The sequence below is a fragment of the Stenella coeruleoalba genome (genome assembly GCF_951394435.1).
Source record: "Stenella coeruleoalba genome assembly, chromosome: 4".
Lineage (NCBI taxonomy): Eukaryota > Metazoa > Chordata > Mammalia > Artiodactyla > Delphinidae > Stenella > Stenella coeruleoalba.
Genome location: NC_137149.1, coordinates 924,590 through 991,258, shown reverse-complemented (window position 1 = coordinate 991,258; position 66,669 = coordinate 924,590). Strand labels below are relative to the sequence as shown.

Here is a 66,669-nt window from a genome sequence, read left to right as displayed (position 1 = left end):
GGCCACAGCTGGGCCGGGGTCTCAGAAGTGAGGATGCGTAAGGTCAGCGAAGGGGCAGTGCCTGGGTGGGCAGCAGGGGTGACACAAGACAGAGGAGGGCCCCAGGTGGAGGCCACAGCTGGCCACAGGCCCGGCAGGCAGAGTGCGAGCTGGCCCGTCGTGGTCACCCCTGGGGACGGTCTGGGCCTGGGGTGCCCGGGGGAGACAGGTGTGAGAGCAGTAAGCCCACACCTCTGTGCCCCACTGTTCCCGGCCCCCATCCTGACCCAGATCTTGCTGCCATCTGAGCAGGAAGGGAGCTGGGATCTGAGACTGCACCCCCCCAACTCGGGTACTGAGAGTGGGGGCCCCTCCATGCAAACGGGGGACCGAGACCTGAGAGCCCCCTCCCCTCCCACTGCCTTTCCCCAGCCCACACCCAACCCTGGAATTGACTCTAGGCCCCCTGGGCCCAGCCCCTGCCTGGATCTGGGACAGATCGACCCGGGAGGGGCCGGGACAAGGGTCCTGCTAGTCTAGTCTCCGGGGACCGCCGGCCAGGTTTGCAGCAGGTGGGGGGGCGGGCGGGGTTGGATTTCCAGTTGGCCCCCTCCCAGGCGCCGACACCTGCCCTGGGTGCGACGGGCCCATTCTGCCGCTGTCACAGATAGCGCCTCCAGCGCTCACCGGCTGTCCAGGGAACAAGGGCTGGCAGGGGATCCAGCTGGGCAGGGAGGTGGACACAGTGGGCCAGGGCCCCAGGGAGGGGCAGTGGGAAATGGGAAGCCTGCCGCCTTCCCATCACCTCCACTCAGGGGTTCAACCCGCTTCTGGTTCACGAGTGGCGGGCCCTGAATCCTAGTGCCGCAAGGGGACTGCAGGGAGGGGCCCTCCTGGAGCGGCATGGGGCAGGGGGTCCAAGGGCGTCCCCTCGTCTACAGAACATGCACCACCCCTGCACCTGACTGGCCCCAAACCCAGATTAAGTGAAGTGGCCGGAGAGAGAAGGCAGGGGAGGCTCGGGGTGCCCAGCCCAGCTACAGCATGGCCCCCGGTGGGCACCGCCCGGGCTCTCATGACGCCAGTTCGGCCCTGCGAGCAGGGGCTCTTTTAGTGGCTGCGGCACCCCCACAGCCTCAGCTTCCCGCCCTGTGAGACGGGCTGGCCTCTCCCTGCGGGTCCCCCATCGTTGCCTTTGGCACATGCATCTGGGTGTGCACGCTCGGCATGGCCTAGAACTGGCTCTGATAGCGCCCCGGTGCCCGGGCCCATCCTGGGCTCTCTGCCTGGCTCTGGCTCCCCCAGCAAACGGGGTCATCGCATGGCCTCCAGAGCCTTCTGCACAGGCTCTCGGCCTCCTCCACGGAGGCAACTCTCCACTGAGCCCCGACTCCGCCCCGGGCCTCTGCTTGCCCAGGGGCCACACGCTCACACGTGCACACCCCCGTGTGCCTGTGCGCCTGTGAGCACAGAGGGAGCAGCGGCAGCCGGTGGTAGGACTTGCTGATCAGGCTCTGGGCCCCCGGGGCCACCCTAAGTGGCTGGGTCAGCAGGGTCGTGCTGCTGGCCAGCCGGGAAGCCGAGGCCTGTGCTCCTAACCAACCCGCGCACTGCCTGTCACTCCTCTCTGGGCCTCTGTGGGCTGAGATGAGGCCTCTGCCTGCCAAGGCCCCGTTCACCCCCCTGCAAAGTCTGGGCCCTGTGGCCGTGGTCCGCAGCTGGCTGGGGCGGGAGTGGGAGTGCGGGCCGCACGGCGAGCCAGACCGCGAGGCCCCAGCACTGAAAGCCCCCTATCTGGCAGGCTGGGGGCAGGGAGGAGAGCTCCCGGCCTGCAGCCCCAGACCTCAGGGTTCCTACACGCCCAGCCTGGCCTCCAGAGAGAGGCCGCCCCTCTGAGGTCACACAGCACGCCGGGGTGGGGGGCAAACGGGGTGGCGACTCCCCAGCCGTCTCTCACAGCCCACCGGCACTCAGTCTGGCCAGGGTCCATCCCATCCCCCCAGCCGCGTGCTGTACCAGGACCCCCATCACCAAGGGGAGGGCCTCAGCTCTGAGCCAGGGCCGTGCTTGGGCCACCGCTCCCGAGTGACCTGAAGCCCTGGGTGGGAGGAGGTTTGCAAAACCCACAGAGCCCCCAGGGACCTCCCAGGGCCACCCTACCCAGTCCGAACCATGCACCCCAGATGGGCCTTGGAAGTTTCTGGCAAATTCCTTTGGTCCTGCCGCTGCCCCTCTAGTTCCCCTGGGCTGCAGAGCGTGGAGTGCCAGGGCCTTGGACCCTTTGGCCCCTTGCCCCCAGGTCCCAGTCTAAGCCGCACAAGGTGTCAGACACCAGCCAGTTGCCTGCGTGGGCACCTTGTCACCTCTGCCCCAGGTTGCTGCCCAGGTGAAGGGTAGAGCAGTCAGGGCAGTATGACCTGGTCAGGCCACCAACCCCACCACTAATCCCTGTGGACCCCAGCCCCTGCCTGGCTCCTGCCCCACACTGGGGCATCCTGACCTCTGAGGGCATTTCCACGGGCTGTGGGCTGTGGGCGGGGGTGGGGGGGCGGGGGGGGCCGGGGGCAGCGAGTCGGGGGCTTGCGGACCTGCACCAGGAGGGCACCTTCCCGCAGTCAGGTGTTTCTCCTTCGTGGGGGTGGTCATGGAGCTCCACTTGGCAGGTGGGCACAGATAGGGAGTCCCCGGCCTCTCCTCAGGAATGGTCCCAAGTCACCCCACCCAAGCCAGCTCCGCCCCACCCCCCCGCCCCTGCGCCCCCCTGGCGCGAAGCCCAGCGGCCGCGGAGCTCATTAGCACAGCGGCAGCCCCGCCAAGCTCGCTTTAATTGGGGCCGGCAGGACGTGAGAACCCGGGGACCCCGTGCCCGGGCCGCGGGGGGAGGGGGCGCCCGCCCGAGCCGCCCGCAGCGGCGGCCCGGATTAGCGCGGCTCAATGGGCGCAGCCAGCGGTAATTAAAGCTGCCCGCCCGCCCGCCCGCCCGCCGGCAGAGTGTAGTGTGCGCCCCGTGCCCAGGGCCCAGGGCTGGGGAACGGCCGCACGCCGGGGCCTGCCTCGGTGTCCCCTTCTGGAAGGTGGGCTGACATGGTCTCTCACAGGGTGGCGGGGAGAGCAGGTTCATGAGTAGATCTGGATTCTGAGCCGGGAGTGAGCTGCCAGCCGCTCCAGCACCCTCTGGGGACCCGCCCCGGCCTCCCAGCAGCTGCCCGAAGGCCTGGCTAGGCGGCTGCAGGACACCATGACCTTGGTTTCCCTGGACCTCGCCTGGGTTTGCTTCTGTCCCAGGCCCTTACCTCGGAGCCTTGGGGCCTGGAGGCAGCTCAGGCTGGGACAGAGGGGCCCCGCCGGCCCAAGGGGGGGTGCAGGTGACAATGCAGGGGCACGGCTTCCCCTCTGCCGGACAACCCCCCCGGGGTGGACTCCGGAAGAGCTGTTCCAGAAGTTCCGGAAGGTTCCTGGGGGACCCTGCTATGGGCTGGCCCAGGCGGGCAGGTGGTCAGGCCGAGACGCTGGAGGGCACAAGGAGGGCAAAGGCGGGGGGCGGGGGGGCTGGTGCATGAGGCCTTGGGGCCTGGCTTCTGGCGTCCGCTGTCCGTGGGAAGAGGAGGGCCCGGGGGTCCTCTGCTGCTGACAGGCCCACGGTGCGGTGGCTCCCTCAGCCGGTCACCCCCGCGCCAACCCTGTCATTACTTGATCGGGTTTCTCGCTGCAAACCCCAGGCTCCGTGTGGTTTCTCCAGAGTCATAGGATCTGGCCAGGCCCGTCCTTGTCCTGGCCTGGCGGGTGGGGGCTTGCCTCTCTCCTGCCTTTCCAGAGGCCAAGGGCTCAGGGTCGGTCAGAAACCCCCGCAGCCAGCAAAAGCCGGCCTCCGGGACTCAGCGTCATCCCAGTAGGGCCTGGGTCCCGGGGAGCTTCTGTCTCGGGCCTCCGCAGCTCAGGGGGCCCCATGAAGCCTCACAGGCCCCACGCCTGCCCGAAGCTGGTTCTGTGCCATCTGGGGCCAGGGGCCCCGTGGGGGTGTGCCCAGGAAGACACAGCAGCGGAGCCCCAGGCCCACGATGCTGGTGGCCGGTCTTCTCTCAGGCAGGATCCCAGGAGCAGACGGGGTGGCCCTGGGGGCCCTATAGGCCCCAAGAGTCAGCCCTCGAGGAGTGGGGTCAGGGAGGGACTCACAGCGGCCCACGTGCAGGGCACGCTCGGACCCCAGCACCTGCCGTGCCCGCCTCCCCAGCGCCACGGCCTGCCCCACAGCCGCCATGTGGGTGCCTGGCCCGTCGCAGGGCGGGGGCAGAGGGCGTCAGCGTTTACCGCCAGACTTGAGGGGCCATCCCGACTCGGGGTTGGTGGCAAGAGCGGGGCCTAGAGGCCGCCTGGGTCTGGTTTGGCCACATTTTTTCTCTTGGGAGACAGGCCTGTTGCTTCCTCTGCGAAGATGTTTACTCTTCCCAGGGCGGGGGTGCTTGCTGTGGCGCATGTGCCTGCGTGTACCTGTGTGTGCATGTGTGTGCGTGCGTACCTCTGCGGGTCCCGGTGCTCAGGTCCCAGGAAGCAGGTAGGGTTTGAGCTGGCCCCCAGCAATGGGCAGGAACGGAGGCTCAGAGAGGGGAGGCCCAGTCCAGGCCACACCCCGGGGCGGCAGGACCCCCACCCCAGGCCCCCGTCATGCTGGGCAGATGTTTAGGCCCCTGGGCCAAGAGCTGCCCCAGACAGGCAGGTGGCTGGGTAGAACGAGGAGGAGACCCTGGGTGAGGGGGTGAGGGGCAAATGCCCGCTCCACAGTGTGGCCTGGGGCTGCTTCCCCACCCTGCACCTCAGTGTCCTCATCTGTAAAATGGGGATAACAGTAACACCTCCTTGTAATTTAACCTGAGTCAGGTGTCCAGCATAAGGTTTAGCAGGTAGACGGCACTAAGCCACCATGTCCTCCCCGAGTTCCATCTGGGGACAGTGTCCTCTCTACTCTGAAGCCTCCTCTCTGGCCCCCTCAGGAGTCACTGACCCCAGGGCCCAAGAATTCTTTTCAGAGAAAAGGCTGAGAGCCCAGCTGGGTGCCCGGGGAGGGATGCTAACCCAGCCATGTGATCGCGGAGGCAGGAACTCCAGTAGGAGAAGGTTTCAGGGACCCAGGGGCGGGGAGCTCAGTCCTGGAAAATCCAGGCAGGCGGCTGGGAGAGGCAATGCTTGGGGTGGTGGGAGTACGCTGGAAGCAAGAGCCTGGAGGTGGGCGTGGGAAAGGCCCTGCGGTAGTTCTACCGAGCTCCGTGGGGACTGAGGGACCCTCCGCCAGCCAGAGGCTTTGCTTGGGACTGGAAGATGGCTGGGGCTCTCCCCCCGTCGACCCCTGGTAGCCACGGAGGATAAGGGGGGACCCTCCCCGTCGGCGACACCTGCCCCAGCGCTGAGCAGGAACGGCGGCTCCGCGGGGTGGGCACCCAGGTCCACCTCCTGCCCCGGCAGCCCCACGGCTCCAAACCAGGCCGGAGCCCTGACCGAGGCCGGACGGCGGGAGGGGGAGCGCGGGCGAGCGGGCGGCCCTTAGGCTCCGGCGGGGGCGTCTCCGCTCCCGCCCCTCCCCCATCTCTCCCCCGCTTCCGCCCCTCCCCCATCGCGCCGCGTCCCTCCCCCAATTCTTCCCCGCCCCCCGCCCCTTCTCCGGCCCGCGGTCCGGCTTGCGCGGGGGCGGGGCCGGCGGAAGGGGCGCCCCGGGCGCCGCTCAAAGGGCCGCTAATGTTCGCTAATCCCGGCCTTTCAGGCGGCCGCGGCTCCGGCTGTTGGCCCAACAACAGGAGTCTGAAAGGGGGGCGCGGGGGCCGCTGCCCCGGCCGCCCCGCCCCCGACCCCGGCGGCCCCGGGACCCCGAGCCCGCAAGACGGGGCGCAGGTGCGTCCGCGCCCCCGGAGCCCTCGCGCCCCGGGGGAGAAGGGCCGTCCCGGGCCGCCCCGTACCAGCTGGGGAGACCGAGGCGGGGGCGGGCGGGGGAGAGGGGGCTGGCCGGGCGCGGGGAGGGCTGGCCGGCCCGCCCCCTCCGGCGGCGCGGCGGTTCCCAGGCCCGGGAGGGGCGCGGGGGCCTCACGTCGCAGACGGGCCGGGCCCCTCCGGAGCGTGACCCCGGCTTTCAGCGCCGCCCCTGGCCCGGCCCCAGCGCCTCGTTAGGGATTTAATTAAGGAGCCGGCGGGGATTTGCATAATCTCCGAGCCGGGCTGGGAAGCCCCGGGCGGGGGGAGGAGATGGCTGAGCAACTCTCTGGGCTGGGGTCTCCCAGTCCACGGGACGGAAGGGGTCTGGAGGTGGCGAGGAGACAGGCCGAAGGCAGGAGGACCCTTTTGTATCGGAGCCGGCCTGGAATTCCCCATCCGAGCCACAGGGTCCCTCCTCCTCCCCAGCTGACCCGAGCTGTAGATTCAGCTGGGTCTGGGCCCCCGGGCGAGGCGAGGGGAGGGGTGCCCCAGGAGGGGCCGCGGGCACCCCCGTCAGGCAAACAGTGAATGCAAACATTCCAGCCCCGGCCCAGCCCGGGGGAGCAACAGGCCCCGCCCCTTCCCACAGGTCCGTGGCGTCTGCCCCCATCCCTGGTGGCAGCCCGGGTCAGGCCATCAGGGGGTCAGAGCAGAGTGACGGTGGAGGCTGCCCACGCTCCCGGGGCAGGGCGTCCCCTCCCGGGTCACAGTGCTGTCTCAGAGAGGGCAGGGAACAGGCTTAGCACGCCAGTTCTGGCTGGAGTCTCTGATGACCACTTAGTGGTGTGGTGGTGGGGGCTCTACGACGCGTCCTTGGACCCTGGACCTGAGAGTGAGGTTAGGGAGTGGCCTCCCGGGCCCCGGTGGTCAGTGAGGCCGACCCTGCAGGGCTGTGTGGCGAGCAGCCTTGCCCCGCCTCCCTGCCCCTCGTGCTGCCGGAACCTCTGTCTCTCCTGGCATTCCAGATGGGGAGACTGAGGCACTGATCGTAGGGCTTGCTCTTGGCGGCTGGGTCAAGGAGGGTGGTACATCCTGAGCCCCATTGCCTGCTGGCGTCTCAGGCAGGACAAGGGCATGATAGTGTGGCCTCGGGAGGGTGGCGGGGCTCAGCCAGGAGGCCTTTTGGGTCACAGCCACAGCACCAGCAGCCCCCTCCCGGTGCCTGGCACCTGACTGCCCTGGGGGCATTCCCACAGCCTTCAAAGGACGCTGTGGGGCCTGCACGGGCAAAGGCCTTTTGTCTCCTGGATGGCAGGCTGGGGGCTGGATGGTCCCCGGGGGTGCGGCCACCTCCCAGGCCCTTCCCCTGGCACCCTGATAGGACTTGGCACCCCTGCCCAGCCTCGGTTCTGTCCTCTGCATCGGCAGTGGCTCCTGGGGCCTCTGAGTCAAAGCCAAGTCCCTGTAGTGCCCACGAGGCCAGGGTCCCTGGAGCCCTGTGCCCCAAAGCTCCCACGGCACCTCTGGCCCCTCAGGCCTGGTTCCTCCTTATCATTCAGGGCTCAACCCGAAAGTGCCCTCGCCAGGGTGCCCTTCCTGACCCCTCATTGCCCTCACATCACTACCTGAAGCTGTACTCACACGCCGTGGTCTGTCTCCACTGGGGAGCCGGCCCCACGTCTCATTCCTGGGACCCCCACCCAGAGGAGGAGGGCAGATGTCAGTTGTTGGTGCCCCATAGGGCTGGCACCTGCAAAGGGCTGTGTGACCCCTGGGGAGCCCATCTCTTCAGCTGGGGAGCCCACCCCCCCATTTCCAAATCCCCACAGAGAATAAGTGAGGCCCGAGTGAGGCAGGCGCCTGAGCGAGGCAGGCACACGAGAGCTCATCCGGGTACCGGGCTGCCCCACGCCGGCCTAGGTCGGCACAGAGTGGGGCTGCAGCGTGGGGACCACACCCAGGCCTACCATGGGGTTTGCCGGCAAGGTACCTCCCCTCCGCCATCCCCCCGAAGGCAGGGTACGGGGACAAGGCCCGGGGGGGGGGGCTGTGGTCAGTATGAGCCTCGGCGCCCCATTCTGGCCTGGTCAATTCAGGGGGGCTTCCTCTGGGCTGGGTGTGAGGGTGAGAGGAGGGGACAGTGTGAACCAAGCCTGGCAGGTGGGCTCGGGGACCCTGGGTTGTCCCTGGAGCTTTGCCCGGCCCTCTCCGGGGCTCCTGGAGACGAGAAGCTGCCCGGCACATGTTTTGGTCCTGGCAGCCCCTCCTTCTGCAGGGCCCCGTCTTCATCCAGCTCTGTGTGGCCCTGAGAACGTGCGCTCACCTGAGAGCCGGGGCTGTGGGTCAGGAGGCCGCAGGCTGCAAGGACGAGAGGGGTCAGGGAAGCCAGAGGTGGTCCTAGGCCAGGCCTGCGGTGCAGGGCGCAGGCGTCTGGCTGAAGCAGGAGGACGTCCCTGCAGCCTGATGGGGACTCTGGAGAGAGGTGGGCTTCAGCTCACGTGGAAGCCCACCAGGCCCTGTTTTCAGCCGAGGTATCTGGAAAGCCCAGAGGGCACGGACCAAAACCAGCGGCACCTTCACCAGAGACGCTGCCACCCCTCACCCCGGACAAGCCAGGCGCTGTCCTGCGCGGGGACTCAGGGACAGGAGAGGCAGATCAGCCCTGTCATCCGGCAGCGGTGCAGAGAGGCGGGGCGCGGGGGGAGGCTGGGCCTCAAGCTGCAGTCCCCACTGTGGCTCGTGGGGCTACAGGTGCTCTGGGGGGCTCCGGAGGAGCCTGGGAGCACAGTAGGTGGTGGGCAGAGGACGCCACTCGGGGGAGCCCCTGCAGGGGCAAGCACCTGGGGTGGCAGGGCCATAGGCCACCAAGGGCCCCCTTCGAGGGGTGACCTGTGATAGCAGAAGCCCCCGCTCACAACCCCCGGGTCTCCGATTGCCCACCATGCCAGGGTCTGCGGGACCCCGTGCCTCCTGGCCGTGCAGGGAATGGAGGTAAGCCCCAAGTTCCCATTCATTTCCACTTAAATTGCCTAAATATTATTCCAGGCAGCTCCCACAGCCTCCTGGCTGCCCCCGCCCCAGAGCTGGAGCAGCCAGGAGAGGACGGAGGCCTCGCGGGGGTTGGGGACACCCGAGGGCCTGTGGTCGTGGTCCCCGCGGGTGCTGCCGCGCCTCTGAGTGGGGCCTGACCCCGCCAGGGGCCGAGCACAGGGCCAGTGTCTCCCCTCCCGCCCTCGCCCGGTCCGGACCCCGAGAGGCGGCTTGCCCAGGACCCCTGCTTTGGGCGCAGACCCCTCTGGCTGGGCGCAGGCCGGCTCAGGGAACCACAGGGGCCCCGGGCCGTGTCTCAGGGCTTGGGGGGCGAGGGCGGGCAAGGCTGCCCGGGGAGCCGCTGCGTGGACCCCCGGCTGGAGCCGGTTCCTCCTGAAGGGGCCTTTCTCTGAGGCTTGGGGTGCGGCAGAGCCCCCCGCCCGCCCAGTGCCCAGCCTGGCTGTCGGCGCCTCCTGGCCGGGCGGCCACAACGCTGATGTTGCTTTAATAAAACAAAGTTTTTCTTTCGTGCGCGGCCTCCAGTGGTGAAAGGGCCGATTTACGGAGCGCCGCACCCCCCTGCCCGCCCGCTGCGGTGGCGCTGGCCCGGCTGGGTAATTTATAGCTTCGACTTTGCGCACTAGCGCTGGGCCGCTGCTGCATGACTGGGGCCATTTATCCCGGCCCCCCCCGCCGGCCGGCCGCCCAGCCGCCTTCCCCATTGAGATGTGTGGAAACCCCGCGGAACCCTGGGGTGAAAACAAGCCAGGCTGTTTGTGTCTCTGGGCGCCCGCGGCCACCGCCCGGACGGCGAGACCCCTTGGCCTGCCCCGTCCACGGGTGAGCAGACCCAGGCGGCCACTGTGAGGGCAGCATCACTCCTCTGTTCTGCCGGACTTCAGTTTCCTCCCAGGAATATGGACTGCCCAGAGGAGAGGGACTTGATCATGTCCCGGTAACGTCGTCCTGTTTGGAAGCTTCCAGGTCCAGGGCCTGCTTGCCCGCAGCCGGGACACGGCTTCACTCATGGTGTGTTCACTGAATGGCTGGTTTGTGCAGGGCCCCCCGCCCATCCCAGGACCCCCAGCCCAAGGAGGAAGGGGTGAGGGTGCCCATACGGGACCAGGCCCCCCCTGAGAGGGTTGGGGGGCCCTAGAGACAGGCTGAAGCCCAGGACCCTGGCGACAGGGCGTGCTATAGTGGGCAGAACTCAGGGGCTCCAATGGAGGACCTGAGCTGTGACCGGTCCTTTTAAAGGGGGCTGCTGCCCCTGACCCACGGGCACATACTTCTGCCACACAGACCTACCGTGGTGGTGTCTGGGGGCCCAGGCCCAGCTCTGGGTCGGCACACACAGGCCCACGGGCGTGCACACACGGTACGTGCACAGAAGGACACACAGACAGGCACGTGGACATAGACAATGTGCCCCTACTCATGTCTGCACTTGGGCCTGCAGTGGACAGCTTGACTGGGCAACCTGACAGTGTCACAGCCAGCTCCTGACCCCAAGCCCTGCCCAGCTCAGGCCCTGGCTCCCGTCCCAGCTCTCAGGCCTGACCCCGAGTCCTCTTTGAGTCTGGTCACCCTCTAACCACCAGGGCACCCGGCTGGCCCCCTCCACACTCTCCCGGGCCATCGCAGGCCCTCCTCGCCGGTTGCCCTGTGTCCACCTGGCCCCCATGGTCTGTTCAGTGGCAGAGCCCCGGGGAGACATGGGCAGGCCACACTCTGCTGAGTGCCTCTCTCTGCTGGGTAGGACAACAACAGGGTTGTCAGGGTGTCCCCAGGACCCCTGCCGCCTAGGACCCCAGCCCGTCACTCACCAAGGAGTGTCGGAGACAGCCACCCACACCCAGCCTCCTCCCTGCTCATGTGCCCATCTTAGAGGTGGGGAAACCGAGGCGGCGGTGGCGAAGAGGCCCCTGAATGGTGTGGAATGAGCTGGTAGCTGGCATCTCGACTGTGTCACGCCGCGGCTCTGGTCCACGAAGGGCTCCACTTCCCTCCACCTGTGTGCGCTGGGGGGGTGTCACGTGGGAGGAGGGCAGTTCCCACGCTGCAGGTGATGCCCAGCTGGGGTTCGGCCCCTCATCCGAGGTCAGGCAGCAGGAAAGCTGAAAGTGCAGGACGGAGGGGTGTTGCTGGCTACTGTCTGGTGCGGTCCGGGGCCTCCGTCTCACCCAGAGCCTCTGGCAGGGGGCTGGGCACGGGTTGCCCGGGCATGCGGCATCTGTGACCCGGGTCTCTTTGGAGAAGAGATTTTTCTACTTCACTCCCAGTCTCATGGGGTCAGTGATGGGGGCCTGGCCAGTGTGGGCGGCCCCGGGCCAGGGCCCGGCAGGGTTAAGGAGCTGTCTCCACTCCCACCGTTATAGTTGGGTCATTAAACCCCCATCTCCTGCCTGGGTTCCAGCCCTCCCAGGGCCTCCCGGGCCTTTGTCTCACTTTCTAAGGCTCTGACAGGATCGGTCGGGTGGGGGCCCAGGAAGGGGTGGGGGGTACAGCATACAAAGCCCCCGGCCCTGGAGCCTCCTCTGCCAGGGTGCCAGCCGGAGCCACTCCCAGGATGCCCTCCTAGGGGGCTGGCATGGGCCAGGCTGGGCAGGCGTCCCCCAAGCCCGGCCTGGGACAGATCCACCCGGGCCGCACCCCTGGCCACCCCTGGGCTGTTCCCAGGCCCGTGGCGGAGAGCCCCTGGCCCCCTCACATTTGCCCACGCTCCACTGAAGGTTGCTAGGAGCTGGGCGGGGGTGGGGGCGTGCGGCTGGCGGAGGACCCGGGCAGGGGGGCGGACGCCCATGGACAAAGCCAGCCTGTGATTAAGTCATCTGCCCGTTGGCGCCACGCACGTCCCCTGGCCAGCTGAGGGCTGCTCTGGCCACACCCTGCGGCCACCGCAGCCCAACCAGCCCCCTGACCCCGGCCAGGCTCGGGGTCCCCCACCATGGTCAGGGGTGCCTGCCCCAGCCCATCCCACCCTGCCGTGGGGCCTCTACTGCCCAGGTGTCGTGGCACCGTCCCGGCTCTGCTGCTGACCCGTGGGGACCACAGCCGAGGCCCCTTTGCTTCAGTGTCCCCGCCTGTTCCACAGCCCAGTGCCGGGGCTGCACTGTCCCCATATAACCCCCGACCCTCTTCCAGCCCCACACCCTGAGCCTTGGTCTGAGCTGGGGGTGCTGCCCTAGGAGCTGGCCGGGATGGGTGGCTGGGCCGCCTCACTCGAAGGAAGTGGGGAGGTCCACGTGCCCCCCAGCTGCCATTCTTGCTGTCCCCAATGCTGGTCCCGATGTCCCCCCACCGCCATCCCCTGGGGGCCTCCCCCTCCTCCTGGGGGCCTCCCTGGTGGGCTGGTCTCTGCCCGTCGCGCCTACCCGAGAGGAGGGGGCTCCCCAGTCTCTATCTACAGGGCCACGCGGGACCTCCCTGCACAGCCCCCCACCACCTCAAGGTATGAGTCCAGCCTGGTGGGGACCTTGGGGTGCGGGGCCGCAGGCTGAGACGGGGCGTGTCTCAAGAAACCAGGAGTCGGCTTCCTCACCAAGCCCTCACCACGGGAGCCTGGTAGCTCCCTGGGCAGTCGCGGGGCCCTGGCCCAGCCACAGCAGGATCTGGGACCCCTCTTTGGTCTCCAAAGAACAGGTGGCCCCAGGGCCACTTTCGCTTGTTTCAGAGCGAACTTGGGGTGGGGAAGGCCCATGGAGGAAGGGTCGGCCCCCGGACCCTGCGGTCTCCTCGTCCCTAAAGTGGGCATGACACCCTCTGGGTGGGGAAGGCTGGGGCCTCGGGGGAGGGCGGCTGGGCGTACCAGTGGAGGTGGCCTCTGGGGCCAGGCCTGCCCCGGATGGGTGGGATCACCGCCCCGCGAGCCAGGCTGCAGATGGGGTTTCAGGATGGGGCGGGGACTTCCTGGGATTTGCCGTTAATCAGGGCCCTGGGCGGGGAAGTTCATCTGTGCCTCAGTCACACAGTGTGTCTCCGCCTGGGGAGAGGGGCACAGCGGTGTCCTGGCTGGGGTGGGGCCCTGGGGCCAGGCACAGGGGGCCTGGACGGGCCCTTCTTTCTCAGGCCTCAACCCTCCCCAGGGGTGAGAAGCCTGGTGGGCTCCAAAGGCCCTAGCAGCCCCCTGCAGAGCCCCTGCAGGGCCAGCCGGCCAGGAGGGTCCCAGGGCCCCCTTCTTCCCAGGGAGCTGCTCTGTGGCCTGGGGGGGTACCACATGTGAGGGGGGGCTTCCCTCTCCCCTCCCCCGTGCTCACGAGGGGCAGAGAATGGGCCTGGTTTGGGCTGGGTCCTGGGGTCTCGCCAGGACCCCACTTCCCATCTCAGGGCCTTGCGGGTTCCTCTGCTCCCCTGGGGACTTTGGTCCAGTCCCGGCTCAGGCAGTGGGTGTTCCTGAGTTGTCCTTGGTTTAACCCTCTTTTCCCCGCTCCGTCTCATGCGGGCCTGGGAGCAGAGGAAGGCCGAGAAGGGCCTCCTCACCCCACCTCTGCCTTGAACTCCACCGCGTGTCCACGTAGCAGCCACGCGTGTGCCCTGTGGTCACGCGAGCTGGCAGCTCCAGCCCGGGCGCCCCACGGGGAGGGCCCCCGGCGTCCACTGCCTCCCCCCGGGCCGCTCAGCTCTCCCGGGCACCCCACGGGAAGGCCCCCGGTGTCCACTGCCTCCCCCCGGGCCGCTCAGCTCTCCCAAGGGGAGGAAGCTTTCCTCAGCCAGCACCCTCGAAATCCAGTTTTCGGGGGACCCCTTCAAACTGAATCTCTCCTTCTGTGCCCGGCCTGAAAGGTGGCTCTGGGAATGGGCTCCAGCTCGGGGCCGGGGGACCAGGTTCCAGGCAGGAAGCGATGGCAGAGCTGGAGGAGGGCCTGAGGCCTGCGGCTCAGGGCAGGGGGAGGGTGGGGGGTGGATGACGATGTCAGTCCTCATGTTTGCGGGGCGGGGGGCGGGCGGAGCGGGATGGGAGGGGGTGAGCCTGCCGCCTGCGCCTGCCTTCCTGGCGCCTGCTCAGGCCTGTCCCGCCCGGGCCTTCCCAGAACCCGAGGCTGCGGTGCTGGGTCGGGGGTCTGTGCCGCTTGCCCTCATTCCAGCTGGGGCCTTCCGTGTGGTCCCCCACCCCACGCTGGGGCCGGAGGCAGACACAGGCAGGAGGGGTCCTCTCAGGCCTGCCCAGGGCCCCTCAGCAGACAGGGACGCTGTCCCCTTCCCTCACCCCAGGCCCAGCCGTTCCAAGGCGAGCCCTCACTTAGCACCTTCCTCAGGGTCCCAGACTCTCCCAGTACACGGCAGGCACTCACCACGTCCGTCCCAGGACTGGCTCTCGCCACTCCCTCCTCAGGTCTCCCACCCTGCTCTCGGCCCACAAGTCTCACCTGACTCCTGCCGTCTGCGCTGCCTGCCCACGGAAGCCCCTGCCGGACTCCCCACCAGGGTGGAAACTCTGGTCCCCAACTGTGCCTGGGACCGCAGGCACGGTCAGCCAGCGTGTGTCAAGTAGACAGATGGAACCGGGAAATCCTCGATGGGTGACGGGTCCAGTGGCGGGGTGGGAGGACGCAGAGTGACGGAGTGGAGGCCAGAGGAGCGGGACGCGGGCGCTGGTGAGTCTGTAGGTCTGTGCAGCCGCGTGGGGCGCAGGTGGTTGAGCGCACACTGCAGGCGAGGAGACGGGAGCGGCCGGTGGGCACCTGGGGGGGCCGGCTGTGGACGGAAGGTGGAAGGTTGCGTCTCTGCAGGATGAGCACGTATGGCGTTCTGAGCTGTCAGGAAGGTGCGAGAGTCCCAGGGGAAGACAAGCTTGGCCTGATCCATCCTGCGTGTGGAGAGCATGGCCGCGGCCCCTGCCTGGGCCGGGCGGGCCTTGCGCTGGGAGGCGGCCGCCGGCGTGAGTGCGGGGGTCCCGGGGAAGGAAGGGCCAGGAGGCCAGAGTCCCCGCCAGAGTCCACGGCCGGGAGCAGAGTTGGGGCAGGGAGGTGGTGAGTCGTCAGCCCAGGGTAGCCCAGCGCGGAGGAGCGCCCACGCCTGCCCAGTGGGCCCCGAGGATGTCCCCGCCGCTGCCGCTCCCAGCGGGTGCGAGGCCAAAGGATAACGTCACGTCTGCTGAGGGGGCGCCCCGGGGTCTGGCAGCAGGCGCAGTCCAGGGTCCCCGCCTCGACCCTGCCAGCCTCTGCTCCCTCAGGTTGCCCCAAGGTCACTGAGCAGGCAGGGCACCGTTTCCTTGGGCAGTCTCACCTGGTTTTCCCGAGTCCCTGGCCCCAGGCCAAGCCTGTCTCCCACTCTGGGCCTCTGGGGGGGCTTGTGAGGAGTCGGGCCAGGCTGGGTCACCTCTAGGGGCACGGGCTGTGACAGAAGGTGGGGGGTCAGAGCAGGACCAGAGGAGGCAGAGGCGGGTGCCCAGAATGCCAGGGTCCCACAGCAAGCCCTCTGCACCTTCCTGGACACTCTGGGAGGGACCCTCTGCCCGGTGCCCATTTTACAGGCCGGGCACTGGTAGAGCCAGGGACTGACTACCCATGGCTCCGGCTCCAGAGCCCCTGGATTGATGGGCTGGTTGCCTCCCAGCGTGGGCCAGCCTGGTCATCACCAACACCCTGGAGGGTGAGGGCTGTCTGCCTCCCGCCCTCCTCACTGCCATCACTAGCCCAGAGCCACTGGTCTCCACCAGCCGAGTGCAGGTGAGGCTGGGGGTGCACAGGCGGACACAGAAGCAGAAATGAACTCTCAGCCCCTCGAGGCCCCTCGCCACCCTGCCCATCCCTTGGTCACCGCACAAGGAGCCAGGGCCGTGGCTGCCCTGCCCACTGAGGCAGGGCTGAGCTGGGGTGGGAGATGCAGCCAGACGGGAGAAAGTGGGGCGTTCCAGGCAGACACTGGCCGCCGTCTCCACAGGAAGAGCCAGGCAGGCCGAGCGGGCAAATCTTATTAGCTGGTAGACTTCCGAAGCCCCATCGCCGAGTGCCCAGCGGCCTGCTCGTTCACGGCCCACTGTGTGCGCGCGCTGCCCTTGGGGCTGGGCCTCCCGCTGCCCCTCAGTGCCCTCGGCCAGGTCCTGGCCAGCCTGCGCCTCGCCCGGGCCCCGGTTCTCGCTCCCCGCCGAGAAGGCTGCTGGAGATGTGTGGGGGGCCCTGCCGCTCTGGAGCCAGGAGATGGCCTCTCCTGGGCAGCGTGGTCCAGGCCCCTCCTGACCCCAGGCCTTGGTGAACGGCCCACGGCCCTGACACGCTGGGCTCCTGCTGGCGCCCCCGCTCCAGGCTCTGGGTCAGCCCACCCCTGCAGCTCCCAGCTTGGAAGGCCCCCCAGGTCAGGGTACCGACCCCTCAGTGTCAGGCTTTGCGCCCAGCAGGTCCAAGCCCCCATTTCCCCATCTATAGAATGGAAATCATGACCGATGATGGCTACTCCCATCCATCCGGGCAGTGAATGGGCAGTGAGCCCTGTGCCACCGGGACCACCGTCACCCCAGAGGGGCCTGGCCCGCCCTCCCTCCTCCCCCCACCCCAGGCCCAGAGCAGAGCGGCTGCCAGCGGGGTCCCCATCTGGAAACGATTGTGCTCGTGGCCCCCAAAGATATAATTAAAATACATTGGGTTTTTATGCTGCTTCCTTGTCTGGGGAGGAATCCAGGCTGGGTATGAAACGGGATCGCTCTGACGTTGGGCCTGGAGCATCAGATTGTGTAGGGCCTGAATCAGAGCCCACAGGGGGGTTCTCGGAGGCCCGCCAGGCCAGGGCTTCACTGTGACCCTGCCCCTTGTCCCGTGGGGTCCTGTCCGCGTGAGGGCATCCTCTGTACCGGCTGCTCCCAGGCCCCAGGCAAGGAGCCTGCCCTCGCCGACAGGATGTCCTGCTGAGCGGTGGGCAGTGAGACCCCAGCTCCATCCTGTCCCCGCCAGGAGCACCCTTCCCTCCCGCTTCTTCATCCTCCAGGCTTCACCCCCTACCCCGGAAGCGACCCATCTGGGAGATTCGAGGGTCATCTTGTTCCCAAGGCTGGTGTGGCCCAGGGCGGATTTGGGGTGAGAGGAGGCCTCAGAGCTGTGCCCGCCTGGCCGAGGCCCGCTGCTCCCCCAGCCCAGGGGTCCAGGGGCTGAGAAGCGCCCAACGAACCCTCGGGTAGTGGTGGCCCCTGCTGGTGGAGCCCGAGGGGCAGGTGTGGGCTGGGCCCTGGGGGGCTCCTCCCCCTCCCTCAGGCTGGCTCCCCTCAGGGGCGCAAGGTAGCCACAGGCCCAGTCTCCGCCTGCCTCCCCCCTGGCCTGGGGATGGGGTGGAGGTGGCCCGGAGGATGCTGGAGAGCCTCGCCCAAAGCCTCTGCCATCACAGCCCCTCGGGGCGGGGGAGGAGCAAGGGCCGGAGAGGCTGCCCAGCTCCGGGCCCCCCAGAAACCTGGCCCCGGGACCGCCAGTGCGGGCGCCCAGGCTGGGTAACTGCCTGCTCAGCCACGCAATGGGCGACCGGCTGTGGCCTGGCTGTGGCCCCTGCCCTCCTGCCCCGAGGCTCTTCCCGTCGGGAAGAAGCCCCGGGGGCAGGTAGCACACTGGACCTCGTCCAAGCAGCGCAGGCTGGACGTGGCCGGCACGGGCCGTCGCTCCAGGTTTGGGGTGGGGCAGCGCACGGCCTGTGCGGCCGTGCCACCCGGCCCCTGACCCGGGGTTGTGCGGGCTCAGAGACCCTCAGTCACCGGCACCCATCTTGCTCCCAGCCCGCGTCCCCCAGTCCTGCGCCGGAGCCCGCGGCCTTGCGCCGGGGTCCCCACCGCCCTCCCAGCATCTCCATGGGCTGGGCCTGGAGGGCACTGTCTTGGCCGCCCAGCCCACACCGGGCCTCCCTGGCAAGTGGGGACGGAGTTTCTCGGGCTGCCGGGGGCTCCTGAGCAGGAAGTGCTTGAGCATTTCTGGGGGGGGCTCCTCTGAGAGCCCCCGGCAGGTGAGGGCTCGGCGAGGGGGTGCGGGCAGGGACTGGAGGCACAGCTGGCCTGCCCAGTGCTTGTCCCTGTCACCACCGCTGGCCTGGAGGGACCACACGAGCCCTCCCGCAGGTGGAGGTCAGGAGCCTGGGGACTTCAGTGTGAGGGTCCAGAGCCTGGCATGGAGGAGGGGACAGCTGGAGGGAGAAGCCCCGGCCTGGGCCCCAGAGCCACGTCGCCCGGTTCCCGGCGCCCTCCGCCTCCCACTTCGCCCAAGCTCAGCCCCCACCGAGTCCTCGCCCCCAGCCTCCCCCTGGCATCTGGCAAGTCCCAGGGCGCCTCCTCCAGGAAGTTGCCCTCGCTCAGCTGTCCCTGGCCAGGAGAGAGGCGTGTCAGCGGGGCCTGGTGGGGCGCCTGGGGCCAGACAAGCCTGGGCTCAGGGCGAGGGCGCATTCCTGCTTTCCTAGCCTGTGGAGAGGGGGTTCCCAGAAGCGCCGAGGAGGCCTGGCCGGCAGCCCGCGGGGAGAGCCCCTGGCGCTTCCTGCTCGGCAGGACGCAGGGCAACGGCAACCATAAGGCCTGCCCTCCTGGCCCTCCCTCCGCCCAGCGCTCGGGTGGCCTCCCCTCCGGGGTCCAGACCAGGCAAGGCAGCCCCCCGAGGCCTCTGCCCCCGGCACCGCGGGGCGCTGCGTCCTCGGGTGCCACGGAGCCTGTGCCCCCGCCCACCGTGCCCGCCAGCCGCCCCACCGCCCTCGGCTCCTTGGTCAGGGCCCTGCTTGGGTTGTCACTGCCCCCGCGTGAGGACGCGTGGGCTCGGGACCCCTCAGGAAGTGGAGGAAGGCGGGTGATGAGGCAGGGTGGGGACATGGCCACGCGACCTCGGGCAAGTCTCGTCCCCTGTGGGGGCGATGAGATCACTCTCCCGGCGGGCGAGCCAGCACCTGGCGCGGTGGGCACGTCGGGGCGGGCGCACACCTGGCCGCACCCGCCTGGCCCGGCGGCTCTCGGGCTGGGCGCGGCCTCCCCAGGGGACACGGCCACCCTCTTGGCGGTGGGCAGGCGGGGCTTCAGATACCGCCTTTAGGAGACAGGTCCCTGCCTGGCACGCCCGCCCCTCGGGGAAGCCCCCGGACACTGGGCCGGCCCACAGCGGGGCGCCCACCGGGAGAAGGGCTGAGTGGCCGGCCTGGGCCTCTTGGGCAGCGCGGGGTGGCCGGGCCTGGACGCCGAGCCTGCCGCCCTGGAGGGAGCCTTCGCACTCCTTGCCTTCTGCTCATGGGAAGTGAAGGGAACCCCTAAGCCCGCCTCCCGGGCCTTTGTGCTGCGGGGTCGTCGGTGGCTGCAGTGGGTGGGCTGGACCCTGGTGTGAGGCCGCCTTCCAGGCCCAAGGAGCCTGCAGGTCGTTGGCCCGTGACCTCCGTGCAGCGTGGAGAGGGTGAGGGGCAGTGCCGTGCCCGTCCAACCGCTCTCCAGGGCACAGGAGCTGCTGGGCCAGCTGGGGTGGGGGTGGCCTGCGCCCTGTGGTTGAGCCTGGCCAGCCGCCCTGCCCCGGGTGGAGGTAAGCCCACCCTGGCCCCTCTCCTGTGCTGCCTGCTGCTCGGGCCTTGGACACACCAGTGACCCTCTGCCCGCTGGCCTGCGTGGAGAGCAAGCACCCCAGGCCGGGAAGCCTGACAGAGGTGTGCAGGGACGGGGCGGGGCCGCTGTGAAGAAGCGGCTGGACCTCACTGGCTGCAGGGGTGCCTGGAACCCCCTGCCGCCATGATGCAGCTACTCCCCTTCCCCCTACTCTGTCCCCCCGCCGTGGCACCGTCACCCCCTCCCCGACACATTCCCTACCTGCTTGTCTATTCCTTCACTCTGCTCCCCCCACCCCGGCCCAGCCAGAAGGTCGGCTCCACCAGGACAGGGACTGGACCAGTCTGTCCCCCGCTGACCCCCAGGGCCTGGAAGAGTGCTTGGAACAGAGAAGGTGCTCAGCACATGTTTGTCATGTGAATAAAGGAACGAGTGGCCAAGAGTGGGAAGCAGCCTTGGGGTCTCAGGGTCCCACCCCTCACGGACTGTTGGCGACGACGGGCTTGGTGGCTGGTAGGGGTCTGGATGGGGGCCTACCCGGAGCTGACGGCCCCTGCCCCACCTCTCCCCCTGGGCCCTGGCAGGGGGCGGGCACGGCCTCGGCCTCGCTCTGGGCAGGTCACGAGGCGCCCTGGTGGGAGCCCCGGGGCCCCTTTGCTGCTGTATCACAGGCGGGAGGCCAAGACACTGCAGCCCAGCCAGGGGCACTGTCCTCGCTGGCCTTCACCCCGCCAGGCCCGGCACTCCAGGAGAGGGCGCCCTCTTGTGGGACGCCTCGGGCTCCCTGTGACCCCGGCGCTCTGCAGGACCCTCACCCTCCCTGCCTCAGACCCCTCCCTGGACTCTGCCCACGCAGTGGCTCCTGCCGGAACGCGCCCTCAGGCAGGCCCGGTCCAGACGGAGGGCGGGGTGTGTGGGGGGCAGAGAGCAGGCCAGGTGCTGTCCAGCCGCCCACCCGCAGACACCCAAGGCAGCCCCCTGCCCCACACAGGGGCGCTTCCTGCCAGGTCCAGCCCGGGCTCTGGGTCTCATGCTCGCGCCCCCGTCAGAATACCTGACGGTGCCCCTCCACACAGTCCCCCGGCCCCCATCTCCACCCTGAGCCAGGTGGGCCTGGTCAGCGCCCCTAACCCCCACTCAGGAGTGGACACCAGGGGTGGACAGAGGGGAGCCAGGGCACGAAAGGGGGACAGGGGAGGGACAGTCCTCCAGCACGACGGGGCGCTCAGAGGACAGCACCTGTGGGGACCTGGCTGCCACCACACCAGGCACAGCCTGGCTTGCTCATTCATTCGCCCCTTCACCCCTCCACTCCTCAGGCACACGTCACGTCATCCCGTCCGCTGCGGGCAGGAGCCCTGGAGCCGGGGAAGCTGAGGGAGGCTCTGGGTGCCCGTCCAGCCGCCCGTCCTCTCTACGAACACCCGAGTGCTGTGTAGCTGGTGCCCACCGCCAGGTCTGGGGTGGGGCAGTTTCTCCGTGGAGTCTGTTAGGCAAGTGAGGGCCACGAGTCTGGCACTCCGTGTGCCTGGATGGTGGGTGCGGCATCCACCCCACCGTGGTGTAGCCCAGAAAACCACCGGACAGGGACTGGGCTGGGGAGGAGGCAGCAGGGGCAGGGCCTGCCGTAGACGTTTTCACAGCCCCACCCGGGCTTGCCCAGACCCCCAGCGGTGATGCTGCCTGGGGTGGCCAGCCCCCCACCTGCCCTGGGCCGGGGCCCTGCCCGCTGGCCCCTCTGTAGTGGCTGGGCCTGCCCTCCATAAACTTGGGTACTGGGCCAGGCACACGGGTCTGAAGGACAGAGGAGGGGGGGGAGGGGAGGACAGGCACCCCCCAAAGCTGGGCAGGGCAATAAGGAGGCGGCCCCTCGACTCCCCACGGTGAGGGTCCGGGAGACCCGGGCTCAGGAGGGCAGGCTGGACGGAGCTGACGACGTGGTCAATGCTAGTCCGGAGTCTCAGGCCGGCCCCACAGCGCCCCCTGCAGGCCGCCTGCGCTCAACGGCTCCCAGGCGGCCACGACAGCCTGGGTCGGGGCTTGGGGGCGTCGTGGAACCTGGGGGTCAGGAGAGCCGGGCCAGGGGAGCACAGGGGGCCTGGGATCTGGGGCCGGGAGCCAGGGCTGGGAAGTGAATACCTGTCCCCACACGCCCAGCCCCGTAGGTGTGCCATCCGCCTCGCGGACACGGCCCAGCACAGCCCCGGAGAGCCTCAGCCGGGTCAGGGTGCCCCTGCCCTGACCTCGTGCAGCCCCTGCGGCCCGGCTGCTCCCCAGCATTCTCTGCCTCCCGGGCGGCCCCGGCTCTGCTGGGCCATCCCCGCTGGGACCTCCCGTAGGATGAGCCCGGCACACCCAGGGCGGCCCAAGGGGCCAGTGGGCGGGGCTCCGGGTTTGCATGCCCGGGTCACAAGGGCACACACGGGCGCAGATGCCACCCGTGGGTCCTTCCCAGAGGGCGGGGTGGCTGGCCTGAGAAAGACCTTCTGCACCCTTGCCTGGCCGTGCCGCAGCCCTATTTGCTAGGACTAGGAAGGGCCGAGGGGAGTTTGGGGTTCAGCCCTGGCTGGGGGTCACTGAGTGGAAGCGTCACCTGACTTTGGGGGAGGCTGTGGCTGGAGAGAGTCCGGGGGACCGGCAGGCGGGGGCACGGAGGGTGGGGCTCGGGGGGCAGCCCGGTGGTCCGTCTGCTCTGGCCAGTCCCCCGCGCTCCCATCCCCCCCGGGGACTCAGCCACGTGGCTGGCAGCCCCTGGCCACAGAGGGCCCAGGCGAAGCCCACTGAAAGGACCGAGACCAACCAGGGTGGCCCCAGGTGACCCTCTCGGGGGTAGGGGTGGGCGGTGGTGCCCCGCAGACCTGGGCTTCTTCATGGGGTGGGGCGCCAGCTCGCGGTGAGGACAGGCGGGCAGTGGGGGGCCTCGGGCTAGGCGGCCCCAGTGGTGGCGGGGGCCTTAGTCTGCGGTGCCGCCACAACAAAATACCACAGGCTGGGGGCCTGAAACAGCAGGCGTTCATTTCCTCATAGTCCTGGAGGCTGGAGGTTCAAGATCAGGGTGGCAGCCGGTTTGCTTCAGGGCGAGGCCCTGCTTCCTGGCCCGCAGATGGCCGCCTTCTCGCTGTGCCCTCACAGTGAGGGCGGAGAGGTCTGGTCTCTTCCTCTTCACGTAAGGACACTGGCCCCATCACGGGGACCAGCCCTGATCTTCCCCCACCTCCTGATTCCATCGCCTTGGGGTTAGGGCCTCCACACGTGAATTTTGGGGGAACACAAACATCTGTTCCTTAACAGTGGGGTTCCAGGTCCCCACCACACCGCGGGGAGGGGCTCGCTGACCCTGTGTCTGATAATTCTTCCCTCCCGCTCAGCAAGGAGGCCTGGGCCGCGGCCCCAGGACAGCTCCGTTTCCGCCGTCCCCGCCCTGGCAGGAGGCCCCTTGGCCCGCAGCGACGATGTGCAGGGGCGCAGGGGTGCGGAAGCCCAGGCCGCGGCTGCGTGCCCGACTCGGGTCATGTTTACCCTCGGGAGCCCAGTGCCAGGGCCCCCACCCGGCCTCGCAGCCCTAAGCTGACTCGGCCTCCAGGATAAACACCCATTCAGCCACACAAGGCCCCTTTGTCCAGGACGAGGCTCCTGGCCCAGGACGCTGCCCGGCGGCCCGTGTCCTCAGCGTGGCCAGCCGCCCCTTGTGGCCTTCTCTGGGCAGATGCCTGGCCTGGCTCAGAGGCCCCAGCTGGGGACGGGGCCCTGGGCGGCCCTTGGAGTGGCCAGAGAGGCCAGGCAGGCTGAGCTGGGTGCGGAGATTGCCCCTCCAGGCCCTGTCAGAGCAGCCCTGACCCCCCAAACAGCAGTGCGTCCCTGCAGCCGTGTGGCCACCATGCCCTCTCGGCCAGGCAAACCTGAGGGACGTAAGGACGCCGGGGAGCTGCAGCGGGGTGGCGGGTGGGCCCGGGAGCTGCAGGCCCCGTCCTGCCCCTTGCCCACCCAGGCCCCTGTGGCTCCTCCCAGGCAGAAGAGGGGCTGCCCACACCCGCATCCCGCTGCTGGCCACTGGTCCCTGTGAGCTCAGCGTCTTTATCTGTGAAGCGTCCTCCGCAGGCCTTGGTAGCTTCTCAGCTTCTCAACTCCCCCCGGGTGGGAGTGTGTCCCACTTCTTTCTGGGGTGGAAGTGAGATGGGGGTGCCTATCCGGGAGCAGGATGGGGGCCCCTGTGCTGAGGCAGGGGGTGAAATGGAGGTTCCTATGCAGAGAGGCGTGGCATGGGGTGGGAGTGGGGAAGGGGCTCCAGGGTGTGGGGGCAGCACACGGAGAGCAGGAGCCTGAGTCACTCTGGGGAGGGGGCCCAGCGTGCTGAGGAATCAGAGACCCCTGAGCAGAGAGGCCGGTCATCACGGGCAGCGGGCCTGCCTGCAGGAGGCTGAGAGGAGGCCGCTACGTAAGAAGAGCACGTATGCTTAGGCCTCGAGGGCCTCCAGCCTCCTTTCCGGAGGGCCCAGTCCTGGCGCTGGCCTGGGGGGGGCTGGTGGGGGGCCCCCGGAGCCAGTGCCCCAGCCACGCCTGGCTGGGTCGGGCGTGTCAAGGATGCTCCAAGTAGTGGCTTTTACGCAGAGGTGTTTCCGCAGAGGTTTATGCAGAGGCCCTGCGGCAAGGTCCTGCTGGCCCACCCAGGGGCTTGGCCCTGACGCCGGGAGCCACACGAGGACCGCGTGGGACTCGGGTTAGAAAATGACCCTCTGGCAGTTGTACTGAGAATGGGGGCAGTTGGGGGACCCAGAGGGGTCCCAGGAGGCCGGACAGGAGGTGCCACAGGGACAGGGGAGATGGTGGGGCTGGAGCACAGGGGGCCGTGGGGGGCCTGGAGCCTGGGCTCCTGCCTGGCCTTTTGTCACTCTGACGTGCTGAGGACAAATGCGCTGTGTGCCCCAGGGGCCCACGGAGGGGGCGCTCCTCAGTGGGACTGTCCTCAGGTTCCTGTCCCCGTGCTGCAGCCCATGGCCGGCAGCGACCCCTGGTGGTGGCCAGCATGTCACTGCAGCCCACCGCGGGTCCGTCCCTCACTGGCGCTGGGATGCTGGGGGCGGGATGCTGGGGGGCCGACGCGGGGGGCCGATGTGAGGGGGGGCGGATGCGGGGGCCCGGATGCTGGGATGCGGGGTCGGTATGCGGGGGGGGCCCGGATGCGGGGGCGGGGATGCTGGGGGGCGGATGAGGGAGCCGGGATGCTGGGGGGGGCAGATGCGGGGGGTGGGGTGGATGAGGGGGCGGGCCTCTGGTATGGGGCTGGGGTGGAGGCAGTGGTTGGTGTGGGGGCTCCCTGAGGGGAAAGCGCCCTTGTGTCGGAGGTTCCCCTCGGGACTGGTGTCCTCTGCCTGTCCAGCAGCCCCCAGGAATAGGGTGGACATGCAGACTGAGAAATGGCTCCAGGGCTCAGAGTTTCAGAGACCAGTCTGGCCAGCTCTCTGCCCGCCTGTGTCCCAGGTCCCCTGATGCCCTGCAGGCTGGGACCTGCCCAGTTCAGAGGGTCTCCCGGGGGCTGTCTGGCCCCCACTGCACCCGTGCCAGGGCCTCACCTCCACCCTCCAAGCGTTCCCCCTGCCCTCAGTGAGCACGGGACCATGATAAGGACAGTGCTGCAGCCAGTGTCCAAGGGTCCAGTGAGCATGTACTGCGGGCCCCTCCTCTGGAGCAGGCCCTGAGGGGCTGAGACGCGGCCCACTGGGGCTGGGGGTGCACACTCAGACCCCCCACTTTGAGACGTTCTTACCTCTGAGCCTTTGGAGGCAGAGCTTCTGTTAGGAGCTTCTCCAGAGAGATAGCCAGAGGAGACCCATCTGCCCTCGAACATTTCACCCCCTCCGTCTTCTCGGGTCTGTCTCAGGAGACTGTGGGGTCCTACTGGGGGGCAGGCTGGTCCCGAGACGGACCCCTCCTCCCTCGTGGGCTGGAGGAGGCCTCCACACCGCCGAGGACAGGTCAGTGCTACCACGGCGGGCGTGAACCCGGCATGGCTACAAACACCCTGCAACATCTCGGTGAGTGTTCGACCACCAGGGGCTGCGGCCTCGCCAGTGACACAGAGCCAACTGCCGCGCGGCGGCCTTGCTTGGCTTTCTTCCTCGAAGACTTGAGTCTGTCTGGACTCTGATCTGTGGCCGAGGCAGAGACACAGCCCCCACCCCTGACCACAGAGCCGACCGGGCAGATGGGGTGGGGCCGGAGCCCACTCGGCTGACCCCCGGGAGGGGCTGCCCGCCCGCCCAGCCACCCACCTACCCCTCGGGCAGCTGTGAGGTGCGGGGCAGGGAAGGGCCAAAGGCACAGAGGGGACAGCAGCTGTGGTCGGTTCAGCCAGAAACTGTCCCTTTAACGAAGACCAGGAGAGCTCTATTGCTTAGACTTAAGGGAAACTTTATTTATTCTTCCTAAAGCAACCTAGTTTAAAAACGAGTTGAGGTTAACAGAGAAGAAAAACCCAGACAGGCAGACACACAGACAGACACACAGACAGACCGGGGGACGGCACAGGTCGGGGCTGCCACATCAGATTCTCTCCATCTTGGAAATGAGGTCGTCACAGATTCTGGTCAGTTCATCGTTTTCTTTAGTCTGAAGGAGGAGAATCAAATCCCTAGATCTCTCCCAGCGCTCGGAGCTGGGAGCAGGCCCAGAGCTTCTAGAAGCAGGAGGGCTGCTCTTCCCCCACTCCGCCTGGACCCGTGGGTCCCCTGTGCCCACCTTCTGCTCAACGACCTTCTCCAGCGAGTGGACGCGCATCTGCTCCTTCCTCAGGACTGCCTGCAGCGCCAGGGCCTCCGCTTGGGCCTTGCTCCGGACCTGGGTGATCTCCTCGTTCGCCCTGGAGCAGCAGAGGGGCTGGGCTGAGCCCACGGGGGACCAGACCCCTCCCGAGGGAGCCTCCTGCACCCTCCCGCCTGACACTCACAGCTGGAGCTTCTCCTCCGCGTGGGCCTTCAGCGCCTGGTACCTCTGGCCCTCCTTCTCGATCCTGCCTATGTAATCCTCAACACACTTCTTCAGCGACTCTTCATTCTGGAAGGAAGAGCAGACACTGAGCCCTGAGCTCAGGGCCCAGGCTCTCTGGGTCATTCGTGGAGCAGCAGTGGGCCAGGCTACAGGGGAAGAGCTCTTCTCGTTTCCTTCCAGAGACGCCAGCACTCACACAGCCCCAGGCCTCCTCTCATCCCGCGGCTCAGGAGGCCTCCGGATGCGGGGCCTGACCCCCCGCCCCCGAGGGGACCCTGCCCGGCACACAAGAGCCCTATGTCCAGGCACCTCGGGGGAAAGCAGGCCGGGCCCCAGGTCCACGGAACAGCCCCTGCCCTCCTGCCCCCCAGCCCTGTGCTTTGGGGGCCGGGTCTCCTGCTGCCCCAGGAGGGAGACAGCAGCGGCAGGGAACATCTGGACACAGCAGTCTCTGTGCAGGCCACACAGGGACGGCCTCGTGGGCACACATGTCCGGCAGTAGGCGACAAAGCCGAGAGCTGAGAGTGCAGGTAGGAGGAGGGCTGGAGCCTGGGGCCCACACCCCCGGGGGGGCCTCTCCTTTCTTCCCAGACTCAACACCAAGGCTCAGCTCACCCCCTCTTCCTGCAAGGCCCCCAGCCTCTCCCCATCCCTGCTTGTCACGCTGCCCCACTGGCAACAATGCCGACCCCGCCGTCCCCGGGGCCTCTTGCCGGCCGGGCACCCACCGTGCGGTAGCCTTCGATCACTTCCTTCTGTTTCTCAAACCGCTTGAAGAGGTCGGAGAATGACTTCTCCGTGGAGTGCAGGTCTGCAGTCAGCTGGTCTCTGTCCCTCAGAACCTTCTGGATCTCGGCTTTGGCAAGTTCCTTCTGCTTCTGAGCCTCCTCTTAAAGGAAGGCCAGCACCCGGGATCAGCGGGCGGCCAGCAGGTGGCGCCACAGACGGCCAGCGCTAGGAGGGCCCCCTGGGGCGCTGACCAGCCCCGCTCTCGGGACCTTCCAGGGCAGGACCTGGGGGCCCCAAGTGCCCCGAAAACAGCTGTTTCCTCAACACCAGCTCCACCCGGAAGCCGAGGGAGCGGACAACGAACCCAGGGCCTGACTGAAGAGCCCAGGCCACACCTACCCCACACTCAGGGCCTCCAGCCCCAGCCCGGACACACCCGGTGCCCAGCACCCACGGAGACTGCAGCTGGACGCACGGCCCCCGGGGCAGGGGTCAGACCGCGGGTGCAGCGCCCACTGGAGGGACCCAATCTGTTCGCCGCCACAGCCCCGGATGCCAACTTGGGGCCCGGCCAACCTGAGGGCTGATAAGCACCTGGGGCCCAGCACCCCCCGGCCTCCCTGACTGCCAGCTGCCCCAGCCCAGGGACTCACCCATCGCCTGGTACACGGTCCCCTCAAACGCGTCCATGATTTTCCTGTGGAGGAGAGCAGATGCCATGAGCCCCGGGCGTGCGTCGTGGGGTCCTGGGCAGCCAGCACGCAGACTCACCCCATCTCCAGGATCTTTTCCTGCAGCGCCGTGCACCGGACCCTAAGCGCCTCGTTCTCCTTCTGTGTCGCCCCAACCTGTGCAGACCACACACCTGAGTTGGCGCCAGTGTCCTCCCGTGCTGGGGTCTCCCGCCCCACTCAGCATACATCGCAGCGCTGGGGGGTCAGCGTGCGGTGGGTGCACGGGTGGGACACCTCCCGACACAGGCGGGGCGGTAGAGCAGCGTGCGGGGGGAGAGCCCCGCGGCAGAGAGGACACCGCCCGAAGACGGCCGGCAGGGGCCAGGAGCTCCTGGGCCCAGCGTGGCCCGGCGCACAGGCCTCCCTGAGAGGGGACCAGCGGACGCCACCCAGGGCATCACCAAGGCAGCAAGGGGACTTGGGGGCCGCTACCCCCTGGGCAGCTCAGAGCAGACACCCAGACCCTCGCTTGCCAACAGGTTCTGCAAGAGACACTGGGTGGAAACGCAGGACACTCGGCTGCCTGGGCGCCTGGCTCGGGGGTCGGTGAGTGGCCGCCTGCGACCCTGCCTGCACGGTGTGAGCAAAAGGCCAGCGCGCAGAGCGGCCACCCCGCTCCCCAAGGCTCTTCAGAGCAGCCTGCAGGGGCCACGCCCAGGGCTGCAGCCAGCAGGTGGGGGCCGCTCGCTGGGCACCTCCCCTCACCCCCCCTTGCCCTCACCGCAGTGTCCAGGTCCTTCTGGCTGTACTGCAGCACGTCCACAATGGGCCCCACGGGCAGCAGCGGAGCCCTGGGTCCGAGGTCACAAGGAGCTGGGCCGAGCGTCTGCAGGCGACAGAGACCAGCTGGGCCGCAAGCTCCCCTGGCACTCCTCTCTGCCCCGTCGGCTCCCCAGATGGCACAGTGCAGCCCCCCTCAGCCCAACAGACCCCTTAAGCCTTCAGATCCACAGCACATGAAAGTCGGGCCATTAGAACAAGTGTTTCTTTACACCACAGAGGGGACGAACCACTTACGGGAACGTCTGGGGCTCCTGCAAAGTCCAGGTCCAGCAGCTGCGCCTCCGGGGGGCTTCCCGAGGAATGCGCGTCTGTGCCTCGTGCACTGAGACCAGAAGAGAACACGCATGCTGTCTGCGTGCGTAGGGGTCGGCCCAGACTCTCCCCCAGGGCCACGGGGTCAATATTCGGGACACGTGGGCCATGCGGCCTATCAGGCTGCCCACCTCTGCTGTCGGAGGGGCTGCACGGGCACAGAAGAGCACAGACCCGCTTACAAACTTGTTTACGAGCTCGGCCAGGGCAGCTGGGGCCCGGCCACTGTCTCTGCCCCCCTCCCTGCGGCAGGGCACTCCCATCGTCACACGGCCTGCGTGGATCGGATTCCCGCCCGCCCCAGCGCACCTGCTGGGCTCCGGGGCCACAGGCGCCGGCCCCCGGGGGCTGTCCTGCAGCAGTGGGTCAAACTTAAGGTACAAGGACTGCTTCCTCAGGGCCGACTCCTTAAACTGCAGGGAAGGAAGCAGGGTCACCGGGGCCCCCGACACGACAGCCTCCACGCCCCGCCCCACGTCGCGCCCGGGAGCCGCCCTGACCCGAGTGGCCTGCGGGGCAGAGCGGCGGAAGCAGCCGGGCCGCCCGCCACGTCCGGTCAGACGTGGACACCGCTCGCGGTTGAGGAATCGCGGCCCGGGGCTGTTCTAGAAAGAGCCCCTTTTGAGACTGGCACTTGAGGAAAGGCCGCCGCGAAGGCGCCGGGAACTTACCGAGGACGCCCCGAACTGCTCCAGGTAATCCACCTCGGCCCCCGTGCCTAGAACTGAAAGGGAGGCGCCAGCTGCCAGCCGCATCCCACCGCCAGCACTCGGCTGTGCGCTCGGAGCGGCACCCTCCCCGCCCACCCTGACCAATGGCCCTTTGCTACAGAGCGGGGCTGCTGTCCGCAGGCTCAGGACGCTTGGGGCTGTATGGCTCCATGGGGCCGTGCCGTGTCCCGCAGGGTGCTGACAGCACTCCTGGGGGCGTGACAACCAGAAGCGTCCCCTGGGGTCCAAATCGCCCCGGTTGAGAACCACTGTGTAAAACCACGCTGAAAGAGTCCTTTAATTTCTGATAATATGACCTTCGCTTAAAAACCTAAGGGTCACTCACACCACAGACAAAAATTAACTCAAAATGGATCAAAGACCTAAATATATGAGCTAAAACCATAAAATTCTTGGAAGGAAACATGAGGGCAAATCTCCACGACACTGGATTTGGCAATGATGTTTTAGAATTGACCCCAAAAGCACAAGCAGCAGCAGAACAGCCTGGGCTGCAAAGTGAACGTTTGTGCTTCCAAGGACACCATCGAGAAAGTGGAGAGAGGGACCTCCCTGGTGGTCCAGTGGTTAAGAATCTGCCTGCAGGGGACGTGGGTTTGATCCCTGGTTGGGGAACTAGGATCCCACATGCCGCGGAGCAACTAAGCCCGCGTGCCACAGCTACAGAGCCCGGGTGCCCTCATGAAGATCCCGAGTGCCGCAACTAAGACCCGATGAGCCAAACGAAGAAAGAGAGAGAGAACTTTTGTGAGTCATGTACCCAAGAAGAATTCTTACCTAGATTATACAGGAAATCTTTACAACTCAATAGAAAAAAAACAACTCAATTAAGAAACAGGCAAAGGATCCGAGCAGATGCTCCTCCAGAGGAGACACGAAAGGTCAACGTCAGTCAGCAGGGAAACGCCGACACTGCACTGCACACCCACCGGGACAGTGGGGTGCAGACCCGGACCGTCAAACCATGTGGGGGCAGAGTAGAGGGTGCGGACCCCGCGGGGAACAAACAGTTACACAGTGTTACCACATCCCCTTCAGGGTACGTCTGCCCCAAAGAGATGGGAAACGTACGCTCACACAAAACGTGTACGTGAGTGTTCCCAGCAGCCTCGTTCATACGAGCCAAAGAGTGGAAATCAACTGGTAAAGGAAGAAACAAGATGCGGTCTATCCACACAGGGGATATTACTCAGCCATAAAAGGAAGTCCTCACACAATGTGACACGAGGGACTTGGAAACATCACAGGACACAAACCCCGAGTCACGTGTCTAGGGTCCCTGGCCGGGGAGCAGGCTGCCCCAGTGGAGCTGATCCACGGTTCCTGGTCCCGCCCGCACAGGGAGGACCCCACAATGGCCCTGCCACACAGAAACCCTACACTCGTCTCCTGCCTTCTCTAGGCCTGGGGGTTTTAAGTAACCAAAACTGAGAGATCCTGGCGTGCTGCCTCCTGTCCTGTAAAGCACCTCAGCTGGAAGTCCTCACTGAAGGCAGCTCAGACCCGCGACTCTTCCACCCCCTCATCCAGGGTGCGTGGATGGGCAGGGCTTCTCCTTTTATCTCTACGGGGTCTCGTCTTAAACAGCACTTCGATTCAGCGAGTTCCCGCTGCCTCCTGTGTCTGTATCTGTACCACCTGGGTCAGTCAGGCCTGCTGCCTGTTCTTCTAAGTTGGCCTAAAATATATATATTTTTAATATCACAGATCTTAGTCCTGTTCTCCTGAAAATGTCCATAGTTGATAAACCAGAAGTTTCCACGTGAATCACTCAAGTCAGGGGACGGGGCTGCCCGCACGATGACCGCCTGCGGGCACCATGGAACACGGTTCTAGCACCCCGGCCTCGAGGACGGGTGAATGACGTACCCTCGGCGGGGTCCCAGAAGTGCTCCCCACTCAGGTCCAGGCCGGGCTCCGGCCCCCGGGGGGTTGCGGGTGTGGGGTCAGTGGGCACGGTTGGTGGCTCGCTGCCCGGGCTGCTGGTTGCAGCCGATGCCCCCGAAGCGTCTGTGGTCCCCTCCTGGAAGGGAGGTTGGGGTCACCGCAGGGGCTCATCAAGATGAGTGGGCGTGGGGGGAGCAGGGGAAGCAGCGTGTCCCACCCCACAGCCCCGGGCACCACCGGCCTGCCTCTGCCCCGTGACGACCCGCAGACGTGGCAACAGCATGAGGACGCCCGCCCACACCCGTACCTCGCCCGCCGCTTCTGCGGTCCCTGCCGAGGTCTGCAACGCCGGTGTGTCATCCGCCGAGGCCAAGAGCACCTGCCTAAAGAGACGGGGTCAGCAGGGCCCGCGCCCCACACCTCCCCCCGTCCTGCACCGAGCTGCCACCAGCACCCCCCCGCCCAGGAGCCAGGCTTGAGGCCCAGCCAGGTGGCCACGCAAAGCCATCCCCCGACCTCACCTGCAAGAGCATCGCTCCCCAGAAGCAGACAAGGCACTCTGAGGTCATCTCAACTCAACAAAAAGCAAACCACAGGGATCCGCTTATCCTTTTTACCAGGAAACTGCAACAGCAGCCGGTGCTGGACGGCTGGGCGCACCTCGGCCACTGAGCGGCGTCCCCGGGGAGCGGGGACAGGCCTGAGGCAGGGCTCACGCCGGGAGACGGCCCCCCCGAGCTGCGCTGCGGGAATCCTGGGGCTCTCGGCTAGGTATCTCGCTAGACCTTCCGGATGCATCACAGGGAACGCATCTCAGACAGCGTGGGCACCCCCTCCCCGCTATTCCGCAAGAGCTGTGGCAGCTGCCCTGGGGCCCCTGCTCAGGGCTGCAGGTGGCATCTCTGGTCTCGTGCCCACCACTGCCACCCCGTGCTCACCGGCTTGGAGACGAGGCCTCTGTGGCCGGCCCGCTCTTGGGGTGCTCTGGGGGCTGGGCCTCTCCGTCACCTCCGGTGGGGTTACAGTCTGGGTCGTCCAGCTTGTCCTGGTCCAGGCTGTTGGACCCGCGGGGAGGGGGATCGGGACCCTCGCCCGCCTCCACGAGGGCCTTTTCCTCCTTTTCCTGCCTCGCCTCTGGTCTCCTCGAGGGAGGTCTGAGAGCCGGGGTCTTCCCTCGTTTCCTCAGTGGGGGCGGCCCTTTGATGGTGCCGTCAGAAAAGTCAAATTCCAGCCTTACGGGCTCACTCCTCAAAGAGTCGGCCGTTTGCCCTTCGGCCTCCTCCTTCTGAGGACTGGGGAACGTGGCACCTCCAGCCTCCACGGGGCCAGCTGGGGCCTCGCTAGGCAGGTCCACGAGGGGCTCTGCTCCGCGGGCTCCGCCGGGGTGGGTACCAGGAGCTGAAGCGGCCCCGGCAGAGGGCGCAGGGAGCCCGCTCGAGTTTTCTCCTGTGGCTCTCAGCGGGTCCTCTGTTCTGTCCTGGGATGCCATCCCGGGAGGGTCTTCTAGAATTGTGGAGGTAGAGGTAGCACTTTCCTCTAAGGAATGAGGATGGACGTGTTCTTCCTGGGTGGGCTCAGGGCTGCCTGACGTTTGTCCCGGAGATGCCTCTGGGGTTTCAACACTTTCGGGCATCTGGGAAGAGCTTGCAGGATCCAGGCAGGCCTGGGGAGCCGAGGAGGGCCCGCTGCGATTCCTGTCGTCAGAGGCCGGTCTCATGTCCTCTGAAGCGGGGTTGGCATCGGCCACTGCTGGTTTCTGGAGAATTCCATTGGTCGTTCTAGTGTCTGTTTCCTTGGTGAACTGTTGGCTTTTTAGAAAGACGTAGTTAACACTAAAGAACGAGTTAGGTTTTTAGTTAGATTTTAGTCCACGTGAAAACATTAGCTAAACACAGGGAAAAAAAAGAGCATTTGGCCAACCCTCTCCTCAAGATTAACCTTCACAAGTACGTTCCCACAACTCAGTGCTGGCGGGCCACCTAGAGACACAGATGACTGAGAGAGAGGAGGAACCTGACTGACAACAGCCAAGGCTGAGGTCCTCCATGCCGGCCTATTTTCCCCTTTTGGTTGGGGACCACCAGCTACGCGGCCAGGGACAGTCAGGGCACACCAGGGTCAGGCTTCCCGCTGGAGAGAGAAAGGCCAGGTCAAGGACGCTGACTTCACAAGGAGCAGGGCCCAGCTCCCGGGTCCTCCTGGCCCCTCCACGCCCTGCTCTGTGGCTGGAGCAGCTCAGACCCAGGGGCCAGGAGGCAGCATCTGAACGGCTGGGTTTCCCTTCCCTCCTGGGGATTGTTACAAAAGAACAGTATTTGAGTCACTCTAATCTCACTCAGCTGAATCTCAAAATGAAAACTAAAAAATTGAAGTTGAAAAGTAGCAAGGAAACCTGGGGAGAGGGGGAGATTCCGGTTTGAGGAGTTTCCAGCCATGGGGAGATACTCGGCACGAGGACATTTCACTGGAGCGAGGCGAAGGGTATGTTAGTGACCTTTTGCTTTTATACCTTTCTCTGCACATCTGAAATCCATTTAAAAGAAAAAGCAAGTTTTGAACAGTTTAAGTCAGCAAAAGTCAGAACGAAATGTGCCAGTGAGGCCCCTTCCCACTCTGGATGTAGAGGGTCCCTGGGGGCGCCAGCCGGGTTAATTCAGCCTCATCTGGGGGTGAAGGGCCACCGCCAGGGTCCGCGTCTCCAGACGGAGGCAGGAAAAGCCTTGGCATTCACACTGTCGACCACCTCACGCAAGCCAACCACCTAATGCCAGGCGAGGCTGCAAAGAAGCTTCTGCTGGTTAAAGTCAAGTGTTTCAAATCTGACTCGTCAGGCCACACGTGTTCTGGTCAGATTACACAACACACGGGTTCCTCTGCCTTTAGCGGTAAGAGCTATCTGTAAGCTTTCTCCAGGGCTTGCCGCTGAGGACAGGAGACGGACCGGCAAGCAGGAGACCCCAGTGGAATGCTAAAAAAGAAGCAAAACCACAGAGCGTCCCTCCTTGGAGATTCGGCCAGGACATTTCATGAAGTTAGAGAAACAAAACCAAGGCCAATTTGTTGGCAAGAGCACAGCAGAGGAGCAGAATGTGAAGTGTAAACTTCCTGTCTTATTATTCACTTTTCCAACAACAAGCGACTTCGGCGGTGCTCTGGGCCGCACACTACACAGACCCAGAGCGGAGACCAGGAGGAGCCCAACCAGATGCGGCGGGTGAAACAGACTTCTCCTGCCAAGTCCATCGGAGAGGTTACAAATTGCAGTACGTCAAACAGTGCCAATACTTACTTCTCTTTCTGGGTCCAGACTTGATGACAGTTTTCTAGTCCAATGGTGTCGCCCAGAGCAAAGCAAGCTTCAAGCTTGCTGCCCGTGCTGGGACTTAAAATCCTGTGTGTCTGCGGATCCCGCAGAGGTGTCTGAAAAGTAACCTGTCGGGGAGGGAGGAGGGCAGCTGTTCAATAATTCAAGTCTTCAAGCACCACGCTGGCAGCACCATGCCCTGCCCTGCCAGCTCAGTAAGTCACCAGGAAAGCAGGTGACCTCATGTGTGACGCACGGTAGATAGTACGCAGAGGCAAGACGTGCTTACCTTCATAGCTTTGGCTGTGCTCTTAGGTGGTACATTTTCTTTCTGTGACAGACGGAGAACAGATGATCTTCCGGTAAGTTCCAGTGGTGAAAACAGGAAGTCGCAGTTTTCTGTACTTTTGTCACCAGTGACATTTTCGTCACTGAAGACGTGCAGACTCATTCTGAAAAGGAGATAGTTTTGTGTCAGGAGTAGGGCAGTGACACCGCGTTGTCTGGACGCACATATGTGAAAGTGACAGCTGACCCCACAGTGCTGCAAGGAGGACGTCCGCCTTCCTGCACAGGTGGGTCACACCTCAGGCAGTGTGTCCTCTGCCAGGCAGTCCCCATCCTGCTCTGGGGGAGCTGCCACCTCCCAGGAGCAAGAGCTAGAGGGGCTTTCAGCCCACAGGGCAAGAAGGAAGACCCAAGAGCTCGAAATAACTCGAACTTTGTGGGTAAAAGTTGGGAGACAGATAGGAGCTGATCTGTGGCAAAACTGCAAGGGGCAGAGGAAGCCTGGGCCTCCCCACAGGCCTCAGCGTCAGAGGTGGAGCAGCTGCCAAGTTAGTGGACAACAAAGCAGGAGGGGGGACCTCCCTGGTGGTCCAGTGGGTAAGGCTCTGCGCTCCCAATGCAGGGGGCCTGGGTTCGATACCTGGTCAGGGAACTAGAGCCCGCATGCAAGCTGCAACTAAGAGTTTGCATGCTGCAGCTAAGACCCGACACAGCCAAGGTAAATAAATGAAAAAGTAATGCAATAAAATGCTATTTCAAAAAAATAAAAAAAGAGAGAGAAGGAGGAAGAAAAAAGAGAATTAAAAAAAAAGTGAAGCAGAAGGGCACAGCAGCTTGCTGTCCACCCACGGGGCTGGGAAACAAGGACTGGACTAGGGCGTCAGGAGGGCCGAGGCTCAGAGGAGGAGTTAGAGGAAGGAACAAGCAGCAGGTGCAGAGTCACTTGGGGGGAGTCGAGGAGCTTCTGCACCAGGGGCCTCCAGTGGGGCCCAGGAGGTTCTAGAACAATCCCATTCCTCCTTCCGAAGCCCTCATAATGGTCAACACCGTGGCGTTCCCAACTTCGGAGACACCAGAGCACTGGGCATTGACCTGCCCGGGGCACTACAGGTCCTTGCTGGCAGTGGGGGCCCTGGGGACTGTGCCTGGAAGAGACCAGGTGGCTGGGGCAGGGAGAGAAAGGGTGTCCTGAAAAGAGGTGAGCTCAGCGTGGGAGGTCAGGGTGACGAGCCACCTGGAAGGGCGCTGCGTGTGAACAGGGAGGGCTCACAGGGAAGGCTCACAGGGAAGGGGGCGGCCAGAGCTCTGGCACCGCGCCAGGGTGGAGTGGTCTGCCCTGGCTCGAGAGCAGCCCGCACCTGCCGCGTGGAAGCGGGCAAGATACGCCCAAGCCAAGGGTCACTGTTAGGTTTGGCCTGAGCAACGGGGTAAAACGGGGAAGGGGGCTGGATGGCTGGAGGACACAGAAGGGAGACATCAAGTCGGAAGACCCCCGTCGCCTGGGGAAGGCGGGAGAGCAATGACAGCAGCCTTTAGGGCTTTGGCTTCTATAATGATGGGGCCACGGAGGGGGCTCCTGAGCAGAGGGACCCGGGCCAGGCGGGGAGGAGGGCTGGTGGCCGGGGGCGAGCGGGTTCTCCGGAATCAGCGGGGCGGGGAGCGTGGAGCCCAGGTTTCCAAAGCAGGTGCGTCAGGAGTCAGGTGCTGCAGGAGTCGGTGAAGATTCTCAGGTGGGGCTGCGCCCAGAGGAGGGGCCGGAACTAGGAGGCCTGCCTTTGGCGCAGAGCTGCAAGCCCGCGGGTATTCAGAGGCGGAGACGTGTCTCTGCAGGTCACAGCCACGGGTGGTTTGCGGCTGGACGAGGTCACCGGGATAGGGAGAGGAGAGGCCGGCGCAGCGGGCCGGAGGGGCCTCCTGGAGGGCGACATAGGAGCCACCAGGCGTCTCTAGAGGCAGGGGCGGGAGCCCATCGGCTCCGCTTCCGTTTGCGCCCGGGCGGGCGGGACGAAGGCGGTCGAGAGAGGACCCTGAGGAGGGGCCCAGACGGCGGGCAGGGCGGAGCCGCGGGACGAGCCGGAGGGGGCGTAGGCCCACGTCCAGGGTGGCCGCCAGCACGGCAGGCAGAGACCCGAGGCCAGGCCAGAGGCGGGACCGGAGCCCCGAGCCCGGACCCCACCACCGCCTTACCTGTCGGCCGCCGCACGGAACCAAAGGAGCGGGAGACGAGGAGTCCGGGAGCCCCTCTGCCCGCCGCCGATTCAAATACCGACGGTTGGCGCGCGCGGCCAATCAGCGCGTGGATGGGGCGGGACGAACGGGCGCCGCCAGCCAATGGGAGGTCGAGTCACAGGTCACGCCCACGAGGAGGTTCCGCTTCCGGGGTGACGGCACGCTGGGCGCGGCGGTCGCCGGATTTCTCGGTAACCGCAGCTCGCTAGGCGGGCGTAGAGGAAAGGCCGTACGCGGGCGGGCAGTGACTGCGGGGCCCGCCGTCGCCCGGGAATCTCGGGCTCTGCTGCGGACGCGCCTGGGCTGCGCGGGAAGGTCAGGGCCTGAGAGCCGCTCGCCCGAGTCTCAGTTTCCCCAGCTGTGCAGTGGGCCCAAGTGCAGCACCGCCACCAAGGCGGGTCCTGAGGAGCATCCAAACCCTCGCGAGGACTGTCGCGGCAGTTCACAACTTCTGGCCGAGCGAGGGGACCGGGAACTTCATTTCCCAGAGTGCCCCGCAGGACGCCGTCTCCCAGAGCGCCCCGCGAGTGGCCTGAGGGTGGGGACTCCATTTCCCAGAGCGCCCCGCGTCTTCCGGACCCGGACGCCGCGGCCTGTTGTCGCTGGGGCAGTGGGTCTCGCCGGGACGGCGTTCCGGAGGCGACGGCGGCGCGATGGACAGCCCCGAGGTCACTTTCACGCTGGCCTACGTGGTGTTCGCCGTGTGCTTCGTGTTCACCCCCACCGAGTTCCACTCGGCCGGGCTCACGGTGCAGAACCTGCTGTCGGGCTGGCTGGGCAGCGAGGACGCCGCCTTCGTGCCCTACCACCTGCGCCGCACGGCCGCCACGCTGCTGTGCCACTCGCTGTTGCCGCTAGGTGAGCTCGGCGGGCGTGGGCGGCGCTCGAGACCGAGCTCCGGGACCCCGGAGTGGGGAGGGACGGCGGAGGGCGCCCGTGCGGGAGAGCCCGGGCTGCGGGCCAAGCGCCCGTGTGCTCCCAGGAGTGGGGAGAACGGTGCTGGCGGCAGCTGCCTCTTGCAGGTACCTGGCGGAAAGGCGGGCTCAACCCTGGGGGAAGGGATGCTTTGCTCACTGGGGCGGGTGGTGAGCTGTCCCATGGGGGGGTAGCTCCCAGGAGAGGGGCATGAGTTAACTGATGCAAATAGGGGTGACCCTTCCCAGTCGTTGGACGGTGGGTGCGGGAAAGGCAGGTAGAGGGTGACGCCAGTTGGGAATGTCACAGGTGCAGAGGCCAGGGAAGGCGTGTGTGTGGGGATGCTCAGACGTTGTCAGGGGCTGTGCTGGGTGGTGATCCAGGTGATAGCTGGCTTCTGGGAGGCTGGCTGGTTGGATGGGGTACTGGGTGGGGTTCTCTTGAGGACTTGGGGTCAGAAGTAGGGCGGTGGCGGTGGCCAGCAGCATGTGCAGCTCGGTGGACACAGGGAAGGGTTTCCACCTGGCAGCAGGGCATGGAAAGTGGCCAGGAGCTGGCTGGGCTGAGGCTGGCCTGTGCGTGGGGGCTGCCTGCTTTGTGTGGAAGGCGGCAGAGGAGAGGCCACGCCAGCATAGAGGCAGGGCCGATGTGGTGAGCTGCGAGCTCTGCTGAGCCCCCAGGGACGCAGGGATGCCCGTCAGCCGGCTTCCCATACGAGGAGTTTGGGTTCTCCTGAGGGTCGTGTGTTGGGTTTCCGCCCTGGGAACTAAGGATCTCTGCAGCTTTATGGAGCTTCTAACTGCATCTTCCCACCAGGCTGTGGGGGTCTGGGCCACCACCATCCCGTGATGGACAGGGAAACTGGAAGGTGAGCCGAGTGACTTAGGGGGGCCGCTCGAGGAGGAAATGGGGTGGAGCCTGGCCTTGTGGCCAAACAAGGAGTCTGTTTTTTTTAATTTGTTTTGAAATACCTTTGAATCTTTAGAGATGTGTTATTTATTTCTACACGATGAGTTACCTAAAGCATATCAACTCGATCAACAACATTTATCATTATTTTCGCAATCTCAAATCTGTGCTGCAGGTCACTGTCTACTTCATTAATTTCGACATGCAAATTGGCCCCCATCTGGCCAGCAGGAGCCCTGGAGCTGGCTCCTGTGTCCTTGTGACATGCTCCTGTCATTCTTTGCTTACCGTCTGGTGCAGGACATCCCAGTTCTGGGATGGGCCATGCTCTGATCCGCCTCCTCAGAGCAGGTGGGGTCCAGAGGCCAAGATCCGGCCCCAGGAGGGCCAGTGGGCAGCTCTGCATTGGGTGATGCCAGATGCTTGTATTTACTTTTGCTTTTCTAGGTTTTTCTCGTTTTATTTCTGGTAGTTATATGTCATTTGTACATAAAGTAGTAAGATAAAAACGTTTCCTGCTGACAGGGCAAGGACTGAGGTGAGTCAGCTGTAGAGGTGGGCGAGGCCCACCTGCCTTGGGGCACTGTGGTCTTGCTCTGGGGGCCGACTAGGGCAGAGGGCCGTGCCCAGGCCTGGGGGCTAAAGGGAGTGTGCCCCCCCCATGCCCCCGGAGGGTCAGGAACAGCACTGTGGACCTTGGTGGGTACCATCTGAGGAGGATGAGTGTGGCAGTCCCAGCCTCTGCTGAGGTTTGCCCTGTCCCTTTTAGGCTACTACGTGGGCATGTGCTTCGCAGCCTCAGAAAAGCGGCTCTACTCCCCCAGCCAGGCCCCGGAGACCTGGCGGGGCTTCCTCCTGCTGGCATTGACACTGCCCATCATCGCCTGCACCCTGATCTACTACTGGTCCCGGGACCGGTGGGCCTACCACCCACTGGCCCGCACCCTGGCCCACTATGCCCTCCCGCAGTCAGGCTGGCGGGCCGTCGCTTCCTCCGTGGACACCGAGTTCCGGCGGATCGACAAGTTTGCCACGGGGGCGCCGGGTGCCCGTGTGATTGTGACAGACACGTGGGTGATGAAGGTGACCACGTACCGTGTGCGCGTGGCCCAGCAGCAGGACGTGCACCTGACTGTGACGGAGTCCCAGCAGCACGACCTCTCCCCAGACTCGAACCTGCCCGTGCAGCTGCTTACCATCCGCGTGGCCAGTGCCAACCCTGCCGTGCCGGCCTTCGACATCCGGTAGGCGGGCCTGCGGCTGGGTGGGGGTGAGGCTGGGGTTGCTGGGGTGGGTGTGGCCAGCCAGCGCCCAAGTTCTGGTCTTTGAGTTGCTCCAGGAGGTGATGATGGTGGGAGCTGGTCCTATCAGCCGCCCCTCCAGTGTGCCCCTCCCTCAGCGCCCCCATCCCCCCAGCCCCCCTCAGCTACTCTCCGCTTCCCCTTTCTGCACACCCTGCTCTGAGCTGTCTTCCACAGCATGTTGGGGGGAGCACGCGGGGGATGTTTGGGGGCCGCCGTGTAGCACAGAGGCTTGGTAGCTCCCTCGGCTCTGAGGCCTGGGCCTGAGCCCAGGTGTTCCCGACTAGTTGAGGCTGCGGCGGGCCTGCGCTGCCCCTCCTGGGACATGCCCTGGGCCTGACCCTGCCGAGGGCTAGGCGCTCTGTTTCTCAGCTACAGTCCTCCCGCCCTCCTGCCCTCCCACGTCGTGGGGGGCCAGTGGGCAGCTTTGGGTCTGTGGGCTCCGGCCCCAGGGCCCTCTCTGCTGGCTGCTGGGCTGCGCCTGAGCTGCCACGTCTGTGTGGTCGTGGGCGCCCTGGGCACTGGGGCGCAGCCTTGGCCTCTTTGCCCGCCCCGGGGTCCTTGCCAGCCTGCTGGGAACCACGGCCCTGCCCCGTAGACGCACCCGGTGGTCCCCACCCAGCAGCAAACACCTCGTGCAGGCTGAATTCCACGGAGTATGGTGAGCTGTGTGAGAAGCTCCGGGCGCCCATCCGCAGCGCGGCCAACGTGGTCATCCACCAGAGCTTGGGCGACCTGTTCCTGGAGACCTTCGCCTCCCTGGTGGAGGTCAACCCGGCCTACTCGGTCCCCAGCAGCCAGGTGGGGGGCTGGGCAGGGGTGGTGGGTTCCCCAGCTGGGCCCCCATGGACCACGTCTCCTGCGGTGGGGGCCCCCCAGGGCGGCCTGGTGGGGCTCCCTCTGACCGCCTGGGCCGCCTGCAGGACCTGGAGGCGTGCATCGGCTGCATGCAGACCCGGGCCAGCGTGAGGCTGGTGAAGACCTGCCAGGAGGCGGACGAGGGCGAGTGTCAGCAGTGCTGTTGCCGCCCCATGTGGTGTCTCACCTGCATGGGCAAGTGGTTCGCCAGCCGCCAGGACCCGCAGCGCCCCGACACCTGGCTGGCCAGCCGTGTGCCCTGCCCCACCTGCCGCGCGCGCTTCTGCATCCTGGATGTATGTGCTGTGCGCTGAGCCCGCCAGAGGGACCCCGCCACTGCCTTGGGGAGTAGTTGGGCCTCTGGGCCCTGGTTTGGGCTGTCATGGGTGGCTCATCCCTGTGTGGCGACTCACCGGTGCAGAAGGGCTGAGGCTGCAGTAGGGCTGGGGTTTTGGTTTTAAAAAGAAGTTTTCTGTTGAAGTTCTGTCTGCGGCAGCGGGATGGGTTCTCAGCGCCTCTGTCTCCCCGACTCTTCGTGCTTCCAATTAGGGGGTAGATGCTGGGCACGCAGAACGTGGTGTTGGGTCCATCTCCAGAGCATTCTGGGGCCCCCTGAGCTGTGTTCTGGGAGACCCTGTCGTCTGCCCCAGATGGCCCTAACTTAAGCCACTTGCCTTAAACGTATGGGGCACATGAACCTTAACTGCTCGTCAGTTATACGACAGACTCGGATTTGCCCGAGACTGCAGTCTATCCTGCTCCTGTCCCCAAGCCGGCTGCTGGCCCTGTGGCATTGGCACCCTCCACTCCCCCGACGGAGGCTGCTCTGAGGACCTGGCGCAGAGCTAATTGGTGGAGGGTGAGAGCGCTGCCCAGGGTCTGCTGGTGATTGTGGGCAGCCAAGAGCCCACTCCTGGGGAGGTGGGTGGCCCCTGCCTGCTCCCTGCCCAGGGATACTCTGGGCTTCCCATCAGGGGCTGGCTGCTTTCAGCTGCCGTTCTCTTAGCCGCGTGCTTGTGGGGGCCGCCCACGCCTTGGAGGGGCCTGTAACCACGTGCCTTCTGCTGCTCCTGCGAGTCCAGGGAAGGGGCCAAGTTTCAGACTCCTGCTAGCGAGGGCACTGAGTTGAAGACCATGCTCCACAGCAGCGTCCTACATCCGGATGACAGGCTTGTTGGGACTCAGCACGGGGCTGGCCATACCCCGCAGGGTCCACCCACTTAGGAAGGGAAGTGCCCAGCAGTCAGGACAATGGCAGCTGTCTTCCCAATTCCTGTTGGTGCAGGAGGGGAGCAGGGAGGCAAGTGCCAGGTCCCTGGGTACAGCTCTGACAAACGGGACTGTTGGAGGGGCCCTAAGCCCCCTAAACCTGGTCATTCTAAGCAGGGGAGATGGACTCAGCTGGCCCATCTCACCCAAGGCTGCACCAAAGCCAGGGATTTGGAAGCGAGAAGCCCAGCTTTGTGGTCCTCAGGGGTGCCCACAGATGAAGGCCATCAGAGGGGCAGGCGGGAGCCATGCCCAGCCTCAGCCTGGACTTGCAAACCTTGGCAAGGGAGAGCCAGGCCTGGGGCTATCTTTTCTACGAAAGAAACTTACTTAGTTTTATAAAGATAAGTCTATTGTAGTGAGGTGATACACTATTTAATAAAATGTTACTATGAGTTTATATATTTTCTTGATTGGAATATTTTGTTTTTCCTGATACTCAAACCTTGGTAACAATTGGGGAGATGCCATCTTAGAAGTGGCAGCTTTTAATATGCACGTTTTGCTCAGAAAAAGAGAAGGGAGGCAGACTATGCGGGAATCTTCCTCTGGTTTCCCAGCTGGGGTCAGAAAGCCCACTTCCAGGGCACCCTCGTTGAAGGGTCCTGGGGGTTGTAGGGGGGTCAGCATGCAGGTGCTCCAGGTACAGGGGACACTGGTGGCCCAAGGTGGGCCCTGCTCGTCGAGGCCTCCAACCTTGAGCTCTCCGCTATGTCCCATGGGATGTCTGGGTGTCCCATGGGATGCCTGGGTGTCCCATGGGATGCCTGGGTGGCCCTGGAGAGCAGCTCAGGTCGGGGAGCTACGGCACGTGCTTCCTGCTCTCTTACATTGGTGCTGGCCCCCAAACGTTTTTAAAAAGTGGTACATGCAACCCATTTAAAAAACACAGGTAGGGCTTCCCTGGTGGCGCAGTGGTAGAGAGTCCGCCTGCCGATGCAGGGGACACGGGTTCGTGCCCCGGTCCGGGAAGATCCCACGTGCCGCGGAGCGGCTGGGCCCGTGAGCCATGGCCGCTGAGCCTGCGCTCCGCAACGGGAGAGGCCACAATGAGAGGCCCGCGTACCAAACAAAACACAGTCTCGAATTTTCTACATCCCGGAGATCTTTGACGTTCTTTCGACTTCAGTCCTTCTCTTTACTTCTTTTGCACACAGCATCACCACTTAACGCGTGGAGACTGGCCCAGGGCCCCACCGGGTGGGGTACCCGGTGGGGGTCACGGAGGGCCCGTGGGCCGTGTGCGGGGTGGGGGAGCCGTTAGCGCAGGAGGCGGCTCTGAAAGAGGCAGAAGTGAGCTCAGCGGCGGGAACTTCACATAGGCTCGCGGCGCCGGGCATCAGTCGCGGGCAGCGAGTCACCGCAGGCTTCTACGTGCCTGAAGACTGCAGCCCGAAGCTGCTCTGCTGCCTCCCTTTCTGGGTTCCGGGTTCCCGCCAGCGCGGACACAGTTCCCGCCGAACCGACCAATCGGAGAGCGCCCGAAACCGGCGCCGGGCCAATCGGAGACGCGTCCCTTGTTCCCTTGGCGCGCCCGCGTCGCCAGCGTCCGAATCTCCCGCCAATACCCCTATCCCCGCCCGCGAAGGCGCGGCCAATCAGCGTCCGAGGGTCGCGGCGGCCAGGCCGCCTCCAAGGCGGAGGGGGCAACCTTTTTTGAGGGTCTCGCCTCAGTCAACCCGGCGGCGCCCCTTCGCCTCCCGGATGGCAGCACGCGGGGCAGCTGTTTCGCGGCTCCCGGCCCGGCCTGGACGGCCTGCGGGGCGCGCGCCTCCGAGAGGCTCCCCCCGGAGCGGGCCCGATGGTCTCGACCGGCCCGGCGCGCGCGGGAGCCCGGGGGGCGGGGCGGCGGCCCATAAAGGCTGTTGGGGGCGGGGCGCGCTCAGTCAGCGTCGCGAGAAGGGGAAGTCGCCGTAGTCGTCGCCGTAGTCGCCGCCGCCGCCACCGCCACCGCCGGACCCCAGTCCCCCACAATCCCGCCCGCCGCGTCGCCATGGCCTGCCGGCCGCGAAGTCCCCACGGGTGCGGGAGCCGCCGCGACGGCGACGCCAGGTGAGGCCGGGCCGCGCGCGGGGGGCTCCCGGGCTGGGGAGCGGCGGGCGGGGTTCGGGCGGGGGTCCCGGGCCTCCCCGCCCTGACGTGGTGTCTCGTCGCCAGCCCGCCGCCCGCCTCAAGATGGAGCCTCGGACGCAAACGCACGGCTGACGGGAGGCGCCGGAAGCCGGAGGACGCCGAGGGCCCCTCGAGGCCGCCGGGCGACCGCAGACCCGACAGGTGGGCCCGGCGCGGCCGTCGGGGTCCGGAGCGGGGGGTCCCCGCACCTGACTGACTAGGGGGTGCCGTGGGTCACCAACAACTCTCGACTAGTCGGGGCGCCCTTGGGTCACCATCCCGGTTAGTCAGGGTGCCTTTGTCTCGCTACCCGTGACTAGTGGGGATGCCTGTGGGTCACCACCCTTGACTAGTCGGGGTGCCTTTGCCTCACCCGTGTCTAGTCGGGGTGCGTCTGCCTCACCACCCCTGACTAGTCGGGGTGCCCTTGCCCCACTACCCCGATTAGTCGGGGTGCCTCTGCCTCACCAGCCCTGACTCGTCGGGACGCCCTTGGGTCACCACCCCTGACTAGTCGGGACGCCCTTGGTCACCACCCCTGACTAGTTGGGGTGCCCTTGGTCACCACCCCTGACTAGTCGGGACGCCCTTGGTCACCACCCCTGACTAGTCGGGACGCCCTTGGTCACCACCCCTGACTAGTCCCGGCGCCTGTGCCTCACAGTACGGCCGAGAGGCGTCTCAGTGATGGGCGTCAACAGGAAGTGGGCTCAGCCTCAGTCAGCGAGCCCTCCTGTGTTCCAGGGACGGCATGGGGGCCACCACGAACTTAGAACTTTCTAGAGTCAGCTCAGAAAAGTTGGGTGTCAACAGCAGAGCCACAGAAGGTGGGCGCCAGGATGCAAACCAAGACCGGCTCCACGCCCCTCTTTCCGCCCTGACGCTCCCTAGGCGCTTCCCTTCCGGCGAGTCTCGGTCGCAGCACTTACGTGTTTACACGCTCACTTGAGTGTCTTCTAGGCTGAGCAGTGTGTTGGGGAGGCCAGGATGCCGTGTCAACCTAGATCTCCTTTCCGTTCTGCCTGCACCCTGACACGGGAGGGACGGCAGAGACGGGAGCGGCTGAAGGGCACGCGCAGGGGCGCCGGTGGAGGGCAGCTGGTCAGGGAAGGCCTCTGTCGGGGTGAGATGGGAGGGGGTCCCTGGGAGAGCCCCCCGCCAGGGCCTGTGCGAGCACGAGGAGAGGAGGGCGAGGGGTGCCGGGACAGCTGCCAAGTTCAGGTGCTTACTGATGGCTTAGGGGTGGGTGCTGGGAGGAGCTCGGGGGTGACTAGCGTTTTGGCCTGGAGACCTTCCTCGTTTGTGGAATCTTTTGCCACCGTGAAGAGGATGGGGGTGGAGCAGACCTGCTCTGGGGAAGGAGTTGGTGATTAGGCTTAAGGTTTTCGGATGAGTGAAGAGAAGATGTTGAGGAAATAGCGGGCGGATAGCCTGGTCGGGGAGGCGCCGATGTTAATATACGTGGCTTTTAAAGATTTGGGATTTGAGATTCCCTGGGAAAAGGTGGGAACGGAGAAGAGGCCCTCACAGCCCTAGGGCTAGATGTGAAGAACAGGTGATCCAATGGTATCTCTGAGTTCCTGCTCTGAGCCCTGCGGTGGTCTCTGTCTTAGCTGCAGACAAGGTGTTAAATCCTTACATTGCTTTGCATTCCTTTGTGTCCTCCTCTGGCTCACAGCAACCCCACAGGCCTCCTTCTTCTGACAGGAATGCCCCTGTCCTAGGCACGTTGCCCCTGCTCTTTGTTCTGTGCATGTGCTTTTATTCCCACAACCCCCTGTGGTGGCAGCGGGGAGTACACGGGGCGCATGGTGAGTGGAGCCACTTATATCGTCACGGGTGCAAGAACTGGTTCCTTTGGAGGGATGTTAGCTCATTGTGTAAAATAGGCTTTGTTTTCTACTTGAGCACTTTTCCAGAAGTACTCTTGTCCTAAGATAGGGTGAGTTGGTGAATATAATTTGCCTAATCTAAGAAATGAATTTTAGTTCCACGAAAGGTGGTTTTTATCAAGGTACCAAAACATGAGATGGAGTGAAAGGTCGTTTGTAAGCACCTTTTAGAAATTCAGGAATCTGTCACGGCCGGGAAACCCAGACCTGGACCTCTTGATACACTAGTGAGGATGTTGACGTCTAACCCTAGACAGGCCTCCACTTGGTTCTCTTCTGTATCTACCATACAGTCACTGAGTCATTTTAATTTGTCCATTAATTTGATTTCAGACCCTGCCAACCATGTTTAGACTGTGGAAATTTATTTTTGCAGATCCAATTTGAGTTTCTATGGGTGGAGTAATTATAAGGAGAGAAATGATAATTACATAAAGGGATTACTTTTTTGTTATTGCTGTTGCATTTTCAAAGCATGTCATTGGGTTTCCAGCTAGAATGTATAAAGTCGCTTACTGATGCAGTTGAAGTTAGTTTCCACTTTCGATATACCAGTGATGGCCAGTAGAAAGTTGAGGAGGAAAAGTAAAAATGTAAGTTTACATCTAATCTCTAACTAACAGATGTAGCAACAATTCTAACTGCCAGAGTTCTTGGCATCAAGTTCAAATTGCCTGAACTTGACTAAAGATTTCCTTGAGCTCTAGATAGAACTGAGCTTCTAGATTAAATTTAACCCAACTCTAGGGGGCACCTTTACCTGTAGACTAAGTCCCAATGCAGTAAGAACTCTGAAGTACATTTTTGTCCCCCCCCATTTTAATTATGATGTGATAGATCCTGAGCCATTAATTGTGCGCATCTAGAAGTAAATAGTAGCCACAGTTATTAGGTGCTGGTCACTCTGCTTAGCTTAAAAATGTATTAGCTGAAATCTTTTTTAAAATTCTAAAAAACACCCCTCTTTTTGTAAATAAAAGAAGTTGTACTAGATAGGTACACTTCTTGGTGCCGATGATAACTGTTGACTCTGTCTGCCTTTCCCCTGCGCTGGCACACAGTAGTTGTTTAACAAACAGAGCCCAGGAGGCTTCAGACGAATTGCCGGAACTCGGTGAGCTAGTAAGTCATGGAGCAGAGATTTCTCTGGAGCCCGTTTTCTTGGCACTCTCCAAACAACCTCAGAACATTTCCTGATGCACGGTTTGAAAGGAAACTGAAAGTTGTGTCATGGTTCAAATGTGCGTTTTCGTTTTATTGCAGCTTTACTACTCCCGAAGGCCCTAAGCCCCGTTCTAGATGTTCAGACTGGGCAAGTGCAGTCGAAGAAGATGAAATGAGGACTAGAGTTAACAAAGAAATTGCAAGGTATGCATTTCAGGCCAGTTTGAAATGTTATCTCTGGTGTTTTAAATTATATATTAAATTTGAGGCATATCTTAGAGTGGTGGTTTTTAAAAGTCTGGTGGGCCCCAGACCAGCCACATCAGCAGCTCCTGGGAACTTGTTGGAAATGCAGGTTTTCAGGCCCCACCCCAGGCCTGCTGGATGGGAAACTGGGTGGGGCCCAGCCCTGGCTTAAGCCCTTCAGATGAGTCTGCTCACTGAAATTTGAGAACCGGTGTCTTGGGGCTGTCCTTCCAGGGTGGCAGTAAGTGGGAGGTGGCGCTGCTAACAGCTCAGAAATGCCAGAGTGTGTGCGGGGACGGGTCCCTGACTTGGGGTCTGTGAACCCCTTGCAGTCCTACCCAGAGCTGTGTATTCAAGTTCAACTCCAAGCCACTTCCTCTTCCTCAGCTCATTACAGTTCAGATGATGCATCCTTCACCACTGCTCACTTCCCTGGATTACGTTCTCCCTGGTGTTTTGGGGCCTTTCTTCCCTTTGATAGATGCCATCCAACCCAGGGAATGAACGTTGAGTTAAAATGTTGTGGCTCGAAATTAATTGAAGTATATTGAACCAAGAGTCTGTTCTTAATTCTGAAGAGAAAATATGTCCTCATTGTTAGCAGGGAAGCAGGGCCAGACTGCTTCCTCCCCCTCTGCAGTGGTCGATGGTATTTAGAGCTGCCTTCTTTGTTTTTTTTTTTTTTTTTTGCGGTACGCGGGCCTGTCACTGTTGTGGCCTCTCCCATTGCGGAGCACAGGCTCCAGATGCGCAGGCTCAGCGGCCATGGCTCACGGGCCCAGCCGCTCCGCGGCATGTGGGATCCTCCCGGACCGGGGCACGAACCCGTGTCCCCCGCATCGGCAGGCGGACTCTCAACCACTGCGCCACCAGGGAAGCCCAGAGCTGCCTTCTTTGGAAAGGCTCGGACACGCGGGGGTTGGTTGTGACCACTTAATTCCTTTCAGACATTAGAATGTATGTGTGTGGGTGAGTAGGATGACTGGATAGAAGGGTGAACTGGAGCTGACAGCCGTGGGCTTCAGTGTTTTGAATGAGTTCTCGTGTTTATATAGATCTTGATTTTTCCCAGCTGTAACGGTAGGCTGTTTGACTGGGTCTGTGCAGTTTTTGTGTTCTGCTCAAGGGTTATAACAGTTCTCATCATGTCCTTGTGTATCTGGACCCCCAGTGTCACCTTTTGCTGGGGACTGTCTGCAGCTCTTATGTGCTGCAGGGAGACCCCTGTTTGTCTTGACCTTCCTGTTGGTGGACCCCTCTTTGTTCCTTTCTGAAAATTGTCCTACCTTGCGAAGCAGGCCTGATCTTGTCCAGAGCACTGTTTGGGGCCGCTCTGTGGATCACACCCTTTCTGATGGAAAGCTGCTGCTTTTGATGAGACCCAAGTGATGCGAGCTTTTGATGATGGTGGTCTGTCTTACTTCCCACCAGGAAGGGGGGAGGTAAGAATTCAGCTCCCTGTATGCCAAGGGGGCTAGCACACACTACACACCAGCGGTCTGAAAATGGGTTTTAGTCATACCTGAAGCCAGTCTTTTCAACTGGGGTTCCAGAAAGAATGAAATCCGACAGAAAATGATTTCAGGGACTAGTTTCGCAGTTCTCAGGGGGTGGTTCATTATCTCCTGGTATCCAGGCTTCACTGGGGTGCCCCGGCAAACTTGGGGAAGGTTGAGAATTTTAGATTTGGAAGGAGGCACCATGATACGTGACATCCTTTAGACACTTGCGTGAGCTTCTAGCTAGAGGTGGTTTCCACGTTAGATTGCACTATGCTTTTTTGGTGACGTACTTTTGCAAAGTTGGGTGTTGGTCATTGCTGTGATAGAAGGCAAATGCCTGGTGAAATCCACAAGGGATGGGGGGAGGGGGGAAGGTGTGCAGTCTTTCTAAGAAGGTGAGTAGTCCCAACAGGCACACGTCTCATTAATAAGTAATCGTGGTATTAGAAATAAAAGCTTTGTATCTCAACTCATGTTTATTTTTTTCTAAAGCCTTCCGGGTTAGAGGGATGTAAATTTCTGTGTCATTTGGGTCTCACTACTTAACTGGCGGCAGTAGTTTTTTTTTTTAGAACCTGGTGGTTTTAAGCACCTTGTATGATCTTGGCACGTAACCTTTATCTTTGCCTCAAAGGTGATTGAGGGAGGTTGAAAATAAAAGAAGCCACCTACTGTTACTTAATCCACTTACCAGACCGCAGTCTCAGGGAGGCTTTGTTCCCTGTGGCTCTCTTAGCTCTAAAAGCTTTGTGTTCATTTCTATACCTTTTTAAAAACAGCAACGTTTACTTTGCTCTCAGATATAAAAGGAAACTCCTCATAAATGACTTTGGAAGAGAGAGAAAATCATCATCAGGAAGGTAAATGCTGTGTAATTATTTCTTTTCTAATTTAATAGATCTGTAGTTTATTAATAAAAAAAACTGAACATGAGATGCTAAGTGTCTCAGTAGCATTTACTGTTTTTCTGTTCTTCACTGATTAGAAATGTGTATCTATCGTGTACTAAATTCCCATATATTCAAAGATCCTGGACTGTCGTGGGGTTAGTATGGTTTGGAATCCAGAGCGCAGATACTCCTGTATCGTGTTCAGACGTTTTCCTACGTCGTGGTCTTGTAAGTGAGGCTTGTGCCGTGCATTTCATTTTCTTCAGTTCGGATTCGAAGGAGTCTATGTCAGCATTGCCAGCCGACTTAGAGACCGATGAAAGTGTCCTGATGAGGAGACAGAAGCAGATCAACTATGGGAAGAACACCATTGCCTACGATCGCTATATTAAAGAAGTCCCAAGGTAGTCTTGTTTCGCCAGCATGTCCTGGTCAAGTCATGTGGCATTGCCGTCTAAAGAGTTGCTTTGGTGGTAAATCTGATTCTGGGCCTAGTTCTGCTAAGAAGTGTATTATTAATTATTAATGACTTTCAGGCACTTACATAAATAAAGAAGAATGGGTTGGTGACTGAGAAACCAAGGACGTGAAGATAAATAACATTTTCATAATTTAGAATGTTAGATGACATTTCATTTCTCAGGACTCATAGCTGTCTTGTAAATGTAAGATTATTAAAACACATGATGGGAAAATGTAAAGTTCAAGTTACAGATTGTAAAGATTTCATTAGAGAAAGATATGAGTCTTGCCCCGTTTTGTGTAAGCAGCATCCCCCCTCCCCCCACACACACACGGATACAAAGGGAGCTTTAGAGAGTATACCAGCTGCTTGGCAGGATTGAAGTGCAGATGTCCTGTTCTGGGGCATGGATTGTGAAGGAAAGCAGAGGCAGAGAGGTAGTGCTTTTAAGCTCACCTGCAAATGTGGATGGTGTGTGCCAGGATAATCCCTCTGTCCCGGTAGGCACCTTCGACAGCCTGGCATTCATCCCAAAACCCCCAACAAATTCAAGAAGTATAGTCGACGATCGTGGGACCAGCAGATCAAACTCTGGAAGGTGGCTCTGCATTTTTGGGATCCTCCAGCGGAAGAAGGATGTGATTTGCAAGAAATGTATGTCTTTATTGCATTCTCGTCCTCCGTGTCTGCAGTTCGGGCGGTGATCGCAGTGGCTCTGTCACTGTGTGGCAGGTTATCGTGCATAACGTCCGCCTGTGGTCACAGCTTCGTGTGTGTTTTTTCTCTGCACGAGTGTATAAAGCCGGCTAGGCGGGCTCCAGGAGAGGCTGGAGGGAGGGGTGTGCTTCCTGGGCTGGCGTTACTGTCTGTAGCTCGGACAGACTCATCTTAGGAAACCTAGAGATATGTGGGGTTTGTTTGTTTTTAAGATAACATTTTAAAAAGCATGTGAGTAATTTATGTTGAGCTATAAACGTGAAAGGTCTTTTTTTTAATCTAAGGAAGACTTTTATCTTTTTAAACTGTGTCTAGTTGGAAAGGTCTCAGGCCTGAGTTTCTGCCACGTGGTCGGGATGCCGGTTGAGTGCGGAGGTGGAGAGACTTGTCTGTGCGGCCTCTCTTCTCAGCTCCTTCGACCTGAGACTCTCCTGCCCTCAGAGACACATTTATTCATTCAAGTGTTGGAGTTTCTGCTTTGTGCTGGGGAAATTTATTAGAAAGAAGTTTGGCCTCACAGACACACACTGAGTTTTTTCCCGGTGTCACTATTGTCCCATTCTGTCTGTGGGTAGGAAATTGGACAGATGAGTGATGATGTGTATAGTATGGCTTGTCACAGTGTCTGTCTCCCCCCACAACTGGGCTCTGTCATTGACGCTCCTACTTAGAAGGATGCCTGTGGGTGTGTACAGATAGTGGGCCACGGGCAAGAGCGGGCAGGTGGTTGTGCGCTCCGAGCCGGGTAGACCTGTTTGCCTGCAGGGCCTGCTTTACCTCTGCCAGGTGATCGGGCAGAGGGTCCGTCTGGCACACGGGGAGTCGCTGAAAGCTGGTGGGTCCCTCAGGGAGCAGAGGAGATGCGTGTCAGCGCTCACGGGCAGCGAGGCCGTGGTGGCGTTTGCCTTCTCCTGGCTCTGTTCCGCGATGACTGACGTGCTTGTTCTGACCGCACAGACGTCCTGTAGACCTCGGGGAGATGGAGACGGAATCTGCGGAGAGCAGCTCTGAGTCCCGGACGAGCTCTCAGGATAACTTTGTAAGTACCTTTCCTTTGTTTTATCTCTGCGCGTGAGTGTTACAGGTTAATTGTTGACAGCATATGCCCCTCTGAAAACTGAAGTTTAAGCTGAAATTGATTCTGATACTTATGAAAAAGGGGCTCCTTACCCCTTTCTCTGACTTTATTGAGGTGTCAGATTTGATGGAGTTCGTAGGTAGTGGCCTTATTTTAGATTTTGGGTTCAATCCAACTAATCAGTACCACCATTTTCATTTAAAAGTAAAAGGCCTTTTCTTCTCTGGTTCGCAGGCTTTGTCACTATTTTTAATTTTAGGCTGTCTAGTTTGTTCTGGTGAATTGCTAGTAGAGGAATCATCTGCTAGTTGTTATAAGTGGAGGAATGCTTTGGGCCTAGGGGTTTCCCCACATTTGCCAATTTAAAAAAATTACGTGTTTTCGGAAGAAAAAACCTCCAAAGATGAAAAGCGATGTACAGAATTGCCTCGTCTCTAATTCTCTAGTTACTGGTTGGGTGCACGTTCTTCCAGACTTCTCTGCACGTATACAAGCCAAATACACAGCAGCAGTTTACAGTGAAAGGATCCCTTTGTTATGTTAAAAGAGACGGCCCCAATACTTACATGCGGAAATATTCTGCACATGAAGAAAAAAAATAGGTTAAAAACTAGAACTCATAAATATTTGTTTGAAAAACTCATGCTTTATAGAAGACCAACCTGTACTGTATCTGAACAGGTCAGCAACATATAAAATGGAAGTGCGTAGTTGCCTTTCCCTGCCTGCCTTCCATCTGTGTCACCCTGATAAGCCTGGGACGTGCCCTCCCAGTCTTCGGGACCATCTGCATCCCACATACTTTGTGACTATTCGAGGTGTTAGAAGTAACACAGGGACTCCCCTGGAGGTCCAGTGGTCAGGACTCAGCGCTTCCACTGCAGCGGGCCCGGGTTCAGTCCCTCATCGGGGAACTAAGGTCCTGCAAGCCGCGTGGCCAAAAAAAAAAAGTAACACTAATGTCCAAGAGAGAGGAATGACAAATTACATTCATAAGAAATACAGCTACTACAGGTTGTTTTTGAAACTGATAATGTGGAAAATCGTCAAGATAAATAAAAACAGGATACTTAACCAGGATGATCCCAGTTTTGTGGATATTTATACACGGGCAGGACTAAAACCCATGACGATCTCAGCAGGTGGTATCCTTGGTGTGGATTAAGAGTGACCGTTGTCCCAGCTCAAGAAGCCGATTCTGAATGTGCTGCTCGTGGTCACAGAAGTTAGGGGGTGGCGACTGCACGGGCGGGTCGGGGGCCAGGCCCTGAAGATCAGAGGCAGCGGTCCTGGCGGGGGGTCCTGGGGAGCCGAGGAGAGGTGGGAGCCGGCGGGACGTTCGGGGGATAGGAGAGAAGGCTGGGTGGCGAAGCGGAGCGCCCCGGCTCGGGCCTGCACTGCTCGAGCCCGAGGCACCGGGGAGCAGCGCGTTCGCCGCTGAGCACCGGCCACTATCACAGCATCACTGCTGTGCTCACGAAACGCAGCCGTGGTAAAACACGGCTACCTCGTAACCAGGCCGCGCTCAGGTTTCCCGGTTGTCCCAATAGTGTCCTTGTCGCAGGTCTTTTTTTCTCTTTTTTGGCCCAGAATTTAATCAAGGATTACACGTTTAATTGCCACGTCTCTTAAATTTCCTTTAGTTTAGAATAGTCTTCCTGCTTTTCCCCCAGGACGTTGACCTCTTTGGAAGGGTTCAGGCCCGTTTTTATGAAGCAGGATGTTCCTCAGTTGGGAGTTGTCGTACTGTCTCCTTGAGGATTAGATTCAGGTTGAACCCTTTGGCCCCCGTTTTGGGGGTGAGATGGGGCGGTCCTCAGCCCAGCGCCAGCGCCAAGTGCTCGGCGGTGTGACGTGATTGCTTCACGAGCCACGGTGGCACGTCCTGTCCACACAGTGGCTCCTGTTAGGTGTGAGCGGCTGTGGCTCAGGGGCCTTAAAGGTCACTTGGTCACTCATGGGGCGGGGGCGGGGGGTGGGAGTTTGACAGATGCTTGAAGGGAAGCTTGGCAGTCAGTATCTGCTGGATGCTCTCCCGGGCATGTCCTGCGTTCCTGGGAGGCGCTCAGCCCCCTGCTCAGCACCTCCAGCAGCAAGTCCAGTGTGCCCGAGGGACCGGCTGTGACCGTGCTTCTGTTTTCTAGGACATGTACTGTGGCACCCCTACGAAAGTTAGGCACGTGGACTGCCATGCGGGGGATGAGTTTGACTTGGAAGCCTGTTTAACTGAACCCTTGAAAGACTTCTCAGCCATGAGCTAACCGGCGCCACCTGGAGGCCCCTGGGAGCAGCGCTGCCTCCCCGGGCGGGTGGCCCACCAAGCATGCGTCCTGCCTTTGTGACTGGGGGTTTCTGTCACAGTGTACAGTCTCTTGGTGAATTGATGTTCTTGCCTTATTTTCTTAAGAAACGTTAATTTTGTGTATAGGGAATGCATTTTGCATGTTTTAAATTGTAAATGGAACTAAATCCGAGGAAAATTGAACTCGAGGCAATCCTGCAACAATCTTAATTGCTTGATCTCCGCATCCTTGAAGTTAACCTGACAAGTGTGCCCTAACTGGTTTTCCACAAGTTTTTCAGGCGTTAATTGCTGCTTGTCAGAGGGCTGGTTTGGGTTTAAGCATATGTTCACGGGGCTTTCTTTACTGGTATCTGGCCGAGTGTTCTCATAATCAGATACCTTTAATATCTATGGAAAGGGTTAGGGTTTGGGCCGTTTGTCAGTATGTCAAGATGGGTTTTTTTCCTCGTACAGAGCACTGAATAGTCAGATATTAAATTGAGCTGGTAGGTTAATGGGGTTTATGTAAGTTATACGGTCTTAATTAGGTACTTGTAAATAGCACTCAGTAGCCCTTCTACCTATATTACTCCAAGAGTTAAGACAGCAGAAGGATTTAGAAAGAACATTTTTTATAGTCAGTTAATTTACCGTGTACAATTGCTGTAAATGATAATGTGTACAGATTTTCTGTTCAAATATTCAATTGTAAACTTCTTGTTAAGACTATTATGTTTCTGTTGCTTTTGTATGGAATGACATTGCAAAAATAAAAAGGACCTTCTTTAACTGACTTACTACCTTGCCAGATAGGCTGCCTGCTGTGGTGATTCCTGCCCTTGGCTTGTGCCCAGGGAGGGTGGCACGCAGTGGTGGGAGCGTTGTGCCCGGGCTTGTGGCCCCGCCCCGCCCGGCGAGGAGCCCTACATTGTGATAGGTTTGCAGCTCTGGCCTGGGGTCTTGGTTGGGCTGGAGCCGGGTCCAGACCTGTGTCAGCGGTGGGCCCGGTGTGTGCTCTCCTGGTTAAAGGGAGTGTATGCCCACAGACTTATAGGAAGCCAGGGGCCTCGGCTTGCTGCTTGGTTGGCAGCTGGGGTGACAGGGCCTTTCCCTGTGTCCTGAGACAGACCAGGGCCGACGGCCCGCCTGAGGGGCTGCCCCACCCACAGCGGCGCGCATAGCCCCTGGCAGCTCGTGCCCTGTGGACACCCCCTTGAAGTGATGCTGAGCTCCCTTTAAGCAAGGGGTGGGCATCGGTCACTTTGTTCAAGGTGCTTTGAAAGGCCAGAAGCCCCTTCCTGTTGGTTTCACACATGTGTTGAGCTCGTAGTATGTCAGGCAGCCTCGTGGATGTTGGGACACAGGAGACAGGGTGCCCCGAAGTCTGCACTCATGCTCTTGGGGACAGAAGATAGCAAATATGGTGTCAGGTTACAGGGTAGGAGGGCAGCGAAGCAGGGCAGGGGGCGGCTGGGAGATGCCCTATTAGGTGGTGTGTGAGCAGGGATGTGCTGCCGGGGTGGGGCGGGGGCATTCACCCCAGAGGGCAGCAAGTGCAAAGGCCCTGGGGTAGGAATATGGTGTATGGAACCCCAGCAGTGCTCAGACATGGGAGAGGCTTGGCAGCTGGTGTGGGCTGGAGTCTGCTTGAGAAAGACAAGAGCTGTGAGGGGGGGCAGGGGACGCCTCAGGGCCTGGAGGAGGCTGCCCAGGACGGGTGAGAACACTGGGAACCGAAGCAAAGTGGACCCCTGCTGCGTAGTGACCTCTGGCAGCCCTGTTGTGCACAGGGTGGTGGAAAACACTGACCTATGGCCTGGATGGGCCGGTAGGGTTTCTAGGCAGACCCTCGGAGCTGCCTCTGACTTCCCACGGCTCATTCCGAGAGGCGAGAACACAGAGGGAAGGGCTGTTTAATTGCGGGGATGGGGGGAGCCCTTTGTGGTCTTAGTTATGTCCACCTTCCTGGGTGGCAAACAAGGTGAACATGAAGAAACGGCTTCAGAGCAAAGATCAAACCCAGAGGATGCCGGGGGAGACAGGTCTGCAGTGAAGCTGAGGCCGTGGCTGTCAAATGCTTGGTTAGGACCTCGGAAGTTCGAGAGCCTTTGTATCAGACAACAGGACGTCTAAGAAGCTTATGTCCCCCAGTAGCCCAAGCCAGAGAAGGGCTTATTTTTTTATTTTATTTTATTTTTTAAGTACGTGGGCCTCTCACTGTTGTGGCTTCTCCCGTTGCGGAGCACAGGCTCCGGACGCGCAGGCCCAGCGGCCATGGCTCACGGGCCCAGCCGCTCTGCGGCATGTGGGATCTTCCCGGACCGGGGCACGAACCCGTGTCCCCTGCATCGGCAGAGAAGGGCTTATTTTGAGGAGACCTGTGCGTGTGGCTCTTGTCTAATGAATCGAACCGCAGTAAGAGTCACAGGAGACTCAAAAAGCTTTTGAAAGAATCGTATTGGCAGAAACACTGCCAGCTTGGACTGAAATGGACGGGCAGTATAGAATGAAAAGAGGCCTTTGGAGCCTCAAGATTCTAGTGTCAGGAAGCAGGTTGAAGAAACTACACAGCTGCGAACACAGGCTGCGTTTCATGGAAAAGGGAGCGTGATTCACAGGTGGATCCCAGAGGCGTGGAGAGTCACCGATGCAGCAGGACTGAGACCTGACCAGCCCTCCCCCCATACCCCCCGCCCCTACAGGAGCGGCCGAAGCAGTTACCCCAGGCTTGGCCCATCGTATGTTGGTGTGTGTGTGGCGGGTCCTGGGGACAGAGTGCACGTAAGTCGTCTCTCTTCAGACTGAGAGGACCTTCACCCCAGCAGCTGTGTTTGGGGGACTCCTCCATCAGAGCCTATTCCTGTGACGGGATCGGGACGTCGGGCTGGTGCTGATGCAGAATGAGACTGGGGGGGCCTTGGGAAGGCCGTAGATCATTTGTGGCCAGAGCGTGGACTGCGGTGGCCCTAAGTAGTGGGCAAGGAGGCTAGGCTGGCTGGAGCAGGGAGTGACGGGTGCAGTCGGGGGTGGGCAGCCAGGGGCTCTTGAGCAGGGGCCGTGATATCTGACTCAGGTTCTAGAAGAATCACCCCGGCTACTGGCTTTTGCTTCACACCTACATTCTTGCAATGCTCTTAAGCACCAAGGAAATCGGTCTTCAGACTTGAGTTCCTGCTCTTTAGTGCTGTTAGTGTAAGCTGGTTCTTCCGTGTGAGTGTAACAAGGAGCCCATCGGCTGGGACTGAGGGGTCTTTATTCTTGACTCTCGTACGTTGAACCCAGAGGTGTCAGAACTCCATTACGTTTGTCCAGCATGATTAATTCTGCACGGTGCCAGGCTGGTCGCGATCTCGTTCCCAGTGGAGGTTCATTTTCCTGTCTCCTGAGGGCAGACGTGGGCAGCTTATCAGGGCTGTCATCCTCCATCCCCAACTCGCTTCCTTGCCGTGCCGTGATGTCGTCCTCTCCTGCCGGCCCGCCGGGATCCTGACATCAGGTTGCTGGTCCCTCGGCCTCTGAGAGGAAGATGGTGACAGGTCCTCCCAGGTGAGTCAGCAGCCCACCTGAAGCAAAAGGCTGCTCTTCCACCCGTGTGGGTGGCTCTTCTAGTTAACGGAGGGGTTACAGGAGCGTGGTTGCCCGTGTAGGCAAACTCGAAAAGCCGCTCAGGTAGAGTCATGTGACGCTACTTGACAAACCGGAAGTACCTTGCAGTTAATGTGTCTTCTTGGAACCTGGGTCGGGGGGAGGGGGGACGTGTGCCTTTTCGATCGTCAGTCTGTATATTTTACGTTTAAGCATCTTGAGGGGGGGACCTCCCTGGTGGTCCAGTGGTTAAGACTCAGTGCTTCCACTGCAGGGGGCTCGGGTTCAATCCCCGATTGGAGAACGAAGATCCTGCACGCCACGCAGCGCGACCAAAAAAACAAAACAAAACAAAAGAGTCTTGAGGGTTTTTTGTTTTGGAGTTTTGTTGCTCTGTTGTCATCGTTCGCTTTGTAACGTGCAGGCTTTAATGGGATCAAAGCCACTTTGTAAAACTCACATTTCGAAGATGCACATGAAGTTTTCCGGAAAAATGCTCCCTCAGGGTAGGGTGGAAGAAACAAAGCCTCTTGCTGGCACTGAGGCTCCGTGACTGACCTTCCAAAAGGCACCGACTCTGTACAGTGTAGCCAGAGCCTGTCGCCTGGCACAGCGCAGGCGCATTCAACGTGTGGCATGTGGGATGCGGCCCTGCCCTGCGGTGCCAGCTCTGCCTCCCCCGGCTGTGTGACGGGGCCTTCATGTCCGTGGATGAGACCTGGGTAGTGGCAGCACCTCCTAGGCTGGCTCTGAGGGTTAGAGGAGAGGATGAATGCCGCGAGCTAATGATGCTGGGCGACGGCAGCAGTCGAGGTTGCCGAAGGCCCCGTTTAAGGTGCCGACAAAACCCACACGTCCATTAACTCCTTCACTGACGGGAGGGCAGGGATGGGCCTCAGGCACTTAGGAAGTGGGCGCCCACTGCACACGGGCATCGAAGCTGCTTCCCGGAGGCCTAGAGATGGTCAGTCTGCCCAGGGAGGGGCCCTGGAGCCAGTCCAGTGCTTGCCGCTCCCCTGCGTGAAGGCCAAGCCATGCGAGGGGCATGTGGCGTGTGCGATCTTGAGGGGCTTTCCAGGTGTGGTGGCCATCGGTGCACTTGCTGTGCTCCTTAGGAAGAAGGCAGAGGAAGCCCCTTCCCTTCCCTGGGCGGGAGTGCCAAGTGGGGCCTTGCCACCGATGCGGGCAGGTGGCGCGAGCCGTGTTGGTTACCTGCTGCTGTGGAACAGGTCACCCCAAACTTGTGGCTTACAAGACGGTACTTATCCCCCAGCTTCTGTGGCTCGGTCGGGTCCTTGCATTCAAGGGGCTGCAGTCAAGGTGTCGGCTGGGGGGGACTTCCCTGGTGGTCCAGTGGTTAAGTCTCCACGCGCCCAGTGCAGGGGGCCCGGCTTCGATCCCTGGTCAGGGGACTAGATCCCACCTGCCACAACTAAAGATCCCACGTGCCATATAGAAGACCCGGCGCAGCCGAATAAATAAATAAAATATTAAAAAAAAGAGGGCATCGGCTGGGGCTGGGGTGTCATCTGAAGGCTCGACCAGGGAGGAGCCATGTCCACTGCTGTGGTCAGCGTGTGCCCCATGGGCCAGAGGTCGCCCCCACTCCTTGCCAGGTGGGCTTGCTTCACCGGAGCAGATGAGAGTACCAGCAGACACAGCATGGTGGGGGTCCCGTCTTGGGCTATGGTGCCAGCCCACCCTCAAGCACAGGGGCCATTGGAGCCACCTGGGGACATGCCGTGAGAGGCCCTGCTGGGCAGCTGGACGTCTGCCGGCACCGGTCTCCTGTTACATGAAAGTGAACTTAAAACGGACCGCAGACTTAAGTGTAAAGTGCAAAAGTATAAAACTTGTAGAAAACTGGGCTCTAGGGCGAGGCAGTGCTTAGACTGGACACCAGAAGCATGCGCCGCAAAAGGGAAAATGGTTAAACAAGACCTCATCACAATCAAAGACTTGCTCTGGGCAAGGCCCTGCTGAGAGGGCGGAAGGACAGGCGGTGGGCTCGGGGGACGTATCTGACAGGGGTTCGCCTGGGATAAAGGAGAACTCCCCAAAGTCACAGTGGAAAGCAGTCCAGCTAGAGGAGGAGCAGGGGGCGTGAGGAGGGAGGCAAGTCACGGAGAGGACACGGGCAGAGGATGTGTGAGAAGGTGTCCAGCGAGACTGCTCGTCAGGGAAACGTGGCTGAGAACCAGCCACCAGTGCTGACGTCAGCGCGGGGACACAGCGAGGGCTGGTGAACACCGGGCGGGGAGGTGGCGCAGCCCCTCTGGAAGGTACTCGGACAGTTACCACCCGAGCCGGTAACTGTGCTCCTGGGCATTTATCCCAGAACTGAAAACGCATGTTCACTAGAAACCTGGGTGTGAATGTTCCTAACGGTCGAGTGTGTAACAGCCCCAGACGAGAACAGTCCACGTGTCCTTCTACAGGCAGTGGCCAAGCAAACCCCGGGCCACCCCCAGTGTGGACGGGCGCTCACTGGTTCTGACAGTGCACTGGAGTTTTGCAAGACTTTATCCTGGGGGAGATGATCATTCGTGACAATTTTCCTGGAATACAAAAGAGGCAAAATTACATGTTGAAAGGGCACACCATGTTCCTGGATATATTGGCTCAGAATGACCAACACAGACACATTCTAGAAAAGTTACTGGACTTTAAAGAGAAAAGAAAAAAAAATCCTTTGGGCATCTTGAAAAAAGCACATTACTTATATAGGAAAGAATATTAGACTATCATACTTTTTTATTTTTTTATATTTTTTGTTTTTACTTTTTTAAAAAAATTCTATTTTTTGATTTTAGACTATCATACTTTTTGACAACAATACTTTATTCCAGAAGACAATGGAGTAACATGTTTCAGATATTTGAAGAAAGAAAGTGTACACCAAGGATTTTATATCCAAAAAACTCACTTGCAGTACAAAGGGCACAGAAAAGTTGTCATCCATGTGGGAGAAGTCAGAATTCAGAGATCTTGTTCCTGTGAGCCCTTCCCGAGAATCTATGGGAAAATGATCTTCTGCAGCTGATGTGATCAGACGCGTCAGCGTGGGCACCAAGGACAGTGTCACACGTACAGCTACTTCGGGGCCCGGGCCGGCAAGGCTGCGATGGGAGAGTGGGGCATGCAGCAGCCTGGAGGAGGGTAGGGAGAGAGGGCAGAGGTGCAAAAACACTTCATGTTTTTAGCGATCATATTGTTGGGAAAACTGAATGAGTAATTGTGGGATGGATCTTCCAGACGGCGTGTCTCCTGTGTGGTCCTCTGGGCTGAAGAAGAATGCACACGTCGAAAGTAGAGAAGATCTTCCGGAACAGCTCTGGGTCTTGGGCCGCACGGGGAGCCCCGAGGGCACCATCGCACCTGTAACAGCCATGCCCGTAAGGACCCGGCGTTCTTTGTCGGGTGAGGGTAAACCCTCGGCGGCCCCAGCACCCAATACTCCACATCACAAAGGCACGGACTGTTAGGACAAGCAGCCCCGAGCACGTCTCCAGAGGGTCAGGCTGAGCGGAAACAGTCAACCTAAAAGGCTGTGTTCTATGTGCTTCCTCCTGTGTAACGTTGGGGGAGAGACAGTTACAGAAATGGAGCAGATCAGTGGTTGCCAGAGATCCTATGTATGTATTGTGTATCTATACGTCACCTATATTAACCGATATCTATATCCTTATCTCCCTCTAGCTCTGTGCTGAAGGTCTAGAAACAGTGAGCAACCTGGCAGTGCCCATCCCTTGCCCCCATGTCGTGGTTTTTTTTTTTTTTTTTTTGTGGTACGCGGCCCTCTCACTGTTGTGGCCTCTCCCGTTGCGGAGCACAGGCTCCGGACGCGCAGGCTCAGCGGCCATGGCTCACGGGCCCAGCCGCTCCGTGGCATGTGGGATCCTCCCGGACCGGGGCACGAACCCGTGTCCCCTGCATCGGCAGGCGGACTCTCAACCACTGCGCCACCAGGGAAGCCCCACATCGTCGTCTTGAAATAGCATTTCTCATGATGAGGGCCTCTTGGAGAAGCGGCCTGTCCGAGGCATGGGGCAGGAGTGTCCACCGTGAGCCTGGGCACGGCATCAGGCCGGGGGCCCTGCGTTGAGGTCCAGTAGCGTCATGTCCAAAGCAGCTGGCAGTGGCCTGGAGAGACCCCCTCACTGGCCAAGACTGCGACAACCTGATCTTCAATGGGGATAAGAAACGCCATGGATTAAAACCCATCAAAATGTTTAAGTTCACGAGTTCAGAATGATACCTTGGAAAAAGAGAAACGGGCCACTTCTGGAGGCTGGTGGGAGCCACCTCACTCGTGAGAGCCGGTGGCGGGAGCGGATGATCCCAGCGTCTCTCCGGCGGCCACCGGACCAAGCTGCACCCTGCAGGGCCCACACTGGATGGTGTCTGCACGAGGACTCCGAAGATCAGTGACAGAGAAGGCAGTGGAGTGTCTCCCCTGGGACGGCCACTCAGACTTCCAAGTGACACAGCCAGGCATTTGAGCCGCCCCAGCCTTGCCCAGCACCACCTGTAGTTTGGTCAAAGTTACCGAAGCTGAGTCTGACTGAGGCCCTGGGACTGACTGCCGGTCGGCAGGAAACCCAGAGGAAGGAGCCAGCGCTGGGCTTTGCCCACAGGCCGCAGCAACCACATGCAGACCGTGGACCACTCCAGGGATAGCACGGTGGTCCCGGCTCTGCAACTGGGAGGAAAGGAAGAGAAAGGGATGGAGGATCTGGGATCAGAGATGCCAAAGGGACTCCAAGTAGGGAAACGGGCAGGACTGAGCTCCCGTGGGGTCTGGGCGCTGCCCCCAGGGTCCGTCAGCTGCTTCTAAAGTCCAGGAAAGGAGCGTTTCTGGTCCGGCTGGGGGAGGGTGTGCCTCTGGCCCTGACGAGCCCCCTGGGGAGGCTGCCTACGTCCCGATTTCTCTCTTTTAAGCAGCATTGTTGAGAACGGTTCACATACTGTGCAATTCACAAAGTGCACAACTCAGTGGCTTTTAGGGCCACTGAGTTGCGTGTTCCTCACCACAGTCAACGTTTCACATCCACAAAGAACCCTGCACGCCTCCGCTGTTCCCCGGCCCCCAGCCCTAGACAGCCAGTAACCCCCTTTCTGGTCTCTGTGTCTGTCTCACCTCGTGATATTCCTCGAAGCCCACCCCTGACTTGGGGCTGGGCTGTCCCACCGCCGCCCCCAGCGCCCAGCCGTGGCCCGTGGTCTCTGCTTGGACCTCCTCAGAGCCCCCGTGCTGGCCTCCTGCCGCCCTGGCCCGATGACCGGCTCCACCCTGACCATCAGCTGCTCCCCTGGGGCTTCCCGACGGCCCAGCCAGGGGGCAGCTCCCCCGCCCCACAGGGACACTCAGCCACCCCACGCGGCCTCCTCGCGGTGGCTGCTGGCTTGCCCTTCTCCCGACGCGAAGCCCAGAGCACCTCGGGGCCTGGGCACCGGCAGACCCCTCTGGAAGGAGGGAGGCCCCAGGGCCGCCAGGCGGCTCAGGTGCATGAGCGGCACCCCGGAGTTGGGCTGCCTGACTTGCTGAGCCCCTCGGTCCAGACTACCCCGGTGGCTGTCAAGGCTGGTGCTGGGCCGGAGGAGGACCTGGACCCCAGCTCTGAGTGGCCGGTTTCCAGACCCATCTCTGGCACAAATGTCACAACCTCCCTGGGTCTCGGTTTTCTTATCTGAGAAGTGGGAGCTGAGCCTGAAGGGAAGGACTGGACCCAGGACTCTCTGGAAACAGGATGGCCGCACCCAGAGGCGGACACTGGTGGACGGCAGGCCAGGGCAGCCCAGGGTAGGCTCTCGCTACTGGAGGTTAGCCCCTGGGTCAAAAGAGGGGTTCCACTCCTGCCCTCCCATCAGAAAGCCATCCAGGCCCCTGGGGACCCAGAGAGGCTTGTCTGAAAGGCTCTCTCCTCAGCCCAGTCTGAGTGCCGGGCGTCAGCGAAGGGCACCCTGGGCCCGGAAGGCCAGGGAGGGACGGGGCGGGGCCCTGGGTGGAGGGTGGAAATGTCCCCTCAGGCTTTGGGGCCGAGAGGGGCCTCCTGGAGACTCCTTCCAGGGCTCACCTCCTGACTTTTGCCTGCTCCTCCTCTCACTTCCACTGGGCTTTAAACCCCCAAGGGACATCCCCTCCTCCAGGCCCTTCCTAGCCCAGATTAGGAGCTCTCCCACCAGCCCACCCGCCCTTGTATTCCTTAGCTCGCTCCACAGTGCATCGCGGCTGGGCGCCGGTTACTACCTTTTGTGCGTGGGTGTCTCCGGCCGGTGGCAGGTCCCGGGCCTCATGGCCCCTACGTAGGGCACAGCGTAGAGTGAGCATCTGCCCTCGTCCGCCCGTGTGCCCAGTGCCCAGCCCTGTGGCTCCTGGTGAAAGCGTGAAAGCGCTGCTGGCTTTAAGGCAGCTCTGGCTCCGCCTCCTGGAGGGTGCCCCCGCACCTCCCACCCCCAGCAGAGGTCAAGAGCCGCTGTGCACGCGGTGTGCCCCTTCTGCTGCTCTGGCCGCTCTGGGAGGGGTCACGGGCTGGGGGGGGGGGCTCGTCCTCACTCCTGACAAGGCTCCGGCAGAGGGAGGATGAGCACCGGGGTGGGACGAGTCCCTTTGCTCTGCACCTCAGCCTCCCGATCTGAAAAGGTCGGTTCTAGCACCTTCCCTCCCTCGGGCTAATCCATGCAGGGCCTGACAAAGGGCGCTAGTGTGGGCCAAGCCCTCCTGATGGGACAGCCACAGCGGCAGGAGCCAGCAAGAGCTGGCAAGGACCTCTGGTCTGTAACTGCATCCCCACAACTTTGTCCCCGGTTGCAGGAGGGTTCTGAGATGCTTTTCAGTTTTATGTGAAATCATTAAATCCAATGAGAGACATTAATGGGGCACAGACTACCTCTCTTGATCCACTGGAAACCTTCAGTAAATATGCAGATAAGGGCTGAGCGGCAGGGGGATACAACTTAATCAGTCCGGAGGCTTCTGACAAACACAAAGGTGACCTTGGTGACTTGAGGTGGTCATCACGGGTCCAGATGGGCTACAGCAGAAGACCCAGCTCCCCTCCCCCCCCAGGTGCCCCCAGGTGTCTGTGTCCTGCTCCGTCCTGGATCACAGAGCCACTTGTCCTTGGGGAACCTGGCCAGCATCGCTTGACTCTTGGAGGGGATTAAAGGATGGCGGTGTGGATGCCCGTGGAAGCGGCCTGGGCGCCCACATCGCCGTGCCCCCCGCCCCCGTCTATCGCTGGCCCTGCTCCCTGCACCAGCTATGCGGGGACTCCAGTTCTTCCAGGTGGCTGCAGGGGGACTCTTCCCTGCCAGTCCTGGTGACAGGTGGCTTGGCTCGGCTCTAAAACCTGTATAGGACAGGCCTCACCAGGCCCAGAAACTGCATGGAGGCCCTGGCCTGGCGCTCGGGCCACATCCCTGATGTCTCTCCCAACACCCAACCCCAGGAATGCCCAGGAGGCTTACATTCTCACCTCCTTCGGGTTTCTTCCCAATGCCACTCCCTTTTCCACCTAAAACAGCCACCACCCCATCCCTGTCATGCATTTGTCTGGCCTCAGGGCCCACTGCAGGGCCTGGTCAGCGTGGAGACCCCTCGTCAATGCCCCTGCCCCCAGGCCAAGAGTGAGCACACAGGTGGCAGGTGGCTCTTTCCCATCTGACCCCTTCTCACCACCTGCACAAAGCTCAGCGCCTGGAGACTCAAGTGGGGGAACTGTGGACCACAGGGTCCCTAAGGTCTCTCCCAGCCCCAGTGACCCCTCCCACGGGTGAGGAGCGTTTGCCTGCCCTTACCCGTTTAATGAACCATCTCGTCTGAAACAAGCCCACGCAGACGCCCGGCCTCAGAGCTGCCCCCTGAGCTCGGCCGGCAGGGCGGGTCTGATGCGGGGGCCAGTGGGCCTGGGTCAGGACCCCAGCCGGCCCCCAGGATGGAAGGCTGGAGGGCGAGGCAGGGCCCCTTCCAAGGGCCAGTACCCTGACCGCCAGCCTCACCTCCTGGAGACACCCCAGAGGTCCGGTCTCAGCCGCCACTGTGCTCGGACGAAGGCCCACCCTTCTCTCCTGCCAGGAGCGCTAACCACGGCCTCTGAGCCCCTGCCGCCCTGCCGGTCGC

General features: G+C 62.0%; 3 protein-coding genes across 11 annotated transcripts; 2 read left to right on the top strand and 1 right to left on the bottom strand.

The window, feature by feature from the left end:
* Nucleotides 1-25,832: 25,832 nt before the first annotated feature.
* Nucleotides 25,833-37,398, bottom strand: TACC3 (transforming acidic coiled-coil containing protein 3). Of its 3 annotated transcripts, none has more exons than XM_079920154.1 (16): nt 37,321-37,398; nt 35,135-35,297; nt 34,831-34,973; nt 32,480-33,349; nt 31,849-31,924; nt 31,524-31,677; nt 29,595-29,647; nt 29,233-29,336; nt 28,846-29,071; nt 28,550-28,654; nt 27,866-27,942; nt 27,748-27,791; nt 27,094-27,254; nt 26,325-26,431; nt 26,117-26,237; nt 25,833-25,987 (listed from the first exon to the last, which is right to left on the bottom strand). In XM_079920154.1, the coding sequence occupies exons 2-16, from the start codon at nt 35,294-35,296 to the stop codon at nt 25,922-25,924; spliced, it is 2,469 nt and encodes an 822-aa protein (XP_079776280.1). In that variant the 5' UTR covers nt 35,297; nt 37,321-37,398; the 3' UTR covers nt 25,833-25,921. The 3 variants fall into 3 exon arrangements, with proteins under 3 accessions (XP_079776280.1, XP_079776281.1, XP_079776282.1); XM_079920155.1 differs by having other exon boundaries at nt 28,846-28,933; XM_079920156.1 differs by lacking the exons at nt 25,833-25,987; nt 26,117-26,237; nt 26,325-26,431; ... (2 more) ...; nt 27,866-27,942; nt 28,550-28,654 and having other exon boundaries at nt 28,755-29,071.
* On the top strand, nt 35,409-43,004 carry TMEM129 (transmembrane protein 129, E3 ubiquitin ligase). Of its 5 annotated transcripts, none has more exons than XM_079920158.1 (4): nt 35,409-35,420; nt 39,956-40,430; nt 41,129-41,288; nt 41,411-43,004. In XM_079920158.1, the coding sequence occupies exons 2-4, from the start codon at nt 39,970-39,972 to the stop codon at nt 41,657-41,659; spliced, it is 870 nt and encodes a 289-aa protein (XP_079776284.1). In that variant the 5' UTR covers nt 35,409-35,420; nt 39,956-39,969; the 3' UTR covers nt 41,660-43,004. The 5 variants fall into 5 exon arrangements, with proteins under 5 accessions (XP_079776284.1, XP_079776283.1, XP_079776286.1 ...); XM_079920157.1 differs by lacking the exon at nt 35,409-35,420 and adding an exon at nt 37,516-38,220; XM_079920159.1 differs by lacking the exon at nt 35,409-35,420 and adding an exon at nt 38,288-38,384.
* Nucleotides 43,005-44,233: 1,229 nt separating this feature from the next.
* SLBP (stem-loop histone mRNA binding protein) lies at nt 44,234-55,763 on the top strand. Of its 3 annotated transcripts, none has more exons than XM_079920512.1 (8): nt 44,234-44,666; nt 44,772-44,888; nt 47,882-47,986; nt 50,331-50,390; nt 50,687-50,824; nt 51,388-51,537; nt 52,558-52,639; nt 54,823-55,763. In XM_079920512.1, the coding sequence occupies exons 1-8, from the start codon at nt 44,416-44,418 to the stop codon at nt 54,937-54,939; spliced, it is 1,020 nt and encodes a 339-aa protein (XP_079776638.1). In that variant the 5' UTR covers nt 44,234-44,415; the 3' UTR covers nt 54,940-55,763. The 3 variants fall into 3 exon arrangements, with proteins under 3 accessions (XP_079776638.1, XP_079776639.1, XP_079776637.1); XM_079920513.1 differs by having other exon boundaries at nt 52,449-52,639; XM_079920511.1 differs by having other exon boundaries at nt 50,310-50,390.
* The last annotated feature ends 10,906 nt before the right edge of the window (nt 55,764-66,669 follow it).

Excerpts from the sequence above, each read along its gene's own strand:
- SLBP (XM_079920511.1), top strand. The coding sequence starts at position 44,416 with ATGGTCTCGACCGGCCCGGCGCGCGCGGGAGCCCGGGGGGCGGGGCGG. Across the intron at positions 44,667-44,771 it reads CGCCGCGACGGCGACGCCAG|CCCGCCGCCCGCCTCAAGAT; the intron begins GTGAGGCCGGGC and ends TCTCGTCGCCAG. Across the intron at positions 52,640-54,822 it reads CGAGCTCTCAGGATAACTTT|GACATGTACTGTGGCACCCC; the intron begins GTAAGTACCTTT and ends TCTGTTTTCTAG.
- TACC3 (XM_079920154.1), bottom strand. The coding sequence starts at position 35,296 with ATGAGTCTGCACGTCTTCAGTGACGAAAATGTCACTGGTGACAAAAGT. Across the intron at positions 29,072-29,232 it reads GTGGCCCCGGAGCCCAGCAG|CCCCTCCGACAGCAGAGGTG; the intron begins GTGCGCTGGGGC and ends GTGCCCGTGCAG. Across the intron at positions 27,255-27,747 it reads GACCGTGTACCAGGCGATGG|AGGAGGCTCAGAAGCAGAAG; the intron begins GTGAGTCCCTGG and ends CCTTCCTTTAAG.
- TMEM129 (XM_079920157.1), top strand. The coding sequence starts at position 38,016 with ATGGACAGCCCCGAGGTCACTTTCACGCTGGCCTACGTGGTGTTCGCC. Across the intron at positions 40,431-41,128 it reads GTGCCGGCCTTCGACATCCG|GCTGAATTCCACGGAGTATG; the intron begins GTAGGCGGGCCT and ends CACCTCGTGCAG. Across the intron at positions 41,289-41,410 it reads ACTCGGTCCCCAGCAGCCAG|GACCTGGAGGCGTGCATCGG; the intron begins GTGGGGGGCTGG and ends GGCCGCCTGCAG.